This window comes from Rattus norvegicus, chromosome 14 (genome assembly GCF_036323735.1).
Source record: "Rattus norvegicus strain BN/NHsdMcwi chromosome 14, GRCr8, whole genome shotgun sequence".
Taxonomy (NCBI): Eukaryota; Metazoa; Chordata; class Mammalia; order Rodentia; family Muridae; genus Rattus; species Rattus norvegicus.
Genome location: NC_086032.1, coordinates 813,061 through 885,149, shown reverse-complemented (window position 1 = coordinate 885,149; position 72,089 = coordinate 813,061). Strand labels below are relative to the sequence as shown.

The 72,089-nt window shown below is 38.0% G+C and overlaps 1 protein-coding gene and 4 pseudogenes across 6 annotated transcripts; 2 read left to right on the top strand and 3 right to left on the bottom strand.

The window, feature by feature from the left end:
- Vom2r-ps122 (vomeronasal 2 receptor, pseudogene 122) lies at positions 15,623-15,918 on the bottom strand (annotated as a pseudogene).
- LOC134481888 (vomeronasal type-2 receptor 116-like) lies at positions 20,836-29,517 on the top strand. Of its 6 annotated transcripts, none has more exons than XM_063273859.1 (6): positions 20,836-21,041; positions 23,629-23,911; positions 24,305-25,111; positions 26,243-26,463; positions 27,329-27,462; positions 28,634-29,517. In XM_063273859.1, the coding sequence occupies exons 1-6, from the start codon at positions 20,836-20,838 to the stop codon at positions 29,515-29,517; spliced, it is 2,535 nt and encodes an 844-aa protein (XP_063129929.1). The 6 variants fall into 6 exon arrangements, with proteins under 6 accessions (XP_063129929.1, XP_063129931.1, XP_063129930.1 ...); XM_063273861.1 differs by having other exon boundaries at positions 26,243-26,467; positions 27,339-27,462; XM_063273860.1 differs by having other exon boundaries at positions 26,243-26,467; positions 27,339-27,462; positions 28,631-29,517.
- Vom2r-ps121 (vomeronasal 2 receptor, pseudogene 121) lies at positions 34,917-37,550 on the bottom strand (annotated as a pseudogene).
- Positions 55,161-65,564, top strand: Vom2r-ps120 (vomeronasal 2 receptor, pseudogene 120; annotated as a pseudogene).
- Positions 70,599-71,236, bottom strand: Vom2r-ps119 (vomeronasal 2 receptor, pseudogene 119; annotated as a pseudogene).

The following is a 72,089-nucleotide window of genomic DNA, read 5'->3' as shown; positions in this document are numbered from 1 at the left end:
CTATGATTTTGTTGAAGATATTTACTGGTCCTTTGAGCTGGGAGTCTTCACTCTCTTCTATACCTATTATCCTTAGGTTTGATCTTCTCATTGAGTCCTGGATTTCCTGTATGTTTTGGACCAGTAGCTTTTTCCGCTTTACATTATCTTTGACAGTTGAGTCAATGATTTCTATGGAATCTTCTGCTCCTGAGATTCTCTCTTCCATCTCTTGTATTCTGTTGGTGAAGCTTGTATCTACAGCTCCTTGTCTCTTCTTTTGGTTTTCTATATCCAGGGTTGTTTCCATGTGTTCTTTCTTGATTGCTTCTATTTCCATTTTTAATTCCTTCAACTGTTTGATTGTGTTTTCCTGGAGTTCTTTCAGGGATTTTTGCGATTCCTCTCTGTAGGCTTTTACTTGTTTATTAATGTTTTCCTGTGCTTCCCTAAGTGTGTTCATGTCTTTCTTGAAGTCCTCCAGCATCATGATCAAATATGATTTTGAAACTAGATCTTGCTTTTCTGGTGTGTTTGGATATTCCATGTTTGTTTTGGTGGGAGAATTGGGCTCCGATGATGGCATGTAGTCTTGGTTTCTGTTGCTTGGGTTCCTGCGCTTGCCTCTCGCCATCAGATTATCTCTAGTGTTACTTTGTTCTGCTGTTTCTGACAGTGGCTAGACTGTCCTATAAGCCTGTGTGTCAGGAGTGCTGTAGACCTGTTTTCCTTTCTTTCAGTCAGTTATGGGGCCAGAGTGTTCTGCCTCGGGCGTGTAGTTTTTCCTCTCTACAGGTCTTCAGCTGTTTCTGTGGGCCTGTGTCTTGAGGTCACCAGGCAGCTTTCTTGCAGCAGAAAATTTGGTCTTACCTGTGGTCCCGAGGCTCAGGTTTGCTCGTGGGGTGCTGCCCAGGGGCTCTCTGCAGCGGCAGCAACCAGGAAGACCTGTGCCGCCCCTTCCGGGAGCTTCAGTGCACCAGGGTTCCAGATGGTCTTTGGCTTTTTCCTCTGGCGTCCGAGATGTGTGTGCAGGGAGCAGTCTCTTCTGGTTTCCCAGGCTTGTCCGCCTCTCTGAAGGTTTAGCTCTCCCTCCCACGGGATTTGGGTGCAGAGAACTGTTTATCCGGTCTGTTTCCTTCAGGGTCCAGCGGGGTCCTGCCGCTCCTGGGCCCTCCCCCACGGGAGCCCAGAGGCCTTATACAGTTTCCTCTTGGGCCAGGGATGTGGGCAGGGGTGAGCAGTGTTGGTGGTCTCTTCTGCTCTGCAGCCTCAGGAGTGCCCACCTGACCAGGCGGTTGGGTTTCTCTCTCACCGGGTCTGGGAGCAGAGAGCTGCTGCGGGCCGGGATCCGTGGGTGGGGGACTTCCGGTAAACACAGAACGTGCTGGGTCCTAGAGAAATTCTGCTTCCATGTGTCCCAAGCTCACCAGGCAGCTTTCTTGCAGCAGAAAATTTGGTCTTACCTGTAGTCCCGAGGCTCAGGTTTGCTCGTGGGGTGCTGCCCAGGGGCTCTCTGCAGCGGCAGCAACCAGGAAGACCTGTGCCGCCCCTTCCGGGAGCTTCAGTGCACCAGGGTTCCAGATGGTCTTTGGCTTTTTCCTCTGGCGTCCGAGATGTGTGTGCAGGGAGCAGTCTCTTCTGGTTTCCCAGGCTTGTCCGCCTCTCTGAAGGTTTAGCTCTCCCTCCCACGGGATTTGGGTGCAGAGAACTGTTTATCCGGTCTGTTTCCTTCAGGGTCCAGCGGGGTCCTGCCGCTCCTGGGCCCTCCCCCACGGGAGCCCAGAGGCCTTATACAGTTTCCTCTTGGGCCAGGGATGTGGGCAGGGGTGAGCAGTGTTGGTGGTCTCTTCTGCTCTGCAGCCTCAGGAGTGCCCACCTGACCAGGCGGTTGGGTTTCTCTCTCACCGGGTCTGGGAGCAGAGAGCTGCTGCCACATTCCCTTTCTATATGCCTAACAAACCAATCCTGACTTCAATTTTTATTTCAATATGCAAATTTATATCCTAATCTTTCTGAATATCACACTGACCTTGAATTTTACTCTCAAAAGCCTAAAATATTACAGTCAACCATTAGACTAAGGTCAGTGACCCCTATGGAATAGTTAGGGGAAGGATGGGAGGAGCTGAAATGGATAGCAACCCTATAAGAAGACCAACAGTGTCAAATAAACCAAACACCTGGGCACTCCAGACCAAAGAGCACACATGACCCTGTCCAAGAGGCCCTGGTACATATCTACCAGTGGACTGCCTGGTATCAGTAAAAGAGGTTTCCCTAATCCTATAGAGACTTGATACCCCAGGAAAAAAATCCTGTGGGGGGCACCCTCTCAGAGGTGAAGATAATTGGGAAACAAAAACAAGAAAGGGGACAACATTTGGGACATAAATAAAAATAATTTTTAAAAGTCTAGGATATACCCCTTGAGGTAAAAGAGATGTTTTCTGTCATTTCCATTAATTGATTTATTTATTCACTTTACATCCTAATAACATTCTCCCCTCTCCTACCAGTCCATCCCTCCCACTTACCCTTCTTCTCTCCCTCCTAACCCCCACATCCACTTCACTTCTGAGAAAGACTAGGCCTTCATTGGATATTAAAAATCATCCATCTCAAATCACTGCAGTACTGTGTGTGTCCTCTCCCACTAAGACTAGATAAGGAAACCTATGTAGGGGAACAGGATCCACAGGAAGGCAGCAGATTCAGAGTAAGCCCAGGCCCCCAGTTGATGGGAACCCACATAAAGACCAAGCTGCCCATCTCCAATATATGTGCAGGAGGCCTAGGTTTCAGTCCTTGCATGCTCTTTGGTTGGTGGCTCAGTCTCTGGGAGCCACCTTCAGGTTAGTTAACTTTGTTCATCTTCTTGTGGAATTGCCTATGCCCTCTAGTTTATTTAATCCTTCCTGGAACTGTTCCAGAGCACTTCTTGAGATCCAGGTAATGTTTGGCTCTGTGTCTATGCATTTGTTTCAACCATCTGCTGGCTGTGGAACAGTTAAGATAGTTTGTTGTCTATATGCATAAGGCTATCATGTATAGAGTCAGGGATTGGTTCTTGACCACAGGATGGATCTCAAGTTGGGCAAGTCTTTGGTTAGCCATTCCCTCAGATTATGCTCCATTTTTGTTCCTGCATTTCTTATAGGCAAGATTTATTTGGGGTCAAGGGTTTGGTGAGTGGGTTGGTATCCTTGTCTCTACACTAGGAGAGGCCAGTTCATGCTCCCTATCTCCAACTACAATGAGTCTTAGCTGGAGTCACCCTGATACTGTCCCTGGAGCTTTCCCCAACCCTGGTCTCTGGCACTTTCTAGAGATGACCCACTCCATGGATATCCATTCCCTTTACAGGTCTGGCCCAGCCCTCTCTCCCCAGCTCTCAATACACCTGATCTCTCATAGGTTCAGGAGTCAACAAATTGTACAGCCTCAATACTATGGAAAGTTTGAAGAGAATGCTCGAGTGCCTGGATTTGATAAATAACACAGGATAGTAAAGGGATATGTATAACTTGTTTGTTTCACCAACTGATATTTTACATATCAGAGATTCCATGTCCATATGTCATTTGCTGTGTGCTTCTGTGGAGGATTATGTATCCCATGTCTGCTCCACCACAGGGCTTGGATGCTTGGGGAGGTAGGACTCAGGAAGTGTTGACCACACTTAACCTATGTTGTCCCCCGGCAGGTGTCAAGCCATAGAGAAGCCCTAGGACACTGCTCCAGGGGTGGGGAAGTACAGTCTGAGGCACAGGACAGCTGAGGCAGGTTCCCAGGCCTGTGACAAGGCCAGGGTCATCTGGATCTCAGGATCTTAGACACCCAGGTTTCACTGGGAGCCATGAAGAGGTGAAAATGGAATGGGAGCTTGTGGGCTGTATTTGGCCTGGGGCCCAAGACTGGAGGAGGAGAGGAGTTCCAGCTGGTTCTGCAGAGGAGAGTCCTTGGCTTGACCATGGCGGTGGGCTTGAAGTAGGTGGTGATTGTAGCTGGGCACAAAGAGAGACTTTCTATGGAAGACTAGATGACAGCTCTATAGTGGAAAGTCTCCTCTGTGGCTCTTAAGAGAGGATCCTGGTGAAAAGAGGCATCCATAGTTTTAAGGCATTTAATGCCATGGCAGAAAGTGGATGAGTAAAACCTTACCCCTATTCTCAGGGTGGGTCTACAGGGAGGAATTTCTAGGAAGAAAAGTTTATTGGCTAAGCCCTTCAGGCCTTTAGGTAACTCATTAAAATGGAGATCTGTCTAAGTGACCACAGGTCAAGTCCTCTACATGTGGAGGGGCTTAGAGCATCGCCCTTATGTGGCTGGTGGCCAAAAACATTTATGGGGAACTGCAGATAGTGACAGAGGCCCGGTGCCTGAGAACAGGCGAAACACCTACCTCCTACTCATAGCTTCAAGGTTACTGTGGTTTCAAACCTTAGCTCAAAGAAGAACCAAGCTACCTTTCACTGTCCTCCACTTCTGAATTCAGGAAATTTCACCAGGAATGAACAGCAGACTGCTGTTTTGATTGTGCCTGGGGCAAAGAGAATGAGGCTTCAAATGAGACAAATGATTGTGTGCAAAAGAAATTCATGAAATTGGATACCCTCTCTCTTCCTAAGGAGAACTTTCAAAGGGCCTCAAAAGAAACTGAAGACATAAAATATGTGAGTTTAATGTAACAATTTTACTGTTATATATAAGAAAAATCATTGTAAATAATTTCATTTACAATAAATAAATATTTTTAATAACTTCATTTGGAATTTTAAAAATTTATAGTAAAATTATTTACTGATATATGTATAATATCTATCAACAATATTATGAACTCTAGAACCAACATACGCTGTCTTCCAACAACCACATATTTTTCTGACATTATGATGGTTACACGTTTTATAATTTTTAGAGAATTTTTAAAAGAAAACCATTTTGTGACTACTATTTTAAGAGAAAATTTTGCACATAGTATTGTCTATGCATATTTTTAATAGACCTTGACACTTTATACAAATTGGTTTGGCAACATGATCAATGCATAATTTTGTCATCCTAGTACCCAGCCTGGTCACTGAAATGCTCAAACAACTTTTCTTATTTAATGAAACATGCATAAAATTAAAGGAATTGTCTTATAGAACAAAACACTTAAGGTGGAAGAATTAGGACAAGAGTGCAGATCCCAAGAATCTACACAGAGATGAGGGAATTTTCATTAGCTACCACATCCTAACTACAGTTAGTGGGAGGATTCAGAGCAAACCTAACCTCTATCATGGGATATGTAGTTGTGAACTAACAGAATCCTTACCACAAAAAGAAGAGAACAAATAGAAACACCTCATGATTGTCTTTGTAACTGAAAGTACATGCAAAATGTAAACCTGTTCACATGGTCATACAAAAGTCACTCACAGAGTCATGGATAAATATTTACACAAACCATATATACATAAGAATAAAACAGATTTAGTTATATTTTTAGTTGAAAGGTATTATTTCACTTCACCACTTTCCATGTCTCCATCTTAGGTCCCACAATTACAGTCACTGGAACAATTCTACAGGTCCCTCCATTCTGAAGTTAATAGAAAAAGTACTGTAGTGGTTGGGTACAGACACATTATATGCATGTCCAACTTTACATAAAATGCTTAATAAAAATTCATAATTCTGTGGTGTAACATATGCTTAACTGATGAGTATATTTTCTTTTTGTTTCTAATATAAAAGTGAGTAGTGGCAATAACAAATATTAACATGCTTTACAAGTTAATTTTTGAAGTGATGGAATTTATCATAAAGGTATTTTAGTACATTGTGTATATGTGAAGATACAGAATAAGGGACCAAGACAGCCAACTACACAATGCACAGTATGAACTGGGTAAGTGATAAATATAAAAACCTACATAGTCTACAAATGTGTGTGTATGTAGCAAGTTCAAGTCTGAGCATTTAATCAAAACTGTTTTATATTTCTATTTAAAATGCACTGAGAAATACTGTGTTTTTCTTTCACATTTTAGAGCCTCATGAATATAAAAGTTTCTAAGTAAGAATAAGTAACATCTCTGCTCCCTCCTGCATAGCGGAAAGATCCATCACCAGGGAAGCTTGCTACAGAACAGCCTAATGTCACTGTTTATGGGAACTGGCATCCAGGAGGGAGTCAGGAAAGTGGAGCTACAAACATGGGAAACAAAATCTGGAGAGCAGCACTGAGGCACAGAGATACTGTATTGCACAGCAACATCCATGTTTGTGCCCCCTTTGCAGCAATGGGGAATCCTCATGAGTTCTATACTAACCAACTGTCACACTGGCACTATAAGGAGGAGTCAGACTGCCAGTACCTAAGGCTAATTTCATAAAGATGGGGAAAGCACCAACCATTCTATTCCAGACCTATTCGGAGGTTAAACTAGTTTGTCAGGATCCTCTTATTTCTGTCATGTAGTATGTGCAGTATGCCAGTGGACACGGGCACTCATTATTATTAGGACAGTGTGGAAGCCTCCCTGACAGTCCTCTGGGCTCCACCTAGGGGCTACAGAACCTACAACAGCTTTTTTTTCTTTTTTTTCAGAGCTGGGGACCGAACCCAGGGCCTTGCGCTTCCTAGGCAAGCGCTCTACCACTGAGCTAAATCCCCAACCCCAGCTTGCTTTCTTTTTTTTTTTTTTTGTTCACATGTGTGTTTGATTTCTTTTTTTTTTTATTAAGTTGAGTTTTTTTTTTTTTATTAACTTGAGTATTTCTTATTTACATTTCGAGTGTGATTCCCTTTCCCGGTTTCCGGGCAAACATCCCCCTAATCCCTCCCCCTCCCCTTCTTTATGGGTGTTCCCCTCCCCATCCTCCCCCCATTGCCGCCCTCCCCCCAACAACCTAGTTCACTGGGGGTTCAGTCTTAGCAGGACCCAGGGCTTCCCCTTCCACTGGTGCTCTTACTAGGATTTTCATTGCTACCTATGAGGTCAGAGTCCAGGGTCAGTCCATGTATAGTCTTTAGGTAGTGGCTTAGTCCCTGGATGTTCTGGTTGCTTGGCATTGTTGTTCATAGGGGGTCTTGAGCCCCTTCGAGCTCTTCCAGTTCTTTCTCTGATTCCTTCAATGGGGGTCCTATTCTCAGTTCAGTGGTTTGCTGGTGGCAGTCGCCTCTGTATTTGCTGTATTCTGGCTGTGTCTCTCAGGAGAGATCTACATCCGGCTCCTGTCGGCCCAAACTTCTTTGCTTCATCCATCTTGTCTAATTGGATGGCTGTATATGTATGGGCCACATGTGGGGCAGGCTCTGAATGGGTGTTCCTTCTGTCTCTGTTTTAATTGTTGCCTCTCTATTCTCTGCCAAGGGTATTCTTGTTCCCCTTTAAAAGAAGGAGTGAAGCATTCACATTTTGATCAACCGTCTTGAGTTTCATTTGTTCTAGGCATCTAGGGTAATTCAAGCATTTGGGCTAATAGCCACTTATCAATGAGTGCATACCATGTGTGTTTTTCTGTGATTGGGTTACCTCACTCAACATGATATTTTCCACTTCCAACCATTTGTCTACGAATTTTATAAAGTCATTGTTTTTTATAGCTGAGTAATATTCCATTGTGTAGATATACCACATTTTCTGTATCCATTCCTCTGGTGAAGGGCATCTGGGTTCTTTCTAGCTTCTGACTATTATAAATAAGGCTGCTATGAACATTGTGGAGCATGTGTCTTTTTTGTATGTTGGTGCATCTTTTGTGTATATGCCCAAGAGTGGTATAGCTGGGACCTCAGGTAGTTAAATGTCCAATTTTCTGAGGAACCTCCAGACTGATTTCCAGAATGGTTGTACCAGTCTGCAATCCCACCAACAATGGAGGAGTGTTCCTCTTTCTCCACATCCTCGCCAGCATTTGCTGTCCCCTGAGTTTTTGATCTTAGCCATTCTTACTGGTGTGAGGTGAAATCTCAGGGTTGTTTTGATTTGCATTTCCCTTATGACTAAAGATGTTGAACATTTCTTTAGGTGTTTCTCAGCAATTCAGCATTCCTCAGCTGTGAATTCTTTGTTTAGTTCTGAACCCCCTTTTTTAATAGGGTTATTCGTCTCCCCGTGGTCTAACTTCTTGAGTTCTTTGTACATTTTGGATATAAGGCCTCTATCTGTTGTAGGATTGGCAAATATCTTTTCCCAATCTGTTGGTTGCCATTTTGTCCTAACCACAGTGTTCTTTGCCTTACAGAAGCTTTGCAGTTTCATGAGATCCCATTTGTCGATTCTTGATCTTAGAGCATAAGCCATTGGCATTTTGTTCAGGAAATTTTTTCCAGTGCCCATGTGTTCTGTCTAACTCTTTGAAGAAATGGATTTGTATTTTGGTGGGGATTGCATTGAATGTGTAGATCGCTTTTGGTAAAATGGCCATTTTTACTATATTAATCCTGCCAATCCATGAGCATGGGAGTTCTTTCCATCTTCTGAGGTCTTCTTCAATTTCTTTCTTCAGAGTCTTGAAGTTCTTATTGTACAGATATTTTACTTGCTCGGTTAAAGTCACACAGAGATACTTTATATTATTTGGGTCTATTATGAAGGGTATCGTTTCCCTAATTTCTTTCTCGGCTTATTTCTCTTTTGTGTAGAGGAAAACTACTGGTTTATTTGAGTTAATTTTATACCCAGCCACTTTGCTGAAGTTGTTTATCAGCTTTAGTAGTTCTCTGGTGGAACTTTTGGGATCACTTAAATATACTATCATATCATCTGCAAATAGTGATATTTTGACTTCTTCTTTTCTGATCCGTACCCCATTGATCTCCTTCTGTTTTCTGATTGCTCTGGCTAGAACTTCAAGAACTATATTGAATAAGTAGGGAGATTGTGGGCAGCCTTGTCTAGTCCCTGATTTTAGTGGGATTGCTTCAAGTTTCTCTCCATTTAGTTTAATGTTAGCACCTGGTTTGCTGTATATGGCTTTTACTATGTTTAGGTATGGGCCTTGAATTCCTATTCTTTCCAGGACTTTTATCATGAAGGGGTGTTGAATTTTGTCAAATGTTTTCTCAGCATCTAATGAAATGATCATGTGGATTTTTTCTTTCAGTTTGTTTATATAATGGATCACGTTGATGGTTTTCCATATATTAAACCATCCCTGCATGCCTGGGATGAAACCTACTTGATCAAGGTGGATGATTGTTTTGATATGCTCTTGGATTCGGTTTGCCAGAATTTTATTGAGTATTTTTGTGTCGATATTTGTTGGGAGCAGCCTTGAGATGGCGAAAGCAGCCTTCAAGTTAAAAAGTAATTGTGTTCTAGCCTTATGCTAGAATAATAAGCAATAGTCTTCAGGTTAAAAAGCAATTATATTTTAGCCTTATGATAGAACAAAAAGTAATAGCCTTAGGTTAGATCAAACCAGCACCTGCAGCTATACATAAATTCAATAGATAGCATAAATCTAGGTGTCAGATCACTGAGTACCGGTGGTCAGGCACTGATGGTCAGGTCACTAAGCAACCCACCCTGCTGTTCCCCCGCTTGGACGATTTACCCAGCCAATATCCTGGTTATCAAGCCAGGCCCATTCTTTGTGGTCACCCAACCCCTCCCCACATTTTGCTTCTACCAGTATATCTTCAGCCTGAGAAAAATTAAAAATTGTCAGCTTGATCAGACTTCTTGACTTGCTGTCTGTTCTTTGCGTCTCTTGTCCCCCATTCTCTCCTAGGTGGACCCCAGACCCTGGTCGACTGCCCTGCGGGTCGGGGCAGATATTCATAAGGGAAATTGGTCTGAAGTTCTCTTTCTTTGTTGGGTCTTTGTGCGGTTTAGGTATAAGAGTAATTGTGGCTTCATAGAAGGAATTCGGTAGTGCTCCATCTGTTTCAATTTTGTGGAATAGTTTGGATAATATTGGTATGAGGTCTTTTATGAAGGTCTGATAGAATTCTGCACTAAACCCATCTGGACCTGGGCTCTTTTTGGTTGGGAGACCTTTAATGACTGCTTCTATTTCCTTAGGAGTTATGGGGTTGTTTAACTGGTTTATCTGTTCCTGATTTAACTTCGGTACCTGGTATCTGTCTGGAAAATTGTCCATATCCTGCAGATTTTCAAGTTTTGTCGAATATAGGCTTTTATAGTAAGATCTGATGATTTTTTGAATTTCCTCTGAATCTGTAGTTATGTCTCCCTTTTCATTTCTGATTTTGTTAATTTGGACACACTCTCTGTGTCCTCTCGTTAGTCTGGCTAAGGGTTTATCTATCTTGTTGATTTTCTCAAAGAACCAACTTTTGGTTCTGTTGATTCTTTCTATGGTCCTTTTTGTTTCTACTTGGTTGATTTCAGCTCTGAGTTTGATTATTTCCTGCCTTCTACTCCTCCTGGGTGTATTTGCTTCTTTTTGTTCTAGAGCTTTTAGGTGTGCTGTCAAGCTGCTGACATATGCTCTTTCCTGTTTCTTTCTGCAGGCACTCAGGGCTATGAGTTTTCCTCTTAGCACAGCTTTCATTGTGTCCCATAAGTTTGGGTATGTTGTACCTTCATTTTCATTAAATTCTAAGAAGTCTTTAATTTCTTCCTTTATTTCTTACTTGACCATATTATCATTGAGTAGAGCATTGTTCAATTTCCACGTATATGTGGGCGTTCTTCGCTTACTGTTATTGAAGACCAGTTTTAGGCCGTGGTGGTCCGATAGCACGCATGGGATTATTTCTACCTTTCTGTACCTGTTGAGGCCCGTTTTTTGACCAATTATATGGTTAATTTTGGAGAAAGTACCACGAGGAGCTGAGAAGAAGGTATATCCTTTTGCTTTAGGATAGAATGCTCTATAAATATCTGTTAAGTCCATTTGGTTCATGACTTCTCTTAGTCTGTCTACGTCTCTGTTTAATTTCTGTTTCCATGATCTGTCCATTGATGAGAGTGGGGTGTTGAAATCTCCTACTATTATTGTGTGAGGTGCAATGTGTGCTTTGAGCTTTAGTAAGGTTTCTTTTACGTATGTAGGTGCCCTTGTATTTGGGGCATAAATATTTAGGATTGAGAGTTCATCTTGGTGGATTTTTCCTTTGATGAATATGAAGAGTCCTTCCTTATCTTTTTTGAGGACTTTTAGTTGAAAATTGATTTCATTCGATATTAGAATGGCTACTCCAGCTTGCTTCTTCTGAACATTTGCTTGGAAAGTTGATTTCCAGCCTTTCACTCTGTGGTAGTGTCTGTCTTTGTCTCTGAGGTGTGTTTCCTGTAGGGAGCAGAATGCAGGGTCCTCGTTATGTATCCACTTTGTTAATCTATGTCTTTTTTTTTTTTTTTTTTTAGGAGCTGGGGACCGAACTCAGGGCCTTGCGCATGCTAGGCAAGCACTCTACCAGTGAGCTAAATCCCCAACGCCAATCTATGTCTTTTTATTGGGGAGTTGAGGCCATTGATGTTGAGAAATATTAAGGAATAGTGATTATTCCTACCTGTTATATTCATATTTGGATATGAGGTTATGTTTGTGTGCTTCTCTTCTCTTTGTTTTGTTGCCAAGAGGATTAATTTCTTGCTTCTTCTAGGGTATAGCTTGCCTCCTTATGTTGGGCTTTACCATTTATTATACTTTGTAGTGTTGGATTTGTAGAACGATATTGTGTAAATTTGGTTTTGTCATGGAATATCTTGGTTTCTTCATCTATGTTAATTGAGAGTTTTCAGGATACAGTAACCTGGGCTGGCATTTGTGTTCTCTTAGGGTCTGTATGACATCTGTCCAGGATCTTCTGGATTTCATGGTCTCTGGCGAAAAGTCTGGTGTGATTCTGATAGGTCTGCCTGTATATGTTACTTGACCTTTTTCCCTTACTGCTTTTAATATTCTTTCTTTATTTTGTGCGTTTGGTGTTTTGACTTTATGTGACGGGAGGAGTTTCTTTTCTGGTCCAATCTATTTGGAGTTCTGTAGGCTTCTTGTATGCTTATGGGTATCTCTTTCTTTAGGTTAGGGAAGTTTTCTTCTATGATTTTGTTGAAGATATTTACTGGTCCTTTGAGCTGGGAGTCTTCCCTCTCTTCTATACCTATTATCCTTAGGTGTGATCTTCTCATTGACTCCTGGATTTCCTGTATGTTTTGGACCAGTAGCTTTTTCCGCTTTAAATTATCTTTGACAGTTGAGTCGATGATTTCTATGGAATCTTCTGCTCCTGAGATTCTCTTTTCCATCTCTTGTATTTTGTTGGTGAAGCTCGTATCTATCCTTGTCTCTGCTTTTGGTTTTCAATATCCAGGGTTGTTTCCATGTCTTCTTTCTTGACGCAGGGGGTGTGCTGCTCCTGTGCCCTTATCTCCAGGAACCCAGAGGCTGTATACAGTTTCCTCTTGGGCCAGGATGTGGGCAGCGGTGGGCAGTGTTGGTTGTCTCTTCCGCTCTGCAGTCTCAGGAGTGCCCACCTGTCCAGGCGGTGAGCTCTCTCTCCCACGGGGTTTGGGAGCAGTGAGCTGCTGTGGGCAGGGATCCGCGAGTTTGGGAATCCCCTCCACATTTTCAAATAATATATTTTCTTATTTCTCTTTGGCAAACTTTTCCCAATCCTACCAACTAACTGTGTAACAAATTTCATGTCTTTCTGTCTCTTTAAACTAATCATAAAGTGAAAATCATAACAATCAAAAACATTATGACAAAACAGTGCTCAAAAAATGACATATACAAGAAGCCCTGCACACCACACACACCACACACACACACACACACACACACACACACACACACACACACACCACACACACACACACACACACAAACAAAGTATTTGCAGTTTTTTTTATGTTTGTCACCTAAATTACAAGGTATGGTCATTCCTTGGAATAAGGTGCTCCAATCAATGGTACTCCATTGTAGAAAACATTGTTACTTTTGTACCGATTATAAATTGTAAACAATATCTTTTGTAGGAGTGGGATTTTGAGCACTCATCCCCCTCTACATACTGAGATATTGTATTTTTGCCCCTATATACATCTTGTGCATGCTCCTATGTCTCTATGTGTTCATATATCCATCATTCCTTTTGGATCTGGATGACACTGCTTTCTTGAAGTAATCTAGCATCTCTGACTCATAATATTTCCATGTACTTTTTCTCTGAGATTTAAGTGGTTTCTTTGTTCCATACTTCCTGAACATAGGCATTTTTCCTGTGAACAACACTTAGTTAAGTCATTATATTTTCAAAGGTCAGGCTGGTGCCCAACTGCAAGTTGTATCTCTACTGAATAACAGTATGGTGTTAGAATGTACTCTTTATAACTCAAAAGAAAAGGAAAATAGAGAATGAAGACAACTTGGACCAACTTCTTAATGATTCTTTTAGTCCAACATGTATAGTTAAAAGCAAGCAATGGCTCTATCTATAAAACATCCCAGCTTGAAGACTTAGAGAATATTGCAGAAATTAAAGGAAAAATTTTGGAACTGAAATTATGAGGAGCTTATAGAAAGCATACTAAAGGTTTCATCAACATGACCCCCAAAATTTTATCTAAAGGATCATGTTACCCATAAATATGTCACACTGGCTCTTTGAAAGATTAAATGGCTTCAAGCCTATATAATAACTATATGGAAATGTTTAGCTGGAAATGGAAGAGATGGTTATCCCCAGGGACGGGAACACAGATTGGTTGCCTAGTACCAAATGATAAGTCCTGGAGAATAAGTTAAAATGAATATTATATGGAATCTACAGCATATATTTACAAATATATATATAGACATATATATATACAATAAAACAATGAATATCGCATTTATATTTCAGGCACACAGGGATAGGTATAAGGGAGTATTTGGAGGCAGGAAACACAATGGAAAGACAACATTAAACCAAGATCCCAAAAAACAACACCAAAATAACAGTTTCAAAATACAATAAAAAGACCCTAAATACATTGAGGGAATCATGACACTAGACTTGAAGAACTGATGGTCAGAAACAATTTATGTATGTGAGTGGTGTGTGTGTGTGTGTGTGTGTGTGTGTGTATTATTTATACTCAAAGTTTTTAAGTTCTACTGTGATAAAATAAATAATGACACCCTTTAGCTAGAATGATTAATGTGTTCACAGACTTCAATGATATTACTGTAATCAATGCTGTATGTTAATCATAATACAACTTTTTCACTATTGTCAAATTCTAATTTATATGGAGATTTTGCACATAAAGTTCAGGGTCCTTATACTGTATACATAATATGAATCTTGTCATCCTTTCATATACAATGTCCTTCTCAGTATGACCCCTAACATTTCAACTATGCTCAGAGTATATTGTAATTCTGAGAAGAAATTAGTACCTCTTTGAGATCCAGCAACAATGTGTCATGCTATCACTGTGATCTATACACTGATTATGTTCACTCATGTTTCCACTTTCAAATCAATTTCTTATAGTGCTTTAGAATTCTATAATTTTCTGAATCCCAGCTAAGGCAACATAATTCTTTCCAGATTTTGCAGATTCTATTGCTGTATCAAACACCGTGGCCCAAAAAAACATACAAGAAAAGGGTTTATTAACCTAAGTATCTCAGTTGACAGTTCATCTAGAGAAGCAAAGGCAAGAACTTGGATGCAGGAGCTAATTAAGACTCCAAAAAATGCTCCTTGCTGCCTTGTTATCTCTGGTGTCTACGGTCCTTTATCTTATGTCATCCAAAGTCACTTACCAGAGGGTGACAATGTCCACAGAAATTTTGCAGTTTCACATTAATCATTCTTTAGGATCATACCGTATACAAGTGCAAACAAGTGAAGATGATGGAGGTAATTCCTCAGTTGAGATTCCTATTTCCAGTATGGCTTGGATGTGTAAAACTGACAAAAATCAAGTATCACAGCTTAAAATGGAAATAACAATAGTATCTCTAATAGAAAATGATCATTATAAAAAGGAAAAACACTCATAAATCGATTCAATATATATCCCAGCTTAGTGATTGGTGTTACCTTGGAAATATTGTTCTGTTGCGCCCGCCTCGGCCAGCAAGGAAGACGCAACGAGGTCGGATTCTTCTTAACAGCCTTTATTGCAGGACCACCTCTTTGCTGCTATGGGGACCTCGAGCGGCAAAATTGCTCGCCTTATATACACAGCAGGCTGAGGCTATGCTAATTGTCCTTCAGGGATTGGCGGAGCATGAATCCCTCATTAGCATATTACCATCCCAGCCAACTGACTCCAGGTGCAAAAACCGCGCATGCGCAGTACCGTTGTTCGCCACAGGAGGGCGCCCTATATTGTTCTGCCCTTCTCTTTGTTGCTGAGGAAGACAGTGAGGAAGGTCACCCCACCACTGTAGAATACTGACATACTCAATGTTGGAACCTTGGCTTTCTTGAGACTTTAGGGAAGATTTCTGGCCTATAAAGTCATCTGAAATTCCATACAGTCAAGAAGTCCAAGTATTCAATGGATATGTGGAATGTAATACTTGAGCTTTGTTGCAAGCAAAGAAAAAGGTGATCTAACCATGTTCAGAGTGCCAATAAATGTAGATGTTATCATAAAGATTCCAAAGAGAACAAGTATGACCAGGATACAGTAGGAATAAAAAAATTAGGTCCCCCAATTACCTACAGTCCTCTCATGCTTGTTCCTGAGCAGTACAGTTGAAAGCCAGAAACACACACTGAACTTAGCTTGATCATTACATTAAAAATGGTAAGTGTGAGTATGACACCAAATGTGCTTTGTTGCAGGATGCATATGGTCATGCTGGGATACATGATACAGAGCTAGGGGCAGAAGAAGCCGAATGTGAAGAGATAAGCAGGATGTAGCTAAGAATGTGGTTATTATCCTGTACAGTGAAAGTATCCTTGCATTTCGTATAAGCTCCAAGAATCTGTGGTGTGATGGTAGAGAAGTGCAGGGACATTTAATCAAGAATATTCCCAAACAGGTCTTAATAAGTAAGAAAAAAAGTGTGTGTATATATATATATATATATATATATATATACACACACACACACACACACACACACACACACACACACACACACACACATATATATATATATATATATATATATATATATGGTGTTTATGTTCTGTGTTGATATACTGATCATTTGTTCATATCTGTTGGTGAAGAGTTGCAACAAGTCCTTGGAAAAACTTACTATTATATAAAGATTTAGTGTTTGTCTTAATTAGAGGATGTCTTGGTAAATACTTTGCCACTCCACAAATAAAATTTTGTTGGTATAGAAAGCTGTTGTAGGTTCTGTAGCCCCTAGGTGGAGCCCAGAGAACTGTCAGGGAGGCTTCCACACTGTCCTAATAATAATGAGTGCCTGTGTCCACGGGCATCCTGCACATACTACATGACAGAAATAAGAGGATCCTGACAAACTAGTTTAACCTCAGAATAGGTCTGGAATAGAATGGCTGCTGCTTTCCCCATCTTTATGAAATTAGCCTTAGGTACTGGCAGTCTGACTCCTCCTTATAGTGCCAGTGTGACAGTTGGTTAGTATAGAAATCGTGAGGATTCCCCATTGCTGCAAAGGGGGCACAAACATGGATGTTGCTGTGCAATACAGTATCTCTGTGCCTCAGTGCTGCTCTCTAGATTTTGTTTCCCATGTTTGTAGCTCCACTTTCCTGACTCCCTCCTGGATGCCAGTTCCCATAAACAGTGACATTAATCTGTTCTGTGGCAAGCTTCCCTGGTGATGGATCTTTTCTCTATGCAGGAGGGAGCAGAGATGTTACTTATTCTTACTTAGAAACTTTTATATTCATGAGGCTCTAAAATGTGAAAGAAAAACACAGTATTTCTCAGTGCATTTTAAATAGAAATATAAAACAGTTTTGATTAATTGCTCAGACTTGAACTTGCTATACACACACACATATCTGTACACTATGTAGGTTTTTATATTTATCACTTAGCCAGTTGACACTGTGCTTTGTGTAGTTGGCTGTCTTGGGCCCTTATTTTGTATCTTCACATATATAAAATGTACTAAATTACATTTATGATAAATTCCATCACTTGAAAAATTAACTTGTAAAGCATGTTAATATTTGTTATTGCCACTACTCACTTTTATATTAGAAACAAAAAGAAAATACACTTATCAGTTAAGCATATGTTACACCACAGAATTATGAATTTTATTAAGCATTTTATGTAAAGTTGGACATGCATATAATGTGTCTGTACCCAACCACTACATTACTTTTTCTATTGACTTCAGAATGGAGGGTACCTGTAGAAGTGTTTTAGTGACTGTAATTGTGGGGCCTAAGATGGAGACATGGAAAATGGTGAAGTGAAATACTACCTTTCAACTAAAAATATATCTAAATCTCCTTTATTCTCATGTATATGTGGTTTGTGTAAATATTGATTCATGACTCTGTGAGTGATTTTTGCATGACCATGTGAACATGTTAACATTTTTGATGTATATACAGGTATAAAGACAATCATGAGGTGTTTCTATCCATTCTCTTGCCCACTTTTTCTTCTATTAGTTTGAGTGTATCTGGTTTGATGTGGAGGTATTTGATCCACTTGAACTTAAGCTTTGTACAGGGTGATAAGCATGGATCGATATGCATTCTTCTACATGTTGACCTCCAGTTGAACCAGCACCATTTGCTGAAAATGCTATTTATATTTCGAGGGTTATTCCCTTTCCTGGTTTCAGGGCCAACATCCCCCTAACCCCTCCCCCTCCCCTTCTTTATGGGTGTTCCCCTCCCCATCCTACCCCCATTGCCGCCCTTTCCCCAACAATCATGTTCACTGGGGGTTCAGTCTTAGCAGGATCCAGGGCTTCCCCTTACACTGGTGATCTTACTAGGCTATTCATTGCTACCTATGAGGTCAGAGTCCAGGGTCAGTCCATGTATAGTCTTTAGGTAGTGGCTTAGTCCCTGGAAGCTCTGGTTGCTTGGCATGGTTCATATGGGGTCTCGATTGCCTTCAAGCTCTTCCAGTCCTTTCTCTGATTCCTTCAACAGGGGTACCGTTCTCAGTTCAGTGGTTTGCTGCTGGCATTCGCCTCTGCATTTGCTGTATTCTGGCTGTGTCTCTCAGAAGAGATCTACATCCGGCTCCTGTTGGCCTGCACTTTTTGCTTCATCCATCTTGTCTAATTAGGTAGCTGTATATGTATGGGCCACATGTGGGGCAGGCTTTGAATGGGTGTTCCTGATGTCTCTCTTTTAATCTTTACTTCTCTATTCCCTGCCAAGGGTATTCTTGTTCCCCTTTTAAAGAAGGAGTGAAGCATTCACATTTTGATCATCCGTTTTGAGTTTCATGTGTTCTGTGCATCTAGGGTAATTCAAGCATTTGGGCTAATAGCCACTTATCAATGAGTGCATACCATGTGTGTTTTTCTGTGATTGGGTTACCTCACTCAGGATGATATTTTCCAGTTCCAACCATTTGCCTATGAATTTCATAAAGTCATTATTTTTGATAGCTGAGTAATATTCCATTGTGTAGATGTACCACATTTTCTTTATCCATTCCTCTGTTGAAGGGCATCTGCGTTCTTTCTAGCTTCTGGCTATTATAAATAAGGCTGCTATGAACATTGTGGAGCATGTGTCTTTTTTATATGTTGGGGCATCTTTTGGGTATATGCCCAAGAGAGGTATAGCTGGGACCTCAGGTAGTTAAATGTCCAATTTTCTGAGGAACCGCCAGACTGATTTCCAGAATGGTTGTACCAGTCTGGAATCCCACCAACAATGGAGGAGTGTTCCTCTTTCTCTCCATCCTCCCCAATTTGGGAGAGTTGTGTTTTTAAGTCTCCCACTATAAATGTGTATGGCTCAGTGTGCTAATTAATCTTTAGAAACGTTTCTTTTACAAATATGGGTGCTCTTTGTTTGGGCTATAGATGTTTAGAATTGAGATATCACATTGGTAGATTTTTCATTTAAGGAGTATGAAGTGTCCTTCCTTCCCTGTGGGCTCGATTAATTTTGGTTGGAAGTCTCTTGTATTAGAATGACTACTTCAGCTTGTTTCTTGGGTTTGTGTGCTTGGAAAACTTTTCTTCAGCCTTTTACACTGAGAAAATGCTTATTTTTAGTTTTGAGGTTTGTTTCTTGTATGCATCAGAATGATGTATTTTGTGATCAGATATTGCTATTTCCTGTTATTTTGATTTTGTTGTTATTGTTGTTGTTGATGATGATTGTGATGGTGTGTGTGTGTGCGTGTGTGTGTGTGTGCTTTTTATTGCCTATTTAGAATTACTTACTTTCTGTCTTTTTGTGGAATGTATTTACCCTTCTTATGTTGGGGATTTCTTCTAGTTATTTCTGTAGAGCTGTGTTTGTGGGAAGATGTTGTTTGAATTTGGATGTGTCTTGAAGTATCTTGTTTTCTCCCTGTATGGTGCAAAAAATCGACCATTTTTTGTTTGTAGTAGTCTAGGTTGGCACCTGTGTTTTTTTAGGTTGCAAGATACCTGACCAGGCTCTTTTAGGTTTTAGAGTATGTGTTATGAAATTAGGTATAATTCTGATACATCTGTCCATCACATCTATCACAGGTTGTATCTTCATCACCTTTCCCCCCTTGCTGCTCTTAATATCTTTTCTTTGTTCTACAGATTTAGCATTTTTATTATTATGTGCCCTGAAGATGTTTTCTGGTCCAATCTAATTGTTGTTCTATAGCTTCTTTCATTTTTATAGGCATCTTTTTCTTTAGGTCAGGAGTATTTTCTTCTATGATTTGGTCGAGCATATTATCTGAGTCTTGGAACTATGTCTCTTCCCTGTCTTATATTTCTGTTATTCTTGGGTTAGTTCTTTTCATGGTATCTCAGAATTCATGTATTGTTTGTGTCAGGAACTTTTTAGATTTACCATTTTCCTTAACCAATATATCAATTTCTTCTATTGTATCTTCTACGCCTAAGATTCTCTCTTCCATTTACTATATTCTATTGGTGACGTTTGCTTCTGTTGTTCCTTTTCTATTACTTACACTTTCAGTCTCCAGTATTTCCACTTTCAAGGCTTGAAGAGTTTTTTTCACTTCCTTCACGTGTCTAATTGTATATTTTCTCTATGTCTCTAAGGGATTTATTTGCTTCCTCTTTAATGACCACTATGTATTTGGTTGTATTTTCCTATATTTTAATAGATTTTTTTAATTTCCTATTTAAAGACCTCTATCATCTTTACAGGACTAGATATAATTTAATTGTGTGTGTGTGCGTGAGAAAGAGAGAGAGAGAGAGAGAGAGAGAGAGAGAGAGAGAGAGAGTACTCACAAATGCTCAACTACTGTCTCAATGTTGCATGTGAGACTGCCCTTCTCTGTATTAGACAATGGAAGACATAAAGTCCATGATTCAACTCAAAGTCTGAATAATATAGGACATTTATGACTTTCTGACCTCTTGTCTTACTCTGGAAGTTCTGATGAAATCCATTGTTTTCATACATATAGACACATGATCTGGTCTGAGCTGCCCAAGAAAAGATTGTCCCTGGGAATAAAAATTTCATATACATTATCATTCTGTGGATATGAATGAAATCAGGGCACCTGAGAATAGAGAAAATGATCTTCATAACATGTTTTCAGAAATGTATTAATGAAAAGTTTTCAGACCTCAGATGTAGAGCTTGAGGCCAGAATTTTTCCAATGTATCCAGGGAGCATGGCAAAGGGAACTGTTGAATATAACTAAGTGGATTTCCAGACAGCAATAGCATTAAAACAGACACAGAGATTTGTGTGTGTGTGATGTTTGTCTGCATAAGAATCAGATTTCACACCTGTTCCATCCATGATCCTAGCAGACATGAAGAAGTTGTGTGCTTTCCCTATTACCTTTTTGATCCTGAAATTTTCTCTAATCTATTTCCATTTGACTGAACCCAGTTGCTTTTGGAGGATAAAGAATAGTGAAGAGACTGATGGAGATTTGCGAAGTGACTGTGGTTTTGTCCTTTTGGCATTTGAGGAACCTATTGAAGAAAATTTTTATAATCAACTTATTAATTTTAGGTAAGTCATTAACTTCATTTCCTGATTCAGAGCCATGAATTAAAAATCTGTAGCTGTGTACACAAACGGTGGGGTTCTCTCCTGATCTTTCCCTTGTACCTTTAGGAACCACTGAAAATTAATTATCATATCAATCACTATTTTAATACTTTCAATCATGTGACAGTTTAGTTTGGCTTTACAGCATTGGGCTCCAGTTCAGAAAGCTGGACAATGAGTGAGACTGGATTCTATCTGTTGCCTTTTCATGGATTTCATATGTTGAAAGGTGTGTCTTCATCTTCCTTGAATTCACAATCCTCATCTTTGGCAAGAAGTCAGTATGAAGAGACTATATCACTGCCATCTTCAGTTGTTGCCAACTATTCCTGTATAAGCATGCATTTAAAGAACTTCATAAAAGTGTTATCTAATTTGGTCTGTAACAGTTGGGCATACATTCATACATTGAAATATGTGTGTATGTGTGTGTATGTATTATATATGTATGTATGAATGTGTCTACCATAAATGATTACATGTATAATATTACATATATATTTATGAATATACTTACATTTTGCTTTTAAAATGGTCTTTAAATGAGCCTTTCCTGGCATTCTGAAGTTGACACTGAATGTGGATAATGTGTACCAGGTTTTATTTTATGGTATCAGAATAATCTTTTGGTCTAATTATACATGCCCAGTCACGGCTTAGGCTTATTATCGGTATTAGATAGGTGGTCAATATTTCTATTAATTACTGAATAAACATAACAGCAAAAATCCAGGAGAGTAAATATACTTCATGTGGATAATTGGCTGTTCTCAATATATCTTCAGAATGAGATGCTATCATTGGTGACTGTAGATCATGAGGGAATGAGTTCTGAAATCACTCAGCTTTTAGCTAGTCAGTGTGCTTGAGACTTCTTTCTTTCATGAACGGACATTTCCTGTACTTTTCTGTCTCTGACTTTCACCCCATCTCTTATTCAGTTTCATGTCTTTGAGATTTAAAGAATAAGTTTTCCAATTGTTAGCCATAGCACACTGAACACTTTGATAGTGATGGTTGCTTCACATTATTATTCTTCTGTGTTAGGTCAGTAGGAATTTCATTTCTGATGTAACCTCTATCATCCCACACGTCAGTGGAAAAATAGTGGAAATTCTCATTAGTCACACTTTTATAAGTCATAATAAGGTTTAAAATTACAACTGAATGACCAGTGTCAACACAGTTTTCAGGTTTAGAAAGAAAAACTTAGCTCCAAACTCTTAATTAAAAAGTGCATATTTCAGCAGAAGAGCATGTTTGGTGTTTTTATTCCTAATGAGAGGTAATTGCAAATAGTAACAGATGAACTGCCAACTGTGCTTGGGCAGATGAACGTATTTCATATGGAAAAATGATCTCTATGCTCAGAAATAACTTACAGGATATCAAAGAATTAGAAAGAATGAGTTGTTAAGATCAATCCACTATGTTTTATTTCTATTTTTATAAAATTGATGTAGTAAAATCACTGAAAGATAACATTAAATTGATGTGCAAGAGGGCCTAAAAGATAATATTCTGGTTGTGTGGTATATTGTATCATTTCATGCATTTTGAAATGGATGAATACATTTAAATGAAATATATCTTAAAATAGGTTTTCTGTTTGATAAAATTAGCAGTTGAGAATATTAATGGCATGTTTTAAAACATCGTGGAAATATTATTGATAATTTTTCTCACTGGGCATGAAATTACCATTTTCCTAATGGTTAATTGCAAAGAGTTTTTTCTATTTTGAAATGTGTAAAATCTTCTTACTGATAAAATAAATTCTCTCATAGAAACACTGATAATCTTTTTAAGTAAAGTGATTGTTAGATAATATACACAGTTAAATAATGCATTTTGAATACTCTTACTGTTTGTCAGGTGGTATCACATAAGGGATTTTGAATATTTTCTTAATGATTAATTTTTTAATATTTTATGCTCTTTTACTATGCTTACTTACCAACAAATACTTTGTATGTTTTGGAACAATTTAGTAATTCACATTAGATATAGTTTCCTCAATTTTGAATATTATTAAGTATATGTTAATGATATTTTTATGGTATAAAAGTATATGAATATAAAAGTTGAACAAAATTTTTTGATTCATCATTTGATTCTCAAAATACTAAATATTATTAAATATTTGATGTATAAAATACATTTAAATAATAAAAATTGAAGGAGAATGTGTTATTTCATATGTGGTTCAAGCCATGCTTTTGATTTAAATATATATGTGGAATGACAACTCCACAATTATTTTATAGCACTCTTACTCAATAGGAGTGTAATCTAGTTCAAGGATGGCATTCCAAGATAAAACAAGTTCCTTATTGATTTTAATAAATACAAAATTTGTCATATCAGAGTGCCCTATGTTTATGAATTCTTACATTGTATTCAGCTCTAACGATCTCCAAATTATAAGGCTTATTTCAAGACATTTAGACATTTAAAAAATTTAGCATGTCTCAAAGTACAAATTTTACTGCAATTGAAATTTTATGTTTCAAACTTCTACCCTAATCATCACTATGTTTGGTTTTAGAATACCAGCAACAAAATATGAGTTTTTTCTGGTAATGTTTTTTGCTACTGATGAGATCAACAAGAATCCTGATCTTTTACCCAACATGTCTTTGATATTCAACCTTGTTGGTAGAATGTGTGAAGATACATTGGGACTTCTGGATGAAATATATTCACAAGAAAACAAAACTTCGTATATTATTAATTATGTCTGTGGAATAGAACTATCTTGTGACATAGATCTTATAGGGCCATCATGGACAACATCCTTAAAACTGGCAATTCATTCCATGATGCCAAAGGTAAAAATGTGTGACACTGGATGAATTAACAACTTTTACCTTCCATTTACATGTGCCTACAAGACAACTTGACTGCATACATTTATGAGTGCTCTGGCACACACACACACACACACACACACACACACACACACACACGCACACAAAATTAAATTGTATATATGTACATTGTATATAATTAAATAACCAAATCATCTATGTAATGGGCAAAGAGACAAAACTGTTTTCTAGAATATTCAGACTTGTTAGGAATTTTCTACAATCTAAGAGGAATAATACACGATCTTTCTAGCTTACTATCCTTATGGTGAATAATATTATTTATATATAAGTTTGAACATTGTAACAATTATATTCTCCTGTGAATATTTCATCCTCTTCTACATCCTTTAGGTTTTCTTTGGACCATTTAACTCTAACCTAATAGACCATGACCAGTTTCCCTATATCTATCAGATAGCAATCAAAGACACATGTTTGCCCCATGGCATGGTATCCTTGATGCTTCAATTTGGATGGACTTGGGTAGGACTGATCATCTCAGATAATGACCAGGGTATTCAGTTTCTCTCAGACTTGAGAGAAGAAATGCAAAGGCATGGGATCTGTTTGGCTTTTGTGAATGTGATCCCAGAAACCATGCAGAGATACAGGACAAGGGCTAAGATATATGATAAACAACTTATGACATCATCAGCAAAGGTTGTTATCATTTATGGTGAAATGAACTCTACTCTAGAAGTCAGCTTTCGAAGATGGGCATATTTAGGTGTACAAAGAATCTGGGTCATGAACTCACAATGGGATGTCATCATAAATAAAAGAGATTTCAGCCTTGATTTCTTCGATGGGACTGTCACTTTTGCACACCACCACAGTGGGATGACTATATTTAGGAATGTTATGCAAACAATGAACACTTCCAAGTACCCAATAGACCTTTCTCAGTCTATGCTAGGGTGGAATTATTTTAATTGTTCAATCTCTGAGAATAGACATAGCAAAACGGATCATTTTACATTCAACAATACATTAGAATGGTTAGCACTGCATAAATTTGACATGGTCCTGAGTGAAGAAGGTTACAATTTGTATAATGCTGTGTATGCTGTGGCCCACACCTACCATGAACTCATTTCTCAAAATGTAGAGTCTCAGAAAGTGGCAGAACCCAAAGGATTATTCACTGACTGTCAGCAGGTAAAGTTACTTACGCTTAGATATATCAGTGTGATCTCTAAAATAGCCCCTGATTAACTCATATACATTTGTTAGAGATTATTCTCTCATTGGAAAGATTTCTACATTACAAAACTCCCTAATGACTTTTTTTACATGGATCTATATCTATATCTATATCTATCTATATATCTCACAGGGACAACATAGAAGACAATATATTTTTATGAATATTAGTGTGATTTGTGGAAATGTGCCTCAACATTTTAAGAGGTGAATTCAAATTGGAGCCAAGAGTTTTTATCATAAAGTCCTTAAGTGATGACTAGACTAGAATATTTTTCTTAAGAATAATTTCTCAAGTGTTGGTACCTGTGATGTGATTAATTGTTATTAATTTAAATTAACAATTATATATAAAAACCTAAATGATTAATACTGTGTATTGTATCAAGTCAATGTTAATTTCATATATGTATATTGTGTGTACATGAAAGATCCCCTATCATTCTTTATTTCCACAACTTCCAGATACTCAGACTTCCCCTTCATTCTCACATACATGCCTTTTTCTTCAAAATTTTTGACAAACATGTACATGTATGCAATACCTCATACATATACACAAACACACATGCACACATACACACTCACTCACATACATACCATGTTACTTGGTCTCTGGTAATCATTTTTTAGCATATGTTAATATTGAAAAATGTCAATTTCTATAAATCAATGAGGTATACTGTATTTTACTACATAGGATTATTTTAAAAATTGTATATCCTAGTAAGAGCACCAGTGGAAGGGGAAGCCCTGGGTCCTGCTAAGACTGAACCCCCAGTGAACTAGACTGTTGGGGGGAGGGGGACAATGGGGGGAGGGTGGGGAGGGGAACACCGATAAGAAAGGGGAGGGGGGAGGGGGATGTTTGCCCGGAAACTGGGAAAGGGAATAACACTCGAAATGTATATAAGAAATACTCAAGTTAATAATAAAAAAAAAAAGGAAAAAAAAGACATACGATTTTCCCTTCCAAAAAAAAAAATTGTCTTTTCTGAAAGTCATTAAATTTTAGAAGACATCCTCAATTTGGCATTCCCTTTATTGATATGTGTATGTAATCATCTAATGTTGCATCTCATTTAGGTGGCTTCCTTGCTGAAAGCCACGGTATTTACTAACCCTGTTGGAGAACTGGTGAACATGAACCATAGGGAAAATCAGTGTGCAGAGTATGACATTTTCATCATTTGGAATTTTCCTCAGGGCCTTGGATTAAAAGTGAAAATAGCAAGCTATTTTCCTTGTTTCCCACATAATCAACAACTTCGTACATCTGAAGACTTGAAATGGGCCACAGAAGGAACATTGGTGTGTAAACCACAATTTTCATATTTTTCAGGATATCAAAAATTTAAAACATGAGGCACTGATGTAACAGCTCTGTGGTTAAGACCATCTGATACTCCTACAAAAGACTGTCCTAAGTTACAAGCATCAAAATTTGATAACTCTCAGCTTCATGTCAATTTGGTCATAGGGATCAAAGACCTTTGGATGCCGTGTTTGACAGCATTCAAGTGCTTATTCACCCTAGATTACAATTCTAAATTTAATAATAATAAAGTTAAATTTATGAAATTTATAGAAATATATATGTTAAAATCTTGTGACTACATATAAACAATGGAATTTTTTGATTCTGTGTGAACAGATTAATGGCCTAATTAATACAGATGTATTCATTAAGAGAAATACGTCTGCAAATTTAAGGTTTTCTTTTAAACTGAGAAAAACTTCATTAATTTTATGTGGGTCTTAGATAACATGCTTTATTCGTATTCATCAACAACTCTTCCTTGATAAGCCCTATGTTCTCTCTCCATACAATTCAGTATTCTTTTATTTTTGTTTATATTTGCTGCAAGAGAAAGTGATGCCACATAAATATTTCTTATGAATTAATCAGTTTAGGAAGGAAAAATTTGAATGGCTACAACCCAAAATGTCACATAAATAATATTACATGATATAGTAATATTTTTTTGATATTTATTGCATTGCAGGACAATGCAAAATAATAATAAGCATAAAATTGTTAAGTGATGTTTGTTACTAGTGGAATATGTTTAGTCATATGTGTTAATATCCTATATGTATATGTATAACCATATCTGTTAATGATACACACACACACATATATATATATATTATGCATAATTACATAAATATATTCCCTCAGGTTCCATCCTCCATGTGTAGTGCAACATGTACTGCTGGATTCAGGAAAATTCATCAGAAACAAACAGCAGACTGCTGCTTTGATTGTGTTCAGTGCCCAGAAAATGAGGTTTCCAATGAGACAGGTACATGCTTGCATATAATAGAAAAAATACTGAATTAGAATACCTTCCCTTTAAGAACTAGAAATGTGATATGGCCTAAATGGAAACTGAAGACCTAATAACTGTGTTTTAGAACTTAATCAGTTAAATAATATCAGCTTCTATTTGACCCAGCAAATAACCTTCAGTGTCTTCTACAAACTACTCATTTCTCTCATAATACAATGGATACTGATTTTATATTATGCAGAAAACACTTAGGGGACATACAAGTGTAACAATTTTTATAGAAAAGTTTTAGGCACAATCAATGCATCTGTTTATTTTTCTCTGATCCTTTGCACAAAGAATCTTGACTACATGATCAGTCCACAATCTTTCCCTCTATCACTCAGCTTAGTACCTGACAAAGACCAGATGGTGAGGGTAACTGTTGTTCTTTAATGAAATATATTTTAGTAGCTTATATGGCTTAAAGTATTAAAATTTCTTGTCAAAGAATTAGGATAAGTGTCAAGATTTCAAGAATGACAAAGTGCTTATTAATGATAGTGCTTATCATTAATCACAGTCTAAGGAAAGAAGGATGAATGTCAATATCCATAACCTTCATGCTATAATCTTCAATATACATAACCTTCGCATGTGTAGTTGGGAAAAAAGAGATTGTACCACAACAGGAGGGGCCTGCATATGTCTATGAGACATACAGCTTCAAGAAGGACAATATTTCTTTACAAAAACAGTATTTGCATGAGGAATTGTATGTTCTAGTGCCTAGGTGTAGATATAGACAAAGGGCACATCTTTCAAAGCAAACAAAGTACATAATGCAATTCACCATCTGGCATTGATAACAATGTCTGCGTACTGCCCATGTCAGTGAGTAGTGAATTTATTTTTTGAGAAATTAGATAATCTGAGATTATGCATTTTATTATTTATCACATTTTTAAATTTTTTTCATAAATTTTTTTCTGTTCAACTCCTTATGATGATTTTTTTTTGTTCCATCAGAAAGCATAGGTTAATTAAGGGCAACCTTAAATCAGTGTTCAATACAGAAATAAGGAGTGGAATGGATTCTCAACACCAAAATATTTATTGATTTATCCTCTGAATAAAACAAATACACAATTATTAACTACATGATTATGGTATCTTATGAGGGTTTATTGTTGTTTTTCAGCAGATATGGAGCACTGTGTGAGGTGTCCAGATGATAAATATGCCAACTCAGAGCAGACCTACTGCCTCCAAAGAGCTGTGTCATTTCTGGCTTATGAAGATCCACTGGGGATGGCTCTAGGCTGCGTGGCCCTGTCCTTCTCAGCCATCACAATTCTAGTACTAGTCACTTTTGTGAAGTACAAGGATACTCCCATTGTGAAAGCCAATAACTGCATTCTCAGCTACATCCTGCTCATCTCTCTCATCTTCTGTTTTCTCTGTTCATTGCTTTTCATTGGACAACCCAACAAGGCCACCTGCATCCTGCAGCAGACCACATTTGGAGTGTTTTTCACTGTGGCTGTTTCTACAGTGTTGGCGAAAACAGTAACTGTGGTCATGGCTTTTAAGCTCACTACTCCAGGCAGAAGGATGAGAGGGATGCTGTCCTCAGGGGCACCTAACTTGGTCATTCCCATTTGTACCCTAATCCAACTTGTTCTCTATGGAATCTGGTTGGTAATATCTCCTCCGTTTATTGACAGAGACATACAATCTGAACATGGGAAGACCATCATTATTTGCAACAAAGGCTCAGTCATTGCCTTCCACTTTGTCCTGGGATATTTGGGCTCCTTGGCTCTAGGGAGCATCATTGTGGCTTTCTTGGCTAGGAACCTTCCTGACAGATTCAATGAAGCCAAGTTCCTAACATTCAGCATGTTGGTGTTCTACAGTGTATGGATCACCTTCCTCCCTGTCTACCACAGCACCAGAGGGAAGGTTATGGTAGTTGTGGAGGTCTTTTCCATTTTGGCTTCTAGTGCAGGGTTACTCGGGTGTATCTTTGTCCCAAAGTGTTATGTTATTTTAGTTAGACCAGATTTAAATTTTCTTCAGAAGTAAAAAGTTTACTTCTTTTAAAAGTTTAGATAATATTCAAAATATCTGTTTTGCTTTGTCTTAACAAAAGTACTCTCAGTCATGGAAAAATTTTAAGTAATATATAAATATAGTACATATATCACAAGATAGCACTCCCTAAAATAATACCAGTTAATAGGTTTTGGTGGAAAACATTTCATTCATGAGCTCACAAACCTATTCAGATAGGACATTTCAATTGAGGAATGGTTTCCATCAATTTGCCTTGTAGGAATATTTGTAAGAAATGGATAGTTTAGGTATTTACATTTCAAATGTTGTTCCCTTTCTCAGTTGGTTTCCCCTCTGGAAACCCCCTATCCTATCACTCCTACCACTGATTATATAAGGGAGCTCCACTAACACTTCTACTCCTGCCTCTCCACTCTGGCACTTCTCTTTACTAAGGCATCCAACTTTTACAGGACCAAGTGCCTCCCTTCCCACTGATGCTGACAAGGTCATCCTCTGCTACATATGCAGCTGGAGCCATGGGTCCCTCCATGTGTCCTCTTTAGTTCGTGGTTTAGTCCCTGCGGGCTGTTTGATGTCTGTTTGGTTGATATTGTTGTTCTTCTTATGGGGTTCCAAACCCTTTTAGCTTCTGCACTCTTTTCTCTAATTTCTCCATTGGGGACACCATGCTCAGTCCAATCGTTTGCTGCAAGTATTTGCCTCTGTATTTGTCAGGCTCTGCCAGAGCATCTCAGGAGCCAGCTATGTCTGGATCTTTCCAGCAAGTACTTCTTGGCATCAGCAATACTATCTGATACATTTACACACAGAGTACTATTAAGCTATTAAAAACAATGACTTCAAAAAAAAAAAAAACAAACCACAAAGTCTTAATGAAATTGGATGAATCTAGAAAATATCATCTTGAATGAGGACGCCCAGTCACAAATGAACACACATAATATGTACCCACTGATAAGTATACATTAGACAAAAAGATTGGAATACTCAAAATATAACACATGGACCATATGAAGTTGAAGAAGAAGGAAGACCAATGTGAAGATGCTTCTGTCCTACTTAGATGTGAGAAACAAAATAATCACCGGAGGTAGAGTGTTGAAGGGACTGTTGAGGAAGAGAGAACAGGGAGGGGAAAAGGGGAAGGAGTACCAGGTAGAGGACATGTACAGAAGGTCAGTAAATTGAACACAGGCATGTAGCAATGGGACTGGGAGAATCTAACAGAAAGTCACAGATGGCAGGAATGCAAGAGGCTCCCAGGACCCATTACCTGAAATACCTAATAAAGGGGAGAGAGAACCTGTAGAGCCCATATGCAGAGGGTAGGCACAGTCTCCAGTTAAGGGATGAGATACTCTGCTAGAGACTGACCAATACAGATGCTGATACTCATAGCCAACCATAGGACTGGGCATGGGGACCGCAATGGGGGAGTTAAGGGAAGGATGGAAGGAGCTAAAGAGCTTTGCAACCAAGTAGGAAGAACAACAATATCAACCAACCAGACCTCCCAGAGCTCCCAGGGACTAAATCATTAACCAAAGAGTACACATGGAGGGACCCATGCTTTCAGCGACATATGTATCAGAGCATGACCTTATCTGGCATCAATAGGAAGGGAGGCCATTTGTCCTGTGAAGGCTAGATGCCCCAGTGTTGGGGAATGATAGGGCAGTGAGGCAAGAGTGGGTGGGTATGTGGAGGAGCATACTCAAGAAGCAGAAGTATGGGATGGGGGTAAGCCAAGAAGAAACTGGAAAAGGGGATAACGTTTGAAATATAAATAAATGAAATAGCCAATAAAAAATTTGACGTAATTAAAAAAAAGAATTAGTCTGATTTACAGAAGAAGCATTATTTGGTTTTCCTTTAGGCTCCAAGACATCAGTAGTTAAAGGTTCTTATTCAATTTACAGTCAAACACATTTTGCTTCTGTTGAGTATCTTAAGGACAATTACACAGGTGTTGGTTATCCCAATGTCATACTTGACACAGCTATAGAATATGTGTATTCATTCTAGGCTTTGTAGAGATTCAGCAGTACAGGGTAGGACAGCTGGATAGGACATGGATTTTCTTTTCTTTCTTGGAAGATTTTCTTTCTTTTTTTCGGAGCTGGGGACCAAACCCAGGGCCTTGTGCTTGCTAGGCAAGCGCTCTACCACTGAGCTAAATCCCCAACCCTTGGAAGATTTTATAACCCCTTTAGTTAAGCTGAATGATGCTCCCCAGGAAGGAAACTTCCTGGTCAGTTACAGCTTAGTACTTCTATGTCCTGAAGCTGAAGTGTAGGGTGCATTCACTAAAAGGGCATAAGTTCTTGGAGACATTTAAGATGAATGGTCACAACACAGTTTTTACGTTATTTGGAATTCCACTATACAATGACTAGAAATATGATTTTCCTACATGATACTGAAATTCTTTTTAGATTGCCTGTGGATCTGGGGCAATTCTTACAATCCAAGGAACACAAATTCTTTGAAATATATATATATATATATATATGTATATATATATTTCTATATATATTATACAGGACATTTTAATTTCATTTTTAATTCCACATTTTCAAATAATATATTTTCTTATTTCTCTTTTGCAAACTTTTCCCAATCCTACCAACTAACTGTGCAACAAATTTCATGTTTTTCAGTCTCTTTAAACTAATCATAAAATGAAAATCATAACAATCAAAAACATTATGACAAAACAATGCTCAAAAAATGCCATATACAAGAAGCCCTGCACAGCACACACACACACACACACACACACACACACACACACACACACACACACACACACACACACACAGACAAACACATACACAAAGTATTTGCAGTTTTTTAATTTTTGCCACCTAAATTACAAGGTATGGTCATTCCTTGGAAAAAGGTGCTCCAATCAATGGCACTCTATTGTAGAAAACATTATTACTTTTGTAACAATTATAAATTGTAAACAATATCTTTTGTAGGAGTGGGATTTTGAGTACTCATCCCCCTCTACATACTGAGATATTGTATTTTTGCCCCTATATACATCTTGTGCATGCTCCTATATCTGTATGAGTTCATATATCCATCATTCCTTTTGGATCTGGATGACACTGCTTTCTTGAAAGTAATCTAGCATCTCTGACTCATAATATTTCCATGTACTTTTTCTCTGAGATTTAAGTGGTTTCTTTGTTCCATACTTCCTGGACATAGGCATTTTTCCTGTGAACAACACTTAGTTAAGTCATTATATTTTCAAAGGTCAGGCTGGTGCCCAACTACAAGTTGTATCTCTACTGAATAACAGTCTGGTGTCAGAATGTACTCTTTATAACTCAAAAGAAAAGGAAAATAGAGAATGAAGACAACTTGGACCAACTTCTTAATGATTCTTTTAGTCCAACATGTATAGCTAAAAGCAAGCAATGGCTCTATCTATAAAACATCCCAGCTTGAAGACTGAGAGAATATTGAAGAAATTAAAGGAAAAATTTTGGAACTGAAATTATGAGGAGCTTATAGAAAGCATACAAAAGGTTTCATCAACATGACCCCCAAAATTTTATCTAAAGGATCATGTTACCCATAAATATGTCACACTGGCTCTTGGAAAGATTGAATGGCTTCAAGCGTATATAATACTATATGGAAATGTTTAGCTGTAAATGGAAGAGATGGTTATCCCCAGGGAAGGCAACACAGATTGGTTTTCTAGTACCAAATGATAAGTCCTGGAGAAATAGTTAAAATGAATATTATATGGAATCTACAGCGTATATTTATGAACATATTTATATATATATGTATATATATATGTATATATATATATATATATATATATATATATATATATACACTAGAACAATGAAGATGACATTTATATTTCAGGCATACAGGGCTAGGTATAAGGGAGTATTTGGAGGCAGGAAACACAGTGGAAAGACAAAATTAAACCAAGATCCCAAAAAATCAACACCAAAATAACAGTTTCAAAATACAACAAAAAGACCCTAAATACATTGAGGGAATCATGACACTAGATTTGAAGAACTGATGGTTAGAAACAATTTATGTATGTGAGTGGTGTGTGTGTGTGTTTGTGTGTGTGTGTGTGTGTGTGTGTGTATTATTTATACTCAAAGTTTTTAACTTCTACTGTGATAAAATAAATCATGACACCCTTTAGCTAGAATGATTAATGTGTTCACAGACTTCAATGACATTACTGTAATCAATGCTGTATGTTAATAATAATACAACCTTTTCACTATTATCGAATTCTAATTTATATGGAGTTTTTGCACATAAAGTTCAGGGTCCTTATACTGTATATATAATATGAATCTTGTCATCCTTTCATATACAATGTCCTTCTCAGTATGACACCAAACATTTCAAATATGCTCAGAGTACATTGTAATTCTGAGAAGAAATTAGTACATTTTTGAGATCTAGCAACAATGTGTCATGCTATCACTGTGATCTATACACTGATTATGTTCACTCATTTTTCCACTTTCAAATCATTTTCTTATAGTGTTTTAGAATTCTATAATTTTCTGAATTCCAGCTAAGACAACATAACTCTTTCCAGATTTCATAGCTTCTATTGCTGTAACAAACACCGTGGCCCAAAGAAACATACATGAAAAGGGTTTATTAACCTAAGTACCTCAGTTGACAGTTCATCTAGAGAAGCAAAGGCAAGAACTTGGATGCAGGAGCTAATAAACAGTCCATAATGTGCTTCTTGCTGCCTTGTTATCTCTAGTGTCTACAGTCCTTTATCTTATGACATCCAGAGCCACTTACCAGAGGGTGACAATGTTCACAGAAATTTTGCAGTTTCACATTAATCATTCTTTAGGATCATACCTTATACAAGTGCATACAAGTAAAGATAATGGAGGTAATTCCTCAGTGGAGATTCCTATTTCCAGTGTGGCTTGTATGTGTAAAGCTGACAAAAATCAAGTATCACAGCTTATAATGGAAATAACAATAGTATTTCTAATAGAAAATGATCATCATAAAAAGGAAAAACACTCATAAATAGATTCAATCTATATCCTAACTTAGTGATTGGTGTTACCTTGGAAATATTGTTCTGCCCTTCTCTTTGTTGCTGAGGAAGACAGTGAGGAAGGTCACCCCACCAGTGTAGAACACTGACATACTGATTGTTGGAACCTTGGCTTTCTTGAGACTTTAGTGAAGATTTCTGGCCAATAAAGTCAACTGAAATTCCATACAGCCAAGAAGTCCAAGTATTCAATGGATATGTGGAATGTAATAATTGAGCTTTGTTGCAAGCAAAGAAAATGGTGATCTAACCATGTTCAGAGTGCCAATAAAGTTGGATGTTATCATAAAGAGTCCAAAGAAAACAAGTATGACCAGGATACAATAGGAATAACAAAATTAGGTCCCCCATTTATCCACAGTCCTCTGATGTTTGTTCCTGAGCAGTACAGTTGAAAGCCAGAAACACACACTGGACTTAGCTTGATCATTACATTAAAAATGGTAATTGTGAGCATGACACCAAATGTGCTTTGTTGCAGGATGCATATGGTCATGCTGGGATACATGATACAGAGCTAGGTGCAGAAGAAGCGGAATGTGAAGAGATAAGCAGGATGTAGCTAAGAATGTGGTTATTATCGTGTACAATGAAAGTATCCTTGCATTTCCTATAAGCTCCAAGAACCTGTGCTGTGATGGTAGAGAAGTGCAGGGACATTTAATCAAGAATATTCCCAAACAGGTCTTCATAAGTAAGAAAAGATATATACACACACACAGACTGTGTTTATGTTCTGTGTTGATATACTGATCATTTGGCATATGTGTTGGTGAACAGTTGCAACAAGTCCTTGGAAAAATTACTATTATATAAAGATTTGGTATATGTCTTAATTAGAGGATGTGTTGGTAAATACTTTGCCACTCCACAAATAAAATTTTGTTGCTATAGAAAGCTGTTGTAGGTTCTGCAGCCCCTAGGTGGAGCCCAGAGGATTGTTAGGGAGGCTTCCACACTGTCCTAATAATAATGAGTGCCTGTGTCCACTGGCATACTGCACATACTACATGACAGAAATAAGAGGATCCTGACAAACTAGTTTAACCTCAGAATAGGTCTGGAATAGAATGGTTGCTATTTCCCCATCTTTATGAAATTTGCCTTAGGTACTGGCAATCTGACTCCTTCTTATAGTGCCAGTGTGACAGTTGGTTAGTATAGAACTTGTGTGGATTCCCCATTGCTGCAAAGGGGGCATAAACATGGATGTTGCTGTGCAATACTGTATCTCTGTGCCTCAGTGCTGCTCTCCAGATTTTATTTCCCATGTTTGTAGATCCACTTTCCTAACTCCCTCCTGGATCCAAGTTCCCATAAACAGTGACATTAGACTGTTCTGTAGCAAGCTTCCCTGGTGATGGATCTTTCCTCTATGCAGGAGGGAGCAGAGATGTTACTTATTCTTACTTAGAAACCTTCTTATTCATTAGGCTCTAAAATGTGAATGAAAAACACAATATTTCTCAGTGCATTTTAAGTAGAAATATAAAACAGTTTTGATTAGGTGCTGAGACTTGAACTTGCTATACACACACATTTGTAGACTATGTAGGTTTTTATATTTATCACTTACCCAGTTCATACTGTGCATTGTGTAGTTTGCTGTCTTGGGCCCTTATTCTGTATCTTCACATATACACAATGTACTAAAATACCTTTATGATAAATTCCATCACTTCAAAAATTAACTTGTAAAGCATGTTAATATTTGTTATTGCCACTACTCACTTTTATATTTGAAACAAAAAGAAAATACACTCATCAGTTAAGCATATGTTACACCACAGAATTATGAATTTTTATTAAGTATTTTATGTAAAGTTGGACAATGCATATAATGTGTCTGTACCCAACCACTACAGTACTTTTTCTATTGACTTCAGAATGGAGGGACCTGTAGAATTGTTCCAGTGACTGTAATTGTGGGACCTAAGATGGAGACATGGAACATGGTGAAGTGAAATAATACCTTTCAACTAAAAATATAACTAAATCTGTTTTATTCTTATGTATATGTGGTTTGTGTAAATATTTATCCATAACTCTGTGAGTGATTTTTGCATGACCATGTGAACATGTTTACATTTTTCATGTATTTTCAGGTATAAAGACAATCATGAGGTGTTTCTCTTCATTCTCCTCTTTTTGTGGTAAGGATTTGGTTAATTCACAGCTACTTATTCCATGATAGAGGTGAGGTTTGCTCTGAATCCTCCCACTCTCTGTAGTTAGGATGTGGTAGCTAATGAAAATTCCCTCATCTCTGTGTAGATTCATGGGATCTGCACACTTGTCCTAATTCTTCCACTGTAAGTCTTTTGTTCTATAAGACAATTTCTTTAATTTGATGCATATTTCATTAAATAAGAAAAGTTGTTTGAGCATTTCAGTGACCAGGCTGGGTACTAGGAAGACAAAATTATACACTGATCATGTTGCCAAACCAATTTGTATAAAGTGTCAAGGATTATTAAAAATATGCATAGACAATACTATGTGCAAAATTTTCTCTTAAAATAGTAGTCACAAAATGGTTTTCTTTTAAAAATTCTCTAAAAATTATAAAACGTGTAACCATCATAATGTCAGAAATATAAGTGGTTTTTGTAAAACAGTGTACGTTGGTTGTAGGGTTCATAGTATTGTTGGTAGATATTATACATATATCAGTAAATAATTTTAGTATAAATTTTGTAAATTCCAAATGAAGTTATTGTAAATATTTATTTATTGTAAATGAAATTATTTACAATGATTTTGCTTACATATAACAGTAAAATTGTTACATTAACCTCACATATTTTATGTCTTCAGATTCTTTTGTAGCCCATTGAAAGTTCTAGTTAGGAAGAGAGAGGGTATCCAATTTCATCAATTTCTTTTGCACACAATCATTTGTCTCATTTGAAGCCTCATTCTCTGTGCCCCAGGCACAATCAAAACAGCAGTCTTCTGTTCATTCCTGGTGAAATTTCCTGAATTCAGAAGTGTGAGACAGTGAAAGGTAGCTTGGTTCTTGTTTGAGGTAAGGTTTGATACCTGGGTAACCTTAAAGGTATGAGTAAGCCACCTATCAAAAACAATGACTTCATGAAATTCATAGGCAAATGGATGGAACTGGGAAATATCATCCTGAGTGAGGTAACCCAATCACAGAAAAACACACATGGTATGCACTCATTGATAAGTGGCTATTAGCCCAAATGCTTGAATTACCCTAGATGCACAGAACACATGAAACTCAAGAAGGATGACCAAAATGCGAATGCTTCACTCTTTCTTTAAAAGAGGAATAGAAATATGCTTGGGAAGGGATAGGGAGGCAATGTTTAGAACAGAGGCAGGAGGAACACCCATTCAGAGCCAGCCCCACATGTAGCCCATACATATACAGCCACCAAACTAGATAAAATGGATGAAGCAATGAAGTGCAGGCCGACAGGAACCGGATGTAGATCTCTCCTGAGAGAAACACCCAGAACACAGCAAATACACAGGCGAATGCCAGCAGTAAACCACTGAACTTTGAACGGTACCCCCGTTGAAGGAATCAGAGAAAGGACTGGAAGAGCTTGAAGGGGCTCGAGATCCCATACGAGCAACAATGCCAACGAACCAGAGCTTCCAGGGACTAAGCCACTACCCAAAGACTATACATGGACTGACCCTGGACTCCAACCTCATAGGTAGCAATGAATAGCCTACTAAAAGCACCAGTGTAAGGGTAAGCCCTTTGTCCTGAGAAGACTGAAGCCCCAATGAACATGATTGTTGTGGGGAGGGCGGTAATGGGGGAGGGTGGGGAGAGGAACACCCATATAGAAGTGAAGGGGGAAAGTCTAGGGGGATGTTGGCCTCGAAACCGGGAAGGGGAATAATAATCGAAATGTACATAAGAAACACCCAAGCTAATAAAGATAAAAAAGACACAATGAATTTTGCAGCCAAATAGATGGAATTGAGAATATCATCTTAAGTGATATTACAGACCCGAAAGACATGGATGGTATATAGTCATTAAAAAAAAAAAAAAACCAAAGCAAGTGAAAGATCTGTATGAAAAGAATTTCAAGCCCCTGAAGAAAGAAATTGAAGAAGACCTCAGAATATGGAAAAATCTGCCATGCTCAAGGATTGGCAGGATTAATATAGCAAAAATGGCCATTTTACCAAAAGCAATCTACAGATTCAATGCAATCCCCATCAAAATACCAATCTAATTCTTGAGAGAGTTAGAGAGAACAATTTGCAAATTCATCTGGAATAACAAAAAACCCAGGATAGCTAAAACTATTCTCAACAATAAAAGGACTTCCGGGGAATCACTATCCCTGAACTCAAAGCAGTATTACAGAGCAATAGTGATAAAAACTGCATGGTATTGGTACAGAGACAGACAGATAGACCAGTGGAATAGAATTGAAGATCCAGAAATGAACCCACACACCTATGGTCACTTGATTTTTAACAAAGGAGCCAAAACCATCTAATGGAAAAAAGATAACATTTTCAGCAAATTGTGCTGGTTCAACTGGAGGTAAGCTTGTAGAAGAATGCAGATTGATCCATGCTTATCACTCTGTACAAAGCTTAAGTCCAAGTGGATCAAGGACCTCCACATCAAACCAGATACACTCAAACTAGTAGAACAAAAAGTGGGGAAGCATCTCGAACACATGTGCACTGGAGAAAATTTCCTGAACAAAACACCAATGGCTTATGCTCTAAGATCAAGAATCGACAAATGGGATGTCATAAAATGGAAAGCTTCTGTAAGGCAAAGGACACCGTGGTTAGGACAAAAGAGCAACCAACAGACTGGGAAAAGATCTTTACCAATCCTAGAACTGATGGAGGGCTTATATCCAAAATATACAAAGAACTCAAGAAGTTAGACTCCAGGGAGAAAAATAACCCTATTAAAATGGGGTTCAGAGCTAAACAAGGAATCCACAGATGAGGAATGCCGAATGGCTGAGAAACACCTAAAGAAATGTTCAACATCTTAATCATAAGGGAAATGCAAATTAAAACAACCCTGAGATTTCACCTCACACCAGTGAGAATGACTAAGATCAAAAACTCAGGTGAGAGCAAATGCTGGTGATGATGTGCAGAAAGAGGAATACTCCATTTTTAGTGGGATTGCAGACTTGTACAACCATTCTGGAAATCAGTCTGGAAGTTCCTCAGAAAATTGGACATTGAACTACCTGAGGACCAAGATATACCTCTCTTGGGCATATACCAAAAAGATGCCTGAACATATAACAAAGACATCTGCTCCACTACGTTCATAGCAGCCTTATTTATAATAGCCAGAAGCTGGAAAGAACCTAGATGCCCTTCAACAGAGGAATGGATACAGAAAAATGGGGTACATCTACACAATGGGATATTACTCAGCTATCAAAAACAATGACTTTATGAAATTCCTTGGCAAATGGATGGAACTGGAAAATATCATCCTGAGTGAGGTATCGCAATCACAGAAAAACTCACATTGTATGCACTCATTGATAAGTGGCTATTAGCCCAAATGCTTGAATTACCCTAGATGCACAGAACAAATAAAACTCAAGAAGGATGACCAAAATGTGAATGTTTCACTCCTTCTTTAAAAGGGGAACAAGAATACCATTGGGAGGGAATAGGGAGGGAATTTTTAGAACAGAGGCAGAAGGAACACCCATTCAGGGCCTGCCCCACATGTGGCCCGTACATGTATAGACACCAAACTAGATAAGATGGATGAAGCAAAGAAGTGTACGCTGACAGGAACCACATGTAGATCTCTCCTGAGAGACAGAGCCAGAATACAGCAAACATATAGGCGAATGCCATCATCAAACCACTGAACTGAGAACGGGACCCCCATTGAAGGAATCATAGAAAGGACTGGAAGAGCTTGAAGTGGCTCGAGACCCCATATGAACAACAAAGCCAACCAACCAGAGCTTCCAGGGACTAAGCCACTACCCAAAGACTATACATGGTTTGACCCTGGGCTCCAACCTCATTGGTAGCAATGAATAGCCTAGTAAGAGCACCGGTGGAAGGGTAAGCCTTTGTTCCTGACAAGACTGAACCACCAGTGAATGTGATTAATGGGGGGAGGGTGGCAATGGGGTGAGGATGGGGGGGGACACCAATATAGAAGGGGAGGGGGAGGAGCTATGTGGATGTTGGTCTGGAAACCGGGAAGAGGAATAACAATCGAAATGTAAATAAGAAATACTCAAGTTAATAAATGTAAAAAAGTCTTGAAGACATCAGAAAATCATAGAATGTAATAAAAGCAATATAAAAAAAATCCAAAACCAGCATCCAATTAAATGGTGAGAAAATTGAAGCAATCCCGCAAATATCAGGAACAAAGTAATGCTTCCTACTCTCTCCTTAATTATTCAACAGAGTACTAGAATTTCTATCTATAGTAATTAAATGAAAAAATGCAGATCAAGGGTACACAAATTGAATAGGAAGAAGTCAATATATCACTCTTCGAAAATGGTAAAATAGTATACATGAACGACCTCAAAAATTCTATGAGAGAACTCCTACACCTGATAAACAACTTCATCAAAGTGGCAAGATATAAAATCAACTCAAACAAAGCAGTAGCCTTCCTTTATACAAATATTACATAGGCTCAGAAAGGAATTAGGGGAATAATATCCTTCCCGATAGTCACAAATTATACATAATATATTGGTGTAATTCTAACCAAACAAGGGAATGATATGTAGGGCAAGAACTTCAAGTTCCCGAAGGAAGGAATCAAAGAAGCCCTCAGAAGATGGAATGGTCTCCCATGCTTATGAACCATTAGGGCTAACATAGTGGAAATAGTCATGTTATCGAAAGCAATCTACAGACTCAATGAAATCCCCATTAAAATTCCAACACAACTCTTCACAGACATGGAAAGACCAATTCTCAACTTTATATGGAAAACAAAAAACCCAGGATAGCCAAAAAAATTCAATTACCAACAATAAATGAACTTCTGGGGGAATCTCCATCTATGACCTCAAGCTGTATTTCAAAGCAACAGTGATAAAAACCCATGATATTTATATAGAGATAGATAGGTTGATCAATGGAATCGGACTGCAGATCCAGAAATAAACTCACATACCTGTGCATGCTTGATCTTTGACAAAAATCCTCAAATCTTTTTTCTTTCTTTCTTTTTTTTAATCATTATTAACTTGGGTATTTCTTATTTACATTTCGATTGTTATTCCCTTTCCCGGTTTTGTGCCAACATCCCCCTAACCCTTGCCCCCCCTTCTCTATGGGTGTTCCCCTCCCCATCCTCCCCCCATTACTGCCCTCCCCCAATCATGATCACTGGGGGTTCAGTCTTGGCACGACCAAGGGCTTCCCCTTCCACTGGTGCTCTTAGTAGGCTATTCATTGCTACGTATGCAGTTGGAGTCCAGGGTCAGTCCATGTATAGTCTTTGGGTAGTGGCTTAGTCCCTGGAAGCTCTGGTTCATTGACATTGTTGTTCATATGGGGTCTCAAGCCTCTTCAAGCTCTTTTAGTCCTTTCTAAGATTCCTTCAACGGGGGTCCCGTTCTCAGTTCAGTGGTTTGATGATGGCATTCGCCTATGTATTTGCTGTATTCTGGCTGTGTCTCTCAGGAGAGATCTACATCCAGTTCCTGTTGGCCTGCACTTCTTTGCTTCATCCATGTTATCTAGTTTGGTGGCTGTATATGTATGGACCACATGTGGGGCAGGCTCTGAATGGGTGTTCCTTCTGTCTCTGTTCTAAACTTTGCTTCCCTATTGTCTCCCAGGGAATTCTTGTTCCCCTTTTAAAGAAGGAGTGAAGCATTCACATTTTGGTCATCCTTCTGGAGTTTCATGTGTTCTGTGCATCTAGGGTAATTCAAGCATTTGGATAATAGCCACTTACCAATGAGTGCATACCATGTGTGTTTTTCTGTGATTGGGTTACCTCGCTCAGGATGATATTTTCCAGTTCCATCCATTTGCCCATGAATTTCATAAAGTCATTGTTTTTGATAGCTGAGTAGTATTCCATTGTGTAGATGTGTCATATATTCTGTATCCATTCCTCTGTTGAAGGGCATCTGAGTTCTTTACAATTCTGGCTATTATAGATAAGGCTGCTATGAACATAGTGGAGCAGGTGTGTTTGTTATATGTTAGGGCATCTTTTGGGTATATGTCCAAGAGAGGTAGAATCACCGAAAGGGATGAATGCCATTTCCCCTGGGGACAGAATAGCCCAACTATTACTTTTGCCTAGCCTTCATGAAAGATTTGCAGCCCAGTCTAGAGAGAGGGGAGAGAAGGGTTTTGGTTCCACAGGCTCCGACCTTACATTTTTTTTTATTAACTTGTGTATTTCTTATTTACATTTCGAGTGTTATTCCCTTTCCCGGTTTCCAGGCAAACATCCCCCTAATCTTCCCCCTCCCCTTTGTTATGGGTGTTCCCCTCCCCATCCTCCCCCATTGCCGCCCTCCCCCCAACAATCTAGTTCACTGGGGGTTCAGTCTTAGCAGGACCCAGGGCTTCCCCTACCACTGGTGCTCTTACTAGGATATTCATTGCTTCCTATGAGGTCAGAGTCCAGGGTCAGTCCATGTATAGTCTTTAGGTAGTGGCTTAGTCCCTGGAAGTTCTGGTTGCTTGGCATTGTTGTTCATAAGGGCCTACCTTATATTTTTACCCTTGGGTTTAGACGAACACCCAGTAATGGAGCTAAGGGAAGGTGGTAAATGGATCCTAGGACTGTTGGATACAGGGGCCGAGAGAAGTATAATAGCAAAGAAAGATTGGCCCTCTCGATGGCCAGTACAGACCTCATCTCAAACATTACAAGGTCTCGGTTATGCAAGAGCTCCTGATATGAGTGCAAGACAACTGAGTTGGAGAGATCAGGAAGGGCATTCAGGAGTTATGCAACTCTATGTGTTGGATTTACACATTTCCCTTTTGGGGAGAGATTTGCTGAAAGATATGGGTTTCAAATTGACCACTGAGTATTCTGAAACTTCACAAAAGATTATGAAAAATATGGGCTTTTTTTCCCGGTAAAGGAATAGGGAAATACCTGCAGGGTAGGACTAGCCCTATAACTGCCCAACAGAGAGAAAGGAATCAGTACCTGGGTTTTTCCTAGGGGCCGCTGAGGAAGGCATTCCCATTACCTGGAAGACAGAGGAGCCAGTGTGGGTTACTCAGTGGCCGCTTTCCTCTGAGAAGCTTGCCGCAGCTAAAGCCCTGGTTGATGAACAGCTGGGTATGAAGCATATAAAACCATCAGTGTCACCTTGGAATACCCCAATATTTGTGATTAAAAAGAAGTCAGGGAAATGGAGACTGTTGCATGATTTACGAGTTATTAATCAACAGATGCAAATCATGGGCCCAGTGCAATGCAGGCTTCCTCTTTTATCCTCTCTGCCAGCCTGTTGGCCTGTTGTAGTGATTGATATAAAAGATTGCTTTTTCTCCATACCTCTTTGTCCAAGGGATAGTGAAAGATTTGCTTTTACTTTTCCATCATGCAATCATGAAGAACCCGATCAAAGATCTGAATGGGTTGTTTTACCACAGGGTATGGCCAATAGCCCTACTATGTGTCAACTTTTTGTGGGAAATGCCATAGCCCCATTAAGACAGAAGTTTCCTGCGCTGAGATGCATCCATTTTATGGATGATATCCTTTTAACTGCAAAGAATGAAGAGATTTTAGATTTAGCATATGGAAATTTAGTTAAATTGCTAGAAGGTAAAGGATTGATTATTGCCCCTGAAAAGGTACAAAAGGGCAATCTTATAAATTATTTAGGAGAAAAAGTAAGCCCTTATATCATTATCCCCCAAAAGGTTGAATTGAGGAAAGATAACCTTAAGACTCTTAATGATTTTCAAAAATTATTGGGAGATATTAATTGGGTCAGATGTTATTTAAAATTACCAAATTATGAATTAAAACCATTGTATAATACTTTAGTTGGGGATTCGGCCTTGGATTCTCCTAGACAATTGACTGATGAAGCAAGGGAAGCTTTAAAGAAGGTTGAAAAAGGATTACAAGGCTCAATTTTACATCGATGGAAGGAGGGTGCAGACATTGTGCTATGCATTCTAGCCACCTACACGCAGCCCACAGGATTGTTGTGGCAAGATGGCCCTCTGCTTTGGGTTTATCCCAGAGCTTCTCCAGCTAGATCAGTAGAGTATTATCCTACAGCAGTTGCACGATTAGCCCTGAATGGGATCCAACAGTGCATACAATATTTTGGTGTTTCTCCAACCTCGATAATAGTGCCCTATACAGGTCAGCAGATGAACATCTTGTGTGGCACTGTGGATGATTGGGCTATATTACGCTGTGGAGTCCATGGAGAGATAGATAATCATTATCCAAAACATCCTTTGCTATCCTTCTTTAAGGAACATCCCGTGTTTTTCCCTAAGGTTACCTCCAGTGTTCCTATACAGGGGGCTCCAAACATTTTTACAGATGGATCCAAAAATGGCTGTGGAGCCTATATGATTGACCATCAAGAGCCAATTTTGTGTCAATATCAACCCGGCTCTCCACAGTAATTGAACTCAAGATTGTGCTGGAAGTGTTTAAAAATTGTTCTTTTGCCTTTAATTTGCTCTCTGATTCATCATATGTTGTTAATGCAGTTAAGATATTAGAAGTAACTGGCCCTATTGAAATTAGCAGCACGGTATGCCAGCTGCTGAGGGAACTTCAGGAATTGATCTGGAAAAGAGGTCACAAGTTTTTTGTCCAACATATTAGAGCTCATACAGGTTTGCCTGGTCCTCTCAGTGAGGGAAACGATCTTGTGGATAGATGCACCCGAATGGAGTTTATCTTCTTAAGCTCATCAATGGGTCAAGCCCGATAGTTTCATCAACAATTTCATGTGCCTACTAAAACCTTACAGCAGAAGTTTCAACTGTCTCGAGCAGATGCTCGACAGATAGTTTTAGGATGTCAACAGTGTATCACTTTTCACCATCCCCCTAGTGTAGGGGTTAATCCTAGGGGCCTCCTACCCCTAAAGATTTGGCAAATGGATGTAACTCACATATCTGGATTTGGGACTCTAATGTACATTCATGTTTCTGTGGATACTTGTTCAGGTGTCATTCATGCTACCCCTATGAGTGGAGAAAAGGCACGCAATGTTATTGGACACTGCCTGGGCTGCTTGGGGAAAGCCTCAACACTTAAAAACTGATAATGGCCCAGCATACACCGCCCAATCTTTCAAATCCTTTTGTAAACAGATGGATGTGCAGTTGAGCCATGGCCTGCCTTATAATCCCCAAGGTCAATTGATGAGTGAGCACATCGTACCTTGAAAGAATGCATAATTAAACAAAAAGGGGGAATAGGCCATGGCAGAACTCCCAAGGAACAGATATCCTTAGCCCTTTTCACTCTTAACTTTTTAATTTTGGATGATGATGGCCTTTCTGCTGCTGACCGACATCAAAGTCGGGCGGGCATGTTGAAAGGTTATGTGAAATGGAAAGATGTGATCACTGGCTTCTGGCATGGGCCAGATCCTGTGCTGGTGTGGGTGAGAGGGTCTGTTTGTGTGTTTCCTCAGGTCTGGCAAGATCCGTTGTGGGTCCCTGAAAGATTGACCAGGAGGTTCAACAAGAATGAAGATCCTGCTGTTGCTGACACTTCTCAGTGTGACCCAAGTGCTGGTCCAAATGGAGCCTGGGTGGGGGATACTATCAGTGCCTGAGACCCATGCCGATACATCATGACCTTTACGCTCACTCCTTTAATTTGTCTAAACAGTTGTTAAGTTATCTTTTGGGTAATTGGACTGGAGAATTCAATTTCTTAATGAATCAGCTACGTGTAGCCATCGTGACCGTGAACTCCACACGTGTGGATGCTGGACTGGCTACGGAATTGTCATCTTGGATTGCTGCTGCTATGAATCATCTGAGGGAGTGGGCAGGTATGGGAGCCCTAGCTGGACTCTTGATGCTGGTCTCCCTAGTGAGCCTGTGGTGTTTGTGCAGGATGAGGTTCATACAAGAGGCGGCATGCGAACATGGTCATGCAGGCATTTGCAGTCATTGAGGCAGGAAAGTCCCCCCAGGCGTGACTAACAGTCATATAAGATATATAGCCACCCTTACTCTACTGGGCCCTGTTTCCCCTGGCATATTCCATCATCCCTGAGCATATCGAGTGACCCTACTCAGTGACAGGCAACTTCCCTTCTCACCTAAGACATGGAGCCTTAAGGACGACAAAGTAATTGTATGACGGGTACAAGAAGGGACAATCCTAAGACGGGGGCGTCGGTGCGCTCAGTATATGCCAGTGTCGTCTGGGTGCCAATAAAACAAAAAGGGGGAACTGTAGGGAGCTTCGGAAACCAGGGATGGCACCGGTTTCCACCTTCCGCTCCTTGAGAAAAACAAGTCCTTATTTGGCTGTTGCTGCTTGGCCTGGTCACTTCCGCATAGATATAACCTATCTGCTATCCCCACGTGGCTTGCTAGGATTGGCCAGCGCTAGCTATTTAAGTGTGGCGCGGGGATTCCACGGGGTCAGAAGATTGTATTAAGGTTCCTGAGTAAAACTGCTTGAAGAAGATCTTCTCTGTTCGTGTCTTCCTTGCTGGTCGAGGTTGGGCGTGACACTTTAGGAGTTATGGGGTTGTTTAAATGGTTTATCTGTTCCTGATTTAATTTCAGTACCTGGTGTCTGTCTATGAAAATGTCCATTTCCTGCAGATTTTCAAGTTTTGTTGAATATAGGCTTTTGTAGTAGGGTCTGATGATTTTTTGAATTTCCTCTGAATCTGTAGTTATGTCTCCCTTTTCACTTCTGATTTTGTTAATTTGGACACACTCAATGTGTCCCCTCATTAGTCTGGCTAAGAGTTTATCTATCTTGTTGATTTTCTCAAAGAACAAACTTGATTCTGTTGATTCTTTCTATGGTCCTTTTTGTTTCTACTTAGTTGATTTCATCTCTGAGTTTGATTATTTCCTGCCTTCTACTCCTCCTGGGTGTATTTGCTTCTTTTTGTTCTTGAGCTTTTAGGTGTGCTGTCAAGCTGCTGACATATGCTCTCTCCTGTTTCTTTCTGCAGGCACTCAGATCTATGAGTTTTCCTCTTAGCACAGCTTTCATTGTGTCCCATAAGTTTGGGTATGTTGTACCTTCATTTTCATTAAATTCTAAGAAGTCTTTTAATTTCTTTCTTTATTTCTTCCTTGTCCAGGTTATCATTGAGTAGAGCATTGTTCAATTTCCATGTAAATGTTCTTCCCTCATTGTTGTTGAAGACCAGCTTTATCCCATGGTGGTCTGATAGGACACATGGGATCATTTCTATCTTTCTGTATCTGTTGAGGCCTGTTTTATGACCAATTATATGGTCAATTCTGGAGAAAGCACCATGAAGTGGTGAGAATAAGGTATATCCTTTTGTTTTAGGATAGAATGTTCTATAAATATCTGTTAAGTCCATTTGGTTCATGACTTCTCTTAGTCTGTCTATGTCTCTGTTTAATTTCTGTTTCCATGATCTGCCCAGTGATGAGAGTGGGGTGCTAAAATCTCCTACTCCTATTGTGTGAGGACCAATCTGTGCCTCGATATTTAGGAAGGTTTCTTTTATGTTTGTAGGTGCCCTGGTTGGAGCATAGATATTTAGGATTGAGAGTTTATGTTTGTGGATTTTTCCTTTGATGAATATGAAGTGCCTTTCTTATCTGTTTTGATGACTTTTAGTTGAAAATTGATTTTATTCAATATTAGAATGGCTACTCCAGCTACCTTCTTCAGACCCTTTTTTTGGAAATTTGTTTTCCAGCCTTTCACTCTGAGGTAGTATCTGTCTTTCTCTCTGAGGTGTGTTTCCTGTAGGCAGCAGAATGCAGGGTAATCATTGCGTATCCAGTTTGATAATATATGTCTTTTTTATTGGAGAGTTGAGTCCATTGATGTTGAGAGATATTAAGGAATAGAGATAGTTGCTTCCTTTTATATTCGTATTTGGATGTGAGATTATGTTTGTGTGCTTTTCTTCTCTTTGTTTTGTTGCAAAGACGATTAGTTTCTTACTTTTTCTAGGGTGTAGATTTCCTCCTTATGTTGGGCTTTACCATTTATTATCCTTTGTAGTGCTGGATTTGTAGAAAGTTATTGTGTAAATTTGGTTTTGTCATGGAAATCTTGGTTTCTCCATCTATGTTAATTGAGAGTTTTGCTGGATACAGTAACCTGGGCTGGCATTTGTTTTCTCTTAGTGTCTGTATGACATCTGTCCAGGATCTTCTAGCTTTCATAGTCTCTTGAGAAGTCTGGTGTGATTCTGATAGGTCTGCCTTTTTGTGTTACTTGACCTTTTTCCATTACTGCTTTTAATATTCTTTCTTAGTTTTGTGTATTTTGTGTTTTGACTATTATGTGACGGGAGGATTTTCTTTTCTGGTCCAATCAGTTTGGAGTTCTGTAGGCTTCTTATATGTTTATGAGCATCTCTTTCTTTAGGTTAGGGAAGTTTTCTTCTATGATTTTGTTGAAGATATTTACTGGTCTTTGAGCTGGGAGTCTTTACTCTCTTCTATACCTATTATCCTTAGACATTATTTCATTGAGTCCTGGATTTCCTATATGTTTTGGATCAGTAGCTTAATCCGTTTTACATTATCTTTGACCATTGTGTCGATGATTTCTATGGAGTCTTCTGATCCTGAGATTCTCTCTTCTATCTATTGTATTCTGTTGGTGATGATTGTATCTACCGCTCCTTGTCACTTCTTTTGGTTTTCTATATCCAGGGTTGTCTCCCTTTGTGCTTTCTTTATTGCTTCTATTTCCATTTTTAATTCATTCACCTGTTTGTTTGTATTTTCCTGAAATTCTTTCAGGGATTTTTGTGATTTCTCTCTGTAGCCTTCTTCTTGTTTATTTATGTTTTCCTGTGTTTCTCTAAGGGAGTTTTTTATGTCTTTCTTAAAGTCCTCCATCATCATGATCAAATGTCATTTTAAATCTGGATCTTGCTTTTCTGGTGTGTTTGGACATTCAGTGTTCCCTTCGGTGGGAGAATTGGGCTCCGATGTTTCCATGTAGTCTTGGTTTCTGTTGTTTGTGTTCCTGTGCTTGCCTCTCGCCATCAGTTTGTCTCTGGTCTTACCCTGTTCTGCTATTTCTGACAGTGTCTAGACCGTCCCATAGGCCTGTGTGTCAGGAGTGCTGTTGACCTGTTTTCCTGTTTTCTTTCAGCCAGTTATGGGAACAGAGTGTTCTGCTTTCAGGTGTGTAGTCTTTCCTGTCTACTGGTCTTGAGCTGTTCCTGTGGGCCTGTGTACTGAGTCCACCAGGCAGGTAGCTTGGAGTAGAAAAGTTGGTCTTATCTGTTGTCCTGTGGCTGAAGTTGCTCCTGGTGGGCTGCTTTTGTGCTCTTTGTGAGGGCAGCAACCAGGAGGGCTTGTGCCGCCATTTTCCAGGGACCCTGGGCACCGGGGTCCCAGATGGCATTAGGTGTTTTCCTCTGGAGCCAGAAATGTGGGCAGAGTGTAGTCTCTTCTTGCTTCCCAGGCATGTTCGCCTTCTGAAGTTTTCGCTCTCCCTCCCACGGGATTTGGGTGCAGGGAGCTTTTGATCGGGTCCCTTCAGATCTGGGCAGTGTCTGGACTGCATGGGACCTCCTGCTTTAGTATAATCTATGTCTTTTTATTGGGGAGTTGAGTCCATTGATGTTGAGAGATATTAAGGAATAGTGATAGTTGCTTCCTTTTATATTCGTATTTGGATGTGAGATTATGTTTGTGTGCTTTTCTTCTCTTTGTTTTGTTGCAAAGACGGTTAGTTTCTTACTTTTTCTAGGGTGTAGATTTCCTCCTTATGTTGGGCTTTACCATTTATTATCCTTTGTAGGGCTGGATTTGTAGAAAGATATTGTGTAAATTAGGTTTTGTCATGGAAATCTTGGTTTCTCCATCTATGTTAATTGAGAGTTTTGCTGGATACAGTAACTTGGGCTAGCATTTGTTTTCTCTTAGTGTCTGTATGACATCTGTCCAGGATCTTCTAGCTTTCATAGTCTCTTGAGAAGTCTGGTGTGATTCTGATAGGTCTGCCTTTTTGTGTTACTTGACCTTTTTCCATTACTGCTTTTAATATTCTTTCTTAGTTTTGTGTATTTTGTGTTTTGGCTATTATGTGACGGGAGGATTTTCTTTTCTGGTCCAATCAGTTTGGAGTTCTGTAAGCTTCTTATGTTTATGAGCATCTCTTTCTTTAGGTTAGGGAAGTTTTCTTCTATGATTTTGTTGAAGATATTTACTGGTCCTTTGAGCTGGGAGTCTTTACTCTCTTCTATACCTATTATCCTTAGACATTACTTCATTGAGTCCTGGATTTCCTATATGTTTTGGATCAGTAGCTTAATCCGTTTTACATTATCTTTGACCATTGTGTCGATGATTTCTATGGAATCTTCTGCTTCTGAGATTCTCTCTTCTATCTCTACTATTCTGTTGGTGATGATTGTATCTACTGCTCCTTGTCTCTTCCTTTGGTTTTCTATATCCAGAGTTGTTTCCCTTTGTGCTTTCTTTATTGCTTCTATTTCCATTTTTAAATCCTTTACCTGTTTGTTTGTATTTTCCTGAAATTCTTTCAGGGATTTTTGTGATTCCTCTCTGTAGCCTTCTACTTGTTTATTCATGTTTTCCTGCATTTCTCCAAGGGAGTTCTTTATGTCTTCCTTAAAGTCTTCCATCATCATGATCAAATGTGATTTTAAATCTAGATCTTCCTTTCCTGGTGTGTTTGGACTTTCAGTGTTTCCTTTGGTGGGAGAATTGGGCTCTGATGTTTCCATGTAGTCTTGGTTTCTGTTGTTTGTGTTTCTGTGCTTGCCTCTCGCCATCAGGTAGTCTCTGGTGTTACCTTGTTCTGCTATTTCTGACAGTGTCTAGTCCGTCCCATAGGCCTGTGTGTCAGGAGTGCTGTAGAACTGATTCCTGTTTACTTTCAGCCAGTTATGGGAACAGAGTGTTCTTCTTTCAGGTGTGTAGTGTTTCCTGTGTACTGGTCTTCAGCACTTCCTGTGGTGTGTGTCCTGAGTCCACCAGGCAGGTTGCTTGGAGCAGAAAAATTGGTCGTATCTGTGGTTCCGTGGTTGAAATTTCTCCTGGTGGGCTTATTTTTAGCTCTCTGTGAGGGCAGCAAACAGGAGGGCCTGTGCTGACTTTTCCTGGGGCCCCCGTGCACTGGGGTCCTAGATTGTTTTAGGTGTTTTCCTCTGGACTCAGAAATGTGGGCAGAGTGTAGTCTCTTCTGGCTTCCCAGGCGTGTCTGCCCCTCTGAAATTTTAGCTCTCCCTCCCACAGGATTTGGGTGCAGGGAGCTGTTGATCAGGTCCCTTCAGGTTCAAGCAAGGTCTGGACCGAAGGGGACCTGCCGCTTGAGTCATTTTTGTGGTTTCTTATGTACACTGTCATAGCATCTTCTATTAGTGATACTTTGGCTTCCTCTTTTCATGTTTGTATTCCCTTGATCTCCTTTATTCATTGTATGTTCTGACCAGAACTTCAAATATACTGAATAAATAAGAGGAGGGTTGTCAATCTTGTCTTCTTTCTGATTTCAGTGAAATTGCTTTAGTTTTCTCTCCATTTGCATGCTCATGTCTACTTACTTTCCTGCTATTTTTATTACCTTAAAATTACTTTTATATTTTACAGTCCAGTCAATCCCCCTACTCCCAGTTCACCATCCAACAGTTTCTCATCCCATTCTTCATCTTCAAGAGAAATTTCTTCCCCTACCAGGCCAACCCACTCCCTGGGTCCTCAAGTCTCTTGAAGGTTAGGCTCAAATTTTCTCACTGAAGCCAGACCAGACAGTCCTCTGCTATTATATGTTCACAGCCACAGACCAGTTCTTATATGCTGCTTGGTTGGTGGTTCAATCTTAGAGATCTCAGGGGTCCAGGTTAGTTGAGACTGCTGGTTTTCCTATTGGGTAGCCCTCCTCTCTTTACTTTTAAATTGCAGGTATGAGAACAGTCTCATTTCTTTCTTTTTAAAAAAATTTTTTATTAGATATATCTCTTCACTTACATTTCAAACGTTATTCCCTTGCCAGGTTCCTGTTCATAAACCCCCATTCCCTCTCCTCCCCATCTCCCATAAAGGTATTCCCCCTATACATCCCCCTTATTGCCCCCCTCATATTCCCCTCCACTGGGGGTCCAACCTTGGCAAGACCAAAGTGTTATTTCAATTTTCTTTTATCTGTTTATGCGTGCTTTGTGACTTAGTTTCTGGCCAGTTTAGGAGAAGGGACCATGGGTTACTGAGAGGTGTCTATATTCTTTTGTATTTTTATTATATAGATGTCTGTTAGGTACATTTGGTTCATAATGTCTGTTAGTTTCATTATTACTGTTTAGTTTATATCAAGATGACCAGTCAATATGGGAGAGTTGAGTGTTTAGGTCTACCACTATATATGTGTATGGTTCAGTGTGTTATTTAAGCTTTAGAAACGTTTCTTTTACAAATATGGGTGCTCTTTTGTTTGGGCTATAGATGTTTAGAATTGAGATATCATCTTGGTAGATTTTTCATTTAAGGAGTATGAAGTGTCCTTCCTTCCCTGTGGGCTCGATTAATTTTGGTTGGAAGTCTCTTGTATTAGGTATTAGAATGAGTACTTCAGCTTGTTTCTTGGGTTTGTGTGCTTGGAAAACTTTTCTTCACCCTTTTACACTGAGAAAATGCTTACTTTTAGTTTTGAGGTTTGTTTCTTGTATGCATCAGAATGATGTATTTTGTGATCAGATATTGCTATTTCCTGTTATTTTGATTTTGTTGTTATTGTTGTTGTTGATGATGATTGTGATGGTGTGTGTGTGTGCGTGTGTGTGTGTGTGTGTTTGTGTGTGTGTGTGTGTGTGCTTTTTATTGCCAATTTAGATTTACTTACTTTCTGTCTTTTTGTGGAATGTATTTACTCTTCTTAGGTTGGAGATTTCTTCTAGTTATTTCTGTAGAGCTGTGTTTGTGGAAAGATGTTTGAATTTGGATGTGTCTTGAAGTGTCTTGTTTTCTCCCTGTATGGTGCAAAAACTCGACCATTTTTTGTTTGTAGTAGTCTAGGTTGGCACCTGTGTTTTTTTAGGTTGCAAGATACCTGACCAGGCTCTTTTAGGTTTTAGAGTATGTGTTATGAAATTAGGTATAATTCTGATACATCTGTCTATCAGATCTATGAAGGTTGTATCTTACATCACCTTTCCCCCTTGCTGCTCTTAATATCATTTCTTTGTTCTACAGATTTAGCATTTTTATTATTATATGCCCTGAAGATGTTTTCTGGTCAAATCTAATTGTTGTTCTATAGCTTCTTTCATTTTTATAGGCATCTTTTTCTTTAGGTTAGGAGTATTTTCTATGATTTGGTTGAGAATATTATCTGAGCCTTGGAACTATGACTCTTCCCTGTCTTATATTTATGTTATTCTTGGGTTAGGTCTTTTCATGGTATCTCAGAATTCATGTATTGTTTATGTCAGGAATTTTTTAGATTTATCATTTTCCTTAACCAATAAATCAATTTCTTCTATTGTATCTTGTATGCCTAAGATTCTCTCTTCCATCTACCATATTCTATTTTCTGATGTTTGCTTCTGTTGTTCCTTTTCTATTACTTAGGCTTTCAATCTCCAAGATTTCCACTTTCAAGCCTTGAAGAGTTTTATTGACTTCCTTCACCTGTCTAATTGTATATTTTCTCTATGTCTTTAAGTGATTTATTTGTTTCCTCTTTAATGACCACTATGTATTTGGTTGTATTTTCCTATATTTTAATATATTTTTTAATTTCCTATTTAAAGACCTCTATCATCTTTACAAGACTAGATATAATTTAGTTGTGTGTGTGTGTGTGTGTGTGTGTGTGAGAGAGAGAGAGAGAGAGAGAGAGAGAGAGAGAGAGAGAGAGAGAACTCACAAATGCTCAACTACTGACTCAATGTTGCATGTGTTGCCCTTCTCTATATTAGACAATGGAAGACATAAAGTCCATGATTCAACTCAAAGTCTGAATAATATAGGACATTTATGACTTTCTGAACTCTTGTCTTACTATGGAAGTTCTGATGAAATCCATTGTTTTCATACATATAGACACATGATCTGGTCTGAGCTGCCTAAGAAAAGATTGTCCCTGGGAATAAAAATTTCATATACATTATCATTCTATGGATATGAATGAAATCATGGCACCTGAGAATGGAGAAAATGATCTTCATAACATATTTTCAGAAATGTATTAATGAAAAGTTTTCAGACCTCAGATGTAGAGCTTGAGGCCAGAATTTTTCCAATGTATCCAGGGAGCATGGCAAAGGGAACTGTTGAATATAACTAGTGGATTTCCAGACAGCAATAGCATTAAAACAGACACAGAGATTTGTGTGTGTGATGTTTGTCTACATAAGAATCAGATTTCACACCTGTTCCATCCAATATCCTAGCAGACATGAAGAAACTGTGTGCTTTCACTATTGCCTTTTTGATCCTGAAATTTTCTCTCATCTTGTTCCATTTGACTGAACCCAGTTGCTTTTGGAGGATAAAGAATAGTGAAGAGACTGATGGAGATTTGCGAAGTGACTGTGGTTTTGTCCTTTTGGCATTTGAGGAACCTATTGAAGAAAATTATTATAATGAACTTATTAATTTTAGGTAAGTCATTAACTTCATTTCCTGATTCAATGCCATGAATTAAAAATATGTAGCTGTGTACACAAATGGTGGGATCTTTCCCCTGTACCTTTAGGAACCAGTGAAAATTAATTACCATGTCAATCACTATTTTAATACTTTCAATCGTGTGACTGTTTAGTTTGGCTTTATAGCATTGGGCTCCAGTTGAGAAAGCTGGACAATGAGTGAGACTGGATTCTATCTGTTGCCTTTTGATGGATTTCATATGTTGAAAGGTGTGTCTTCTTCTTCCTTGAATTCACAATCCTCATCTTTGGCAAGAAGTCAGTATGAAGAGACTATATCACTGCCTATCTTCAGTTGTTGCCAACTATTCCTGTATAAGCATGCATTTAAAGAACTTCATAAAAATGTTATCTAAATTTGTCTGTAACAGTTGGGCATACATTCATACATTGAAATATGTGTGTATGTGTGTGTGTATGTATATATGTATGTATGTATGTATGAATGAATGTGTCTACCATACATGATTACGTATATAATAATACATATATATTTATGAATATACTTACATTTTGCTTTTAAAATGGTCTTCAAATGAGCCTTTCCTGCCATTCTGAAGTTGACACTGAATGTGGATAATGTGTACCAGGTTTTATTTTATGGTATCAGAATAATCTTTTGGTCTAATTATACAAATGCCCTGTCACGTCTTAGGCTTATTATCGGTATTAGATAGGTGGTCAATATTTCTATTAATTACTGAATAAATGTAACAGCAAAAATCCAGGAGAGTAAATATACTTCATGTGGATAATTGACTGTTCTCAATATATCTTCAGAATGAGATGCTATCATTGGTGACTGTAGATCTTGAGGGAATGAGTTCTGAAATCACTCAGCTTTTAGCTAGTCAGTGTGCTTGAGACTTCTTTCTTTCATGCACGGATATTTCCTGTACTTTTCTGTCTCTGACTTTCACCCCATCTCCTATTCAATTTCATGTCTTTGAGATTTAAAGAATATGTTTTCCAATTGTTAGCCATAGTACACTGAACACTTTGATAGTGATGGTTGCTTCACATTATTATTCTTCTGTGTTAGGTCAGTAGGAATTTCATTTCTGATGTAACCTCTATCATCCCACACGTCAGTGGAAAAATAGTGGAAATTCTCATTAGTCACACTTTTATAAGTCATAATAAGGTTTAAAATTACAACTGAATGACCAGTGTCAACACAGTTTTCAGGTTTAGAAAGAAAAACTTAACTCCAAACTCTTAATTAAAAAGTGCATATTTCAACAGAAGAGCATGTTTGGTGTTTTTATTCCTAATGAGAGGTAATTGCAAATAGTAACAGATGAACTGCCAACTGTGCTTGGGCAGATGAACATATTTCATATGGAAAAATGATCTCTATGCTCAGAAATAACTTACAGGATATCAAAGAATTAGAAAGACTGGGCTGTTAAGCTCAATCCAATATGTTTTATTTCTATTTTTACAAAATTGACATAGTAAAAAACACTGAAAGATAACATTAAATTGATGTGCAAGAGAGCCTAAAAGATAATATTCTGGGTATGTGGTATATTGTATCATTTCATGTATTTGAAATGGTTGAATACATTTAAATGAAATATATCTTAAAATAGGTTTTCTGTTTGATAAATATTAGCAGTTGAGAATATTAATAGCATGTTTTAAAACATCATGGAAATATTATTGATAATTTTTCTCACTGGGCATGAAATTACGATTTTCCTAATGGTTAACTTCAAAGAGTTTTTTCTATTTTGAAATGTATAAAATATTCTTACTTATAAAATAAATTATCTCATAGAAACCCCGATAATCTTTTTAAGTAAACTAATTGTTAGATAATATACAAAGCTAAATAATACATTTTGAATACTCTTACTCTTTGTCAGGTGGTATCACATAAGGGATTTTGAATATTTTCTTAATGATTAATTTTTTAATATTTTATGCTCTTTTACTATGCCTACTTACCAACAAATACTTTGTATGTTTTGGAACAATTTAGTACTCTACATTAGATATAGGTCCTCAATTTTTAATATTATTAAGTATATGTTAATGATATTTTTATGGTATGAAAGTATATGAATATAAAAGTTGAACAAAATTTTTTGATTCATCATTTGATTCTCAAAATACTAAATATTATTAAATATTTGATGTATAAAATACATTTAAATAATAAAAATTGAAGGAGAATGTCTTATTTCATATATGGTTCAAGCCATGCTTTTGATTTAAATATATCTGTGGAATGACAACTCCACGATTATTTTATAGCACTGTTATTCAATAGGAATGTAATCTAGTTCAAGGATGGCATTCCAAGATAAAACAAGCTCCTTATTGATTTTAATAAATACAAAATTTGTCATATCAGAGTGCCCTATGTTTATGAATTCTTACATTGTATTCAGCTCTAATGATCTCCAAATTATAAGGCTTATTTCAAGACATTTAGACATTTAAAAAAATTTAGCATGTCTCACAGTACAAATTTTACTGCAATTGAAGTTTTATGTTTCAAACTTCTACCCTAATCATCACTACGTTTGGTTTTAGAATACCAGCAACAAAATATGAGTTTTTTCTGGTAATGTTTTTTGCTACTGATGAGATCAACAAGAATCCTGATCTTTTACCCAACATGTCTTTGATATTCAACCTTCTTGGTAGCATGTGTGAAGATACATTGGGACTTCTGGATAGAATATATTCACAAGAAAACAATACTTGGTCTTTTACTAATTATATCTGTGGACTAGAACAACCTTGTGACATAGATCTTATAGGGCCATCATGGACAACATCCTTAAAGCTGGCAATTCATTCCATGATGCCAAAGGTAAAAATGTGTGACACTGCATGAATTTACATCTTTTACCTTCCATTTACATGTGCCTACAAGAAAACTTGAGAGCATACATTTATGAGTGCTCTAGCACACACACACACACACACACACAATTATATATATATATGTATCTATATACATGTAGATACATATATATATAGATACATATATATATGTAGATACATATATATATAGATAGTATATAATTAAATAACCAGATCATCTATGTAATGGGCACACAGACAAAACTGTTTTCTGGAATATTCAGACTTGTCAGGAATTTTCTAGACTTTAATAGGAATAATACATGATCTTTCTAGCTTACTATTCTTTTTTTTTTATTAACTTGAGTATTTCTTATTTACATTTCGAGTGTTATTAACTTTCCCGGTTTCCAGGTAAACATCCCCCTAATCCCTCCCCCTCCCCTTCTGTATGGCTGTTCCCCTCCCCATTCTCCCCCCATTGCCGCTCTCCCCCCAACAATCTATTTCACTGGGGGTTCAGTCTTAGCAGGACCCAGGGCTTCCCCTAAAACTGGTGCTCTTACGAGGATATTCATTGCTTCCTATGAGGTCAGAGTCCAGGGTCAGTCCATGTATAGTCTTTAGGTAGTGGCTTAGTCCCTGGAAGCTCTGGTTGCTTGGCATTGTTGTTCATAAGGGGTCTCGAGCCCCTTCGAGCTCTTCCAGTTCTTTCTCTGATTCCTTCAACGGGGGTTCTATTCTCAGTTCAGTGGTTTGCTGCTGGCATTCGCCTCTGTATTTGCTGTATTCTGGCTGTGTCTCTCAGGAGCGATCTATATCCGGCTCCTGTCGGCCTGCACTTCTTTGCTTCATCCATCTTGTCTAATTGGGTGGCTGTATATGTATGGGCCACATGTGGGGCAGGCTCTGAATGGGTGTTCCTTCTGTGTCTGTTTTAATCTTTGCCTCTCTATTCCCTGCCAAGGGTATTCTTCTTCCCCTTTTAAAGAAGGAGTGAAGCATTCACATTTTGATCATCTGTCTTGAGTTTCATTTTTTCTAGGCATCTAGGGTAATTCAAGCATTTGGGCTAATAGCCACTTTTTCTGTGATTGGGTTACCTCACTCAGGATGATATTTTCCAGTTCCAACCATTTGCCTATGAATTTCATAAAGTCATTATTTTTGATAGCTGAGTAATATTCCATTGTGTAGATGTACCACATTTTCTGTATCCATTCCTCTGTTGAAGGGCATCTGGGTTCTTTCCAGTTTCTGGCTATTATAAATAAGGCTGCAATGAACATAATGGAGCACGTGTCTTTTTTATATGTTGGGGCATCTTTTGGGTATATGCCCAAGAGAGGTATAGCTGGATCTTCAGGCAGTTCAATGTTCAATTTTCTGAGGAACCTCCAGACTGATTTCCAGAATGGTTGTACCAGTCTGCAATCCCACCAATAATGGAGGAGTGTTCCTCTTTCTCTGCATCCTCGCCAGCATTTGCTGTCACCTGAGATTTTGATCTTAGCCATTCTCACTGGTGTGAGGTGAAATCTCAGGGTTGTTTTGATTTGCATTTCCCTTATGACTAAAGATGTTGAACATTTCTTTAGGTGTTTCTCAGCTATTCGGCATTCCTCAGCTGTGAATTCTTTGTTTAGCTCTGAACCCCATTTTGTAATAGGGTTATTTGTCTCCCTGCAGTCTAACTTCTTGAGTTCTTTGTATATTTTGGATATAAGGCCTCTATCTGTTGTAGGATTGGTAAAGATCTTTTCCCAATCTCTTGGTTGCCATTTTGTCCTAACCACAGTGTCCTTTGCCTTACAGAAGCTTTGCAGTTTTATGAGATCCCATTTGTCGATTCTTGGTCTTAGAGCATAAGTCATTGATGTTTTGTTCAGGAAATTTTTTCCAGTGCCCATGTGTTCCAGATGCTTCCCTAGTTTTTCTTCTATTAGTTTGAGTGTATCTGGTTTGATGTGGAGGTCCTTGATCCACTTGGACTTAAGCTTTGTACAGGGGGATAAGCATGCATCGATCTGCATTCTTCTACATGTTGACCTCCAGTTGAACCAGCACCATTTGCTGAAAATGCTATCTCTTTTCCATTTGATGGTTTTGGATCCTTTTTCAAAATCAAGTGACCATTAGTGTGTGGGTTCATTTCTGGGTCTTCAATTCTGTTCCATTGGTCTATCTGTCTGTCTCTGTACCAATACCATGCAGTTTTTATCACTATTGCTCTGTAATACTGCTTAAGTTCAGGGATAGTGATTCCCCCTGAAGTCCTTTTTATTGTTGAGGATAGTTTTTCTAGCTTACTACTCTTATGGTGAATAATATTATTTATATATAAGTTTGAACATTGTAATAATTATATTTCTCATGTGGATATTTCACCCTCTTCTACATCTTTTAGGTTTTCTTTGGACCATTTAACTCTAACCTAAGAGACCATGACCAGTTTCAGTATATCCATCAGATAGCAACCAAAGATACATGTTTGCCCCATGGCATGGTATCCTTGATGCTTCAATTTGGATGAACTTGGGTAGGCCTGATCATCTCAGATAATTACCAGGGTATTCAGTTTTTCTCAGACTTGAGAGAAGAAATGCAACGGCATGGAATCTGTTTGGCTTTTGTGAATGTGATCCCAGAAACCATGCAGATATACATGACAAGGGCTAAGATATATGATAAACAACTTATGACATCATCAGCAAAGGTTGTTATCATTTATGGTGAAATGAACTCTACTCTAGAAGTCAGCTTTAGAAGATCGGCATGTTTAGGTGCACGAAGAATCTGGGTCACGAACTCACAATGGGATGTCATCATAAATAAAAGAGATTTCAGCCTTGATTTCTTCCACGGGACTGTCACTTTTGCACACCACCACAGTGGGATGACTATATTTATGAATGTTACGCAAACAATGAGCACTTCTAAGTACCCAATAGACATTTCTCAATCTATGCTAGGGTGGAATTATTTTAATTGTTCTATCTCTGAAAATAGACATAGCAAAATGGATCATTTTACATTCAACAATACATTAGAATGGTTAGCACTGCACAAATTTGACATGGTCCTGAGTGAGGAAGGTTACAATTTGTATAATGCTGTGTATGCTGTGGCCCACACGTACCATGAACTCATTTCTCAAAAAGTAGAGTCTCAGAGAATGGCAGAATCCAAAGGATTATTCACTGACTGTCAGCAGGTAAATTTTCTTACGCTTAGATATATCAATGTCATCTTTTAATTGTCCCTGAATAACTCATGTATATTCGTTAGAGATTTTTCTCTCATTGGAAAGGTTTCTACATTACAAAACTCCCCAATGACTCTTTTACATGGATCTATATCTATATCTATATCTATATCTATATCTATATCTATATCTATCTATCTTTCTCATAAGGACTGCATAGAAGACAATATATTTTTATGAATATTAGTGAGTTTTGTGGAAATGTGTCTCAACATTTTAAGAAGTGAGTTCAACTTGGAGCCAAGAGTTTTATCATAAAGCCCTTAAGTGATGACTAAACTAGAATATTTTTCTTAAGAATAATTTCTCAAGTGTTGGTACCTGTGATATGATTAATTGTTATTAATTTAAATTAACAATTATATATAAAAACCTAAATGATTAAGACTGTATGTTGTATTGTTATTTCATATATGTATATTGTGTGTACATGAAAGATCACCTATCATTCTTTATGTCCACAACTTCCAGATACTCAGACTTCCCCTTCATTCTCCTAACATGGCTTTGTCTTCAATATTTTTGACAAACATGTACATGTATGCAAGAACTCATATATATACACAAACACACACATCCATGCACACACACACTAATTCACATACATACCATGTTATTTGTTCTCTGGTAATCATTTTTTAGCATATTTTAACATTGAAAAATGTCAATTTTTACAAATCAATGAGGTATACTGTATTTTGCTACATAGGATTATTTTTAAAAGTTGTCTTTTCTGAAAGTCATTAAATTTTAGAAGACACCCTCAATTTGGCATTCCCTATATTGATATGTGTATGTAATCATCTAATGTTGCATCTCATTTAGGTTTCTTCCTTGCTGAAAACGAGGATATTTACTAACCCTATTGGAGAACTGGTGAACATGAACCATAGGGAAAATCAGTGTGCAGAGTATGACATTTTCATCATTTGGAATTTTCCTCAGGGCCTTGGATTAAAAGTGAAAATAGCAAGCTATTTTCCTTGTGTCCCACATAATCAACAACTTCGTATATCTGAAGGCTTGGAGTTGGCCACAGAAGGAACATTGGTGAGTAAACCACAATTTTTATTATTTTCAGGATATCAAAAATTCAAAACATGAGGCACTGAAGTAACAGCTCTGTGGTTAAGACCATCTGATACTCCTACAAAAGACTGTCCTAAGTTTCAAGCATCAAAATTTGATAACTCTCAACTTCATGTCAATTTGGTCATAGGGATCAAAGACCTTTGGATGCCACGTTTGACTGCATTCAAGTGCTTGTTCACCCAAGATTACAATTCTAAATTTAATAATAATAAAGTTAAATTTATGAAATTTATAGAAATATATATGTTAAAATCTTGTGACTACATATAAACAATGGAATTTTCTGATTCTGTGTGAACAGATTTATAGCCTAATTAATACAGATGTATTCATTAAGAGAAATACTTCCGCAAATTTAAGGTTTTCTTTAAAACTGAGAAAAACTTCATTAATTTTATGGGGGTCTTATATAACATGCTTTATTCATATTCATCAAACAACTCTTCCTTGATTCGCCCTATGTTCTCTCTCCATACAATTCAGTATTCTGTTATTTTTGTTTATATTTGTTGCAAGAGAAAGTGATGCCAAATGAATATTTCTTATGGATTAATCAGTTTAGGAAGGAAATTTAAAAGGCTACAACCCAAAATGTCACGTAAATAATATTACATGATATAGTAAATATTGTTTGACATTCAATGCATTGCAGGACAATGCAAAATAATAATGAGCATGAAATTGTTAAGTGATGTTGGTTACTAGTGGAATATGTTTAGCCATATGTGTTAATATCCTATATGTATATGTATAACCATATCTGTTAATGATACATACACACACATATATATATATTATGCATAATTACATAAATATATTCCCTCAGGTTCCATTCTCCATGTGTAGTGCAACATGTACTGCTGGATTCAGGAAAATTCATCAGAAACAAACAGCAGACTGCTGCTTTGATTGTGTTCAGTGCCCAGAAAATGAGGTTTCCAATGAGACAGGTATGTGCTTGCATATAGAAGAAAAATTGCTGAATTCGAATACCTTCCCTTTAAGAACTAGAAATGTGATATGGCCTAAATGGAAACTGAAGACCTAATATCTGTGTGTTTCAGAACTTAATCAGTTAAATAATATCAGCTTCTTTTTGACCCAGCAAATAACCTTCAGTGTCTTCTACAAACTACTCATTTCTCTCATAATACAATGGATACTGATTTTATATTATGCAGAAAACACTTAGGGGACATACAAGTGTAACAATTTTTATAGAAAAGTTTTAGGCACAATCTATGCACAAAGAATCTTGACTACATGATCAGTCCACAATCTTTCCCTCTATCACTCAGCTTAGTACCTGACAAAGACCAGATGGTGAGGGTAACTGTTGTTCTTTAATGAAATATATTTTAGTAGCTTACCTGGCTTAAAGGATTAAACATTTCTTGTCAAAGAATTAGGATAAGTGCCAAGATTTCAAGAATGACAAAGGAATGAGATAGTGCTTATCATTAATCACAGTCCAAGGAAAGAAGAATGAATGTCGATATCCATAACCTTCATGTTATAATCTTCAATATGCATAACATTGGAATGTGTAGTTGGGAAAAAAGAGATTGTACCACAACAGGAGGTGCCTGCATAGGTCTATGAGACATACAGCTTCAAGAAGGACAATATTTCTTTACAAAAACAGTATTTTCATGAGGAATTGTATGTTCTGGTGCCTAGGTGTAGATACAGACAAAGGTCAGATCTTTCAAAGCAAACAAATACATAATGCATTTCATCATCTGACATTGATAACAATGTCTGCATACTGCCCATGTCTGTGAATAGTGAATTTATTTTTTGAGAAATTAGATAATCTGAGATTATGCATTTTATTATTCATCACATTTTTAAAATTTTTGCTTCATAATTTTTTTTCTGTTCAACTCCTTATGATGATGTTTTGTTGTTCCATCAGAAAGCATAGGTTAATTAAGGGCAACCTTAAATCAGTGTTCCATACAGAAATAATGAGTGAAATGGATTTTGAACACCAAAATATTTATTGATTTATCCTCTGAATAATACAAATACATAATTATTAACTACATGATTATGGTATCTTATGGGGCTTTATTGTTATTTGGCAGCAGATATGGAACAGTGTGCGAGGTGTCCAGATGATAAATATGCCAACTCAGAGCAGACCTACTGCCTCCAAAGAACTGTGTCATTTCTGGCTTATGAAGATCCCCTGGGGATGGCTGTAGGCTGCATGGCCTTGTTCTTCTCAGCCATCACAATTCTAGTACTAGTCACTTTTGTGAAGTACAAGGATACTCCCATTGTGAAAGCCAATAACTGTATTCTCAGCTACATCCTGCTCATTTCTCTCATCTTCTGTTTTCTCTGTTCATTGCTCTTCATTGGACACCCCAACAAGGCCACCTGCATCCTGCAGCAGACCACATTTGGAGTGTTTTTCACTGTGGCTGTTTCTGCAGTGTTGACCAAAACAGTAACTGTGGTCATGGCTTTCAAGCTCACTACTCCAGGGAGAAGGATGAGAGGGATGCTGGCCTCAGGGACACCTAACTTGGTCATTCCCATTTGTACCCTAATCCAACTTGTTCTGTGTGGAATCTGGTTGGTAATATCTCCTCCCTTTATTGACAGAGACATACAATCTGAACATGGGAAGACCATCATTATTTGCAACAAAGGCTCAGTCATTGCCTTCCACTTTGTCCTGGGATATTTGGGCTCCTTGGCTCTGGGGAGCATCACTGTGGCTTTCTTGGCTAGGAACCTTCCTGACAGATTCAATGAAGCCAAGTTCCTAACATTCAGCATGTTGGTGTTCTACAGTGTATGGATCACCTTCCTCCCTGTCTACCACAGCACCAGAGGGAAGGTTATGGTAGTTGTGGAGGTCTTTTCCATTTTGGCTTCTAGTGCAGGGTTGCTCGGGTGTATCTTTGTCCCAAAGTGTTATGTTATTTTAGTTAGACCAGATTTAAATTTTCTTCAGAAGTAAAAAGTTTCCTACTTTTAAAATATTAGATAATACTCAAAATATCTGTTTTGCTTTGTCTTAACAAAAGTACTCTCAATCATGGAAAATTTTAAGTAATATATAAAGATAGTACGTATATCACAAGGTAGCAGTCTCTAAAGTAACACCAGTTAATAGGTTTTGGTGGAAAACATTTCATTCATGAGCTCACAAACCTATTCAGATAGGACATACAATTGAGGAATGGTTTCCATCAATTTGGCTTGTATGAATATATGTCAGAAATGGATAGTTTAGGTATTTACATTTCAAATGTTGTCCCCTTTCTCAGTTGGTTTCCCCTCTGGAAACGCCCTATCATATCCCTCCTACCACTGGTTATATAAGGGTGCTCCACTCACACATCTACTCCTGCCTGTCTACCCTGGCACTCCTCTATACTAAGGCATCCAGCCTTCACAGGACCAAGTGCCTCTCTTCCCACTGAGGCTGACAAGGTCATCCTCTGCTACATATGCAGCTGGAGCGTTAGGTCCCTCCATGTGTCCTCTTTAGTTGGTGGTTTAGTCCCTGCCAGCTGTTAGGTGTCTGTTTGGTTGATATTGTTGTTCTTCTTATGGGGTTCAAAACTCCTTCAGCTTCTGCACTCTTTTCTTTAATTTCTCCATTGGGGACACCATGCTCATTCCACTCGTTTGCTGCAAGTATTTGCCTCTGTATTTCAGGCTCTGCCAGCGCATCTCAGGGGCCAGCAATGTCCTGATCTTTCCAGGAAGTACTTCTGGGCATCAGCAATACTATCTGATACATTTACACACAGAGTACTACTAAGCTATTAAAAACAATGACTTAAAAAACCCCAAAGACTTCATGAAATTGGATGGATCTAGAAAATATCATCTTGAATGAGGATGCACAATCACAAAAGAAGACACATAATATGTGCTCACTGATAAGCATACATTAGAGAAAGGGTTTGGAATACTCAAAATATAACACATGGACCATATGAAGTTGCAGAAGAAGGAAGACCAAAGTGAAGATATTTCTGTCCTACTTAGATGGAAACAAAATAATTACCGGAGGTAGTGTTGGAGGGACTGGTGAGGAAGAGAGGACAGGGAGGGGAAAAGGAGAAGGAGTACCAGGTAGAGGACATGTACAGAAGGTCATTAAATTGAACAGAGGCATGTAGCAAAGGGTGATTGGGACCTGAGAGAAGCTAACAGAATGTCACAGATGCCAGGAATGCACGAGGCTCCCAGGACCCATTACCTGAAATACCCAATAAAGGGGAGAGAGAACCTCTAGAACCCATATGCAGAGGGTAGGCACAGTCTCCAGTTAAGGGATGAGATTCTCTGCTAGAGACTGAACAATACAGATGCTGATACTCACAGCCAACCATAGGGCTGAGCATGGGGACCCCAATAGAGGAGTTAGGGGAAGGAGTGAAGGGCTAAAGAGCTTTGCAACCAAGTAGGAAGAACAACAATATCAACCAACAGATCTCCCAGAGCTCCAGGGACTAAATCATTAACCAAAGAGTACACATGGAGGGACCCATGCTTTCAGTGACATATGTATCAGAGCATGACCTTATCTGGCATCAATAGGAAGGGAGGCCATTTGTCCTGTGAAGGCTAGATGCCCCAGTGTTGGGGAATGATAGGGCAGTGAGGCAAGAGTGGGTGGGTATGTGGAGGAACATACTCAAGAAGCAGAAGTATGGGATGGGGGTAAGCCAAGAGGAAACTGGAAAAGGGGATAACGTTTGAAGTATAAATAAATAAAATAGCCAATAAAAATTTTGAAGTAATTAAAAAAAGAATTAGTCTGATTTACAGAAGTGGCATTATTTGGTTTTCCTTTAGGCTCCAAGACATTAGTAGTTAAAGGTTCTTATTCAATTTACAGTCAAACACATTTTGTTTCTGTTGAGTATCTTAAGGACAATTACACAGGTGTTGGTTATCCCAATGTCATACTTGAATATAGAATATGTGTATTCATTCTAGGCTTTGTAGTGATTCAGCAGTTTTAAAGCTGGGTCGGACATGGATTTTCTTTTCTCTCTTGGAAGAATTTTTTTCTTTTTTTCGGAGCTAAATCAGCAACCCTTGGAAGATTTTATAACCCCTTTATTTAAGCTGAATGATGTTCCCCAGGAAGGAAACTTCTGGTCAGTTACATCTTAGTATTTCTATATCCTGAAGCTGAAGTGTAGGGTGCATTCACTAAAAGGGCATAAGTTCTTGGAGACATTTAAGATGAATGGTCACAATACAGTTTTCACAGTATTTTGAATTCCCCTATACAATGACTAGAAATATGATATCTCCTACATGATACTGAAATTCTTTTTAGATTGCCTGTGGATCTTGGGCAATTCTTATCAATCCAAGGAACACAAATTCTTTGAAATATATATATATTTACATGTATATTTATATATATATTTTATACAATAAATTTTAATTATATTTTTACTTCCACATTTTCAAAAATATATTTTCTTATTTCTCTTTTGCAAACTTTCCCCAATCCTACCAACTAACTGTGCAACAAATTTCATGTTTTTCAGTCTCTTTAAACTAATCATAAAATGAAAATCATAACAATCAAAAACACTATGACAAAACAATGCTCAAAAAATGCCATATACAAGAAGCCCTGCACAGCACAGACACACACACACACACACACACACACACACACACACACACACACACACACAGATACACACATACACAAAGTATTTGCAGTTTTTTAATTTTTGCCACCTAAATTACAAGGTATGGTCATTTCTTGGAATAAGGTGCTCCAATCAATGGCACTCTATTGTAGAAAACATTATTACTTTTGTAACAATTATAAATTGTAAACAATATCTTTTGTAGGAGTGGGATTTTGAGTACTCATCCCCCTCTACATACTGAGATAGTGTATTTTTGCCCCTATATACATCTTGTGCATGCTCCTATGTCTGTATGAGTTCATATATCCATCATTCCTTTTGGATCTGGATGACACTGCTTTCTTGAAAGTAATCTAGCATCTCTGACCCATAATATTTCCATGTACTTTTTCTCTGAGATTTAAGTGGTTTCTTTGTTCCATACTTCCTGGACATAGGCATTTTTCCTGTGAACAACACTTAGTTAAGTCATTATATTTTCAAAGGTCAGGCTGGTGCCCAACTACAAGTTGTATCTCTACTGAATAACAGTCTGGTGTCAGAATGTACTCTTTATAACTCAAAAGAAAAGGAAAATAGAGAATGAAGACAACTTGGACCAACTTCTTAATGATTCTTTTAGTCCAACATGTATAGTTAAAAGCAAGCAATGGCTCTATCTATAAAACATCCCAGCTTGAAGACTTAGAGAATATTGAAGAAATTAAAGGAAATATCTTGAAATTGAAATTATGAGGAACTTGTAGAAAGTATGCTAAAGGTTTTATCAACATGACCCCCAAAATTTTATCTAAAGGATCATGTTACCCATAAATATGTCACACTGGCTCTTTGAAAGATTGAACGGCTTTAAGCCTATATAATAACTATATGGAACTGTTTAGCTGGAAATGGAAGAGATGGTTATCCCCAGGGAAGGCAACACAGATTGGTTGTCTAGTACCAAATGATAAGTCCTAGAGAAATAGTTAAAATGAATATTATATGGAATCTACAGTGTATACTTACAAATATATATACATATATACACTAAAACAATGAATATGGCCTTTATATTTTAGACATACAGGGATAGGTATAATGGAGTATTTGGAGACAGGAAACACAGTGGAAAGAGATAATTAAACCAAGATCCCAAAAAACAACACCAAAAAAAAACAGTTTAAAAATACAACAAAAATGGATTGGAGATTTACCTCAGTGGTAGAGCACTTGCCTAGCAATCGCTAGGCCCTGGGTTCAGTCCCCAGCTCCAAAAAATAAAGAAAAAAATACAACAAAAGACCCTAAATACATTGAGGGAATAATGACACTAGACTTGAAGAACTGATGGTCACAAACAATTTATATATGTGAGTGGTGTGTGTGTGTGTATTATTTATACTCAAAGTTTTTAACTTTTACTGTGAAAAAATAAATAATGACACCTTTTAGCTAAAGTGATTAATGTGTTCACAGTCTTCAATGACATTACTGTAATCAATGCTGTATGTTAATCATAATACAACATTTTCACTATTGTCAAATTCTAATTTACATGGAGTTTTTGCACATGAAGTTCACATACTGTATGTTTAATATGAATCTTGTCATCCTTTCATATACAATGTCCTTCTCAGTACGGCACCTAACATTTCAAATATGCTCAGAGTACATTGCAATGCTGAGAAAAAATTAGTACCTCTGTGAGATGCAGCAACAATGTGTCATTCTTTCACTGTGATCTATACTCTGATTATGTTCACTCATGTTTCCACTTTCAAATCAATTTCCCATAGTGCTTTAGAATTCTTTAATTTTCTGAATCCCAGCTAAGAGAACATAACTCTTTCCAGGAGTCATAGTTTCTATTGCTGTAACAAACACCATGGCCAAGAAACATGTAAGAAAAGGGTTTATTAACCTAAGTACCACAGTTGACAGTTCATCTAGAGAAGCAAAGGCAAGAACTTGGATGCAGGAGCTAATTAAGAGTCTCTAAGATGCTTCTTACTGCCTTGTTATCTCTGGTGTCTATGGTCCTTTTTCTTATGACATCCAGAGCCACTTACCAGAGGGTGACAATGTCCACAGAAATTTTGTCAGTTTCACATTAATCATTCTTTAGGATCATACCGTATACAAATGCAAACAAGTGAAGATGATGGAGGTAATTCCTCAGTTGAGATTCCTATTTCCAGTGTGACTTGGACGTGTAAAACTGACAAAAATCAAGAATCACAGCTTAAAATGGAAATAACAATAGTATCTCTAATAGAAAATGAGCATCATAAAAAGGAAAAACACTCATAAATAAATTTAATATATATATCCTAACTTAGTGATTGGTGTTACCTTGGAAATATTGTTCTGCCCTTCTCTTTGTTGCTGAGGAAGACAGTGAGGAAGGTCACCCCACCACTGTAGAACACTGACATACTGATTGTTGGAACCTTGGCTTTCTTGAGGCTTTAGGGAATATTTCTGGCCTATAAAGTCAACTTAAATTCCATAGAGTCAAGAACTCCAAGTATTCAATGGATATGTGGAATGTAATAATTGAGCTTTGTTGTAAGCAAAGAAAAAGGTGATCTAACCATGTTCAGAGTGTATATCAGTGCCAATAAAGGTAGATGTTATCATAAAGATTCCAAAGAGAACAAGTATGACCAGGATACAATAGAAATAACAAAGGTGCCCCATTTACCCACAGTTCTCTCATGTTTGTTCCTGAGCAGTACTCTTGAAAGCAAGAACCGCACACTGAACTTAGCTTGATCATTACATTAAAAATGGTAAGTGTGAGCATGACACCAAATGTGCTTTGTTGCAGGATGCATATGGTCATGCTGGGATACCTGATACAGAGCTAGGGGCAGAAGAAGCAGAATGTGAAAGAGATAAACAAGATGTAGCTAAGAATGTGGTTATTAACCTGCACAATGAACGTATCTTTGCACTTCATATAAGTTCCAAGATTCAGTGCTGTGAGGGTAGAGAAGTTCAGGGACACTTAATCAAGAACATTCCCAAACAGGTCTTCATAAGTAAGAGAAGAGACGTATATACAGACTGTGTTTATGTTCTGTGTTGATATACTGATCATCTGACCATATCTGTTGGTGAACAGTTGCAACAAGTCCTTAAAAAATTTCCTATTATATAAAGATTTGGTGTTTGTCTTAATTAGAGGATGTCTTGGTAAATACTTTGCCACGCCACAAATAAACTTTTGTTGGTATAGAAAGCTGTTGTAGGTTCTGTAGCCCCTAGGTGGAGCCCAGAAGACTGTCAGGGAGGCTTCCACACTGTCCTAATAATAATGAGTGCCCGTGTCCACTGGCATACTGCACATACTACATGACAGAAATAAGAGGATCCTGACAAACTAGTTTAACCTCAGAATAGGTCTGGAATAGAATGGTTGCTGCTTTCCCCATCTTTATGAAATTTGCCTTAGGTACTGGCAGTCTGACTCCTCCTTATACTGCCAGTGTGACAGTTGGTTACTATAGAACTTGTGTGGATTCCCCATTGCTGCAAAGGGGACATAAACATGGATGCTGCTGTGCAATACAGTATCTCTGTGCCTCAATGCTGCTCTCCTGATTTTGTTTCCCATGTTTGTAGCTCCACTTTCCTGACTCCCTCCTGGATCCCAGTTCCCATAAACAGTGACATTAGGCTGTTCTTTATGATAAATTCCATCACTTCAAAAATTAACTTGTAAAGCATGTTAATATTTGTTATTGCCACTACTCACTTTTATATTAGAAACAAAAAGAAAATACACTGATCAGTTAAGCATATGTTACACCACAGAATTATGAATTTTTATTAAGCATTTTATGTAAAGTTGGACATGC

Coding starts and splice junctions, on each gene's coding strand:
- LOC134481888 (XM_063273859.1), top strand. CDS start 20,836: ATGAAGAAGTTGTGTGCTTTCCCTATTACCTTTTTGATCCTGAAATTT. Junction 21,042..23,628: donor AATCAACTTATTAATTTTAG/GTAAGTCATTAA, acceptor GTTTGGTTTTAG/AATACCAGCAACAAAATATG. Junction 25,112..26,242: donor TATTCACTGACTGTCAGCAG/GTAAAGTTACTT, acceptor CATCTCATTTAG/GTGGCTTCCTTGCTGAAAGC.